Source organism: Strix aluco, chromosome 20, assembly GCF_031877795.1.
Source record: "Strix aluco isolate bStrAlu1 chromosome 20, bStrAlu1.hap1, whole genome shotgun sequence".
Classification (NCBI taxonomy): domain Eukaryota; kingdom Metazoa; phylum Chordata; class Aves; order Strigiformes; family Strigidae; genus Strix; species Strix aluco.
This window is the reverse complement of record NC_133950.1, coordinates 13,365,136-13,425,261: the sequence shown is the minus strand read 5'-3', so window position 1 is coordinate 13,425,261 and position 60,126 is coordinate 13,365,136. Positions and strand designations below refer to the sequence as shown.

General features: G+C 43.8%; 2 protein-coding genes across 4 annotated transcripts; both read right to left on the bottom strand.

Annotated features, from left to right (window-relative positions):
- Positions 1 to 10,328: 10,328 nt before the first annotated feature.
- Positions 10,329 to 17,811, bottom strand: LHX3 (LIM homeobox 3). Of its 2 annotated transcripts, none has more exons than XM_074846152.1 (6): positions 17,681 to 17,811; positions 14,646 to 14,817; positions 14,254 to 14,456; positions 13,908 to 14,059; positions 13,627 to 13,798; positions 10,329 to 11,922 (listed from the first exon to the last, which is right to left on the bottom strand). In XM_074846152.1, the coding sequence occupies exons 1-6, from the start codon at positions 17,748 to 17,750 to the stop codon at positions 11,504 to 11,506; spliced, it is 1,188 nt and encodes a 395-aa protein (XP_074702253.1). In that variant the 5' UTR covers positions 17,751 to 17,811; the 3' UTR covers positions 10,329 to 11,503. The 2 variants fall into 2 exon arrangements, with proteins under 2 accessions (XP_074702253.1, XP_074702254.1); XM_074846153.1 differs by lacking the exon at positions 17,681 to 17,811 and adding an exon at positions 15,768 to 15,888.
- Positions 17,812 to 20,386: 2,575 nt separating this feature from the next.
- QSOX2 (quiescin sulfhydryl oxidase 2) lies at positions 20,387 to 49,372 on the bottom strand. Of its 2 annotated transcripts, none has more exons than XM_074846119.1 (12): positions 49,126 to 49,372; positions 44,364 to 44,464; positions 43,050 to 43,098; positions 41,798 to 41,906; positions 41,511 to 41,601; positions 38,941 to 39,086; positions 37,801 to 37,944; positions 35,488 to 35,617; positions 33,033 to 33,155; positions 31,726 to 31,876; positions 27,402 to 27,590; positions 20,387 to 24,794 (listed from the first exon to the last, which is right to left on the bottom strand). In XM_074846119.1, the coding sequence occupies exons 1-12, from the start codon at positions 49,358 to 49,360 to the stop codon at positions 24,244 to 24,246; spliced, it is 2,019 nt and encodes a 672-aa protein (XP_074702220.1). In that variant the 5' UTR covers positions 49,361 to 49,372; the 3' UTR covers positions 20,387 to 24,243. The 2 variants fall into 2 exon arrangements, with proteins under 2 accessions (XP_074702220.1, XP_074702221.1); XM_074846120.1 differs by having other exon boundaries at positions 41,798 to 41,903.
- Between the last annotated feature and the right edge of the window lie 10,754 nt (positions 49,373 to 60,126).

The following is a 60,126-nucleotide window of genomic DNA, read 5'->3' as shown; positions in this document are numbered from 1 at the left end:
TTCAGAGTCAGAAATGACTCGAGGGGAGATTAGCTTCAAGTCAGCATTGCTGCAGGACAGCAGGAGCAGACAAGCCACCCAGAAGGTCTTGGCCCACCTCGCTCTGCGGGCTGTGCTCTGCCACCGCAGGAGGCAGGTACCCACATCCCATCTTCCCTGACAGCCTGTCATCGCTGCCCCGTGTGGAACAGATGTGGGGCTTTCCCTCAGATGCAAAGAGCATCTTTACACCCTTCTTTCCAAGCATTTTTCTTCAAATCACACTGACAAGCCTGAACCTTAATTTTTAACACCCAAGCCTTATTTCCAAGGTCTCTGCTGGCCCTCATCTTCTGTGCCCATGCAGCATTTTGCACTTGTATTGACACTTGACAGGTAGCAGGTACCAAAACCCCACAACAGACCGCTTGTGTCGCAGCTGCCTGGGACGCCAGACTGACACCTGAACTCCAGATTTGCACTGGGTCTTGCCGAGTGCATCAGCAGGGACAGACTTGCTGCCGCACTGCCAGGTTCTAGAGCTCAGAGGCCCTCACAGCAGCAGGGAGCAGCTCTGTACTGGGCTAAGGGGAAACTAAGTCTCCAACCCATCTTCCCTCCAACCCTTAATCTGCAAATAAAGGCCCCGTCCCTTCAGGCTCACCTCAGATTTATATACTGCAACATTTACATGCACATACGAGCTCTGCTTCCATAATCCCAAACTCACTCCCAAAGAATATTCTACATGAGTTCCCACACAAATATTCTTTTCATTAAATCATGCAAACATTTTTATAAGCAATAAATCAAAAAGTCTGTTAAAACACCCCAGCAACAACTACCTAAAACAAATCTTTTTCAATTTAAATTCTAGCCTGCATAACAATCAATCCCATAAACCCCCTGATTGTTAACATTACTTTGGGTAATGTTTAAAAACATTAATTTCAAAAAATGTAATAGGAAAAAAGCTCTTTAAATCGGCAAAAAGATAAATGGTCTTCAGCAGCATGACCTTTTTCCATACCACAGTGACATTGAATCATTTTAAAGTTATTTACATTTTCATTCTTCCTTGGAAAAAATGTTGACAAGGCTTTCACAGGCCGTAATGGATACTCAGCAACATCTATGGAAAGTGTAACTGCATCAAGAGCCCTTCCTCAATTCCTCTTCCCTGCTTCGCACCAAACAGCTTTAATTAATGGAGGAGAGGTGACTTCAGAGCGAGCCTTCTCATTAGCACGACTGGCTGACCTGGGGGAAGCGACACAGCTCCCCAAGACACAGCTAATGCACCTGCGGTGGCTTTTTTAACCACCAGTGTCTTTCTGCCTCAAACATAAGTGCCTTCAACTTCACTTTTCAAAGATGAATTTGACCTCCAGGCTCGTAATTGCCATCAGGCTGCAGGTTGTCTGTGACAGCTGACAAATACCCGAGATAAGTCTTGGCTTTACTTTCCACTCTGTACCTGGGGTATCCACCCGCTGGCAGCTCACGCGTGAGGGGCAGCGCTGTAGAGCACACGCGTGCCCGATGCACACCGTGTACGTGTGATCTGTGGTTCACTTGTGGGCACATGTGAAGCGATAGAGCTACATGGAAATCATTCAGAAAGAGCCTTGCACAGGAGTGTGATGGGGCTCACGTAACCCCAGCACGTGCACAGAGTCCGGAGCTGTGACAGCCGTGGCTCTGCCCTAAGGAGTGCTGGTGCAGAGACCTGGTACTCTACAAAGCCATTCCCTGGGGTGGGCTAAAGTTTGACACCTTCCTCACCATAACTCACAGCAGGAGCAAGGATAGCCTTAAAAAAAATAAAAATAAAGGGGACTCTGTTTTCCCTTCCTCCATCCTCTGCTGAGCATTTGGGCCTTTCTGCCAAGACTAGCAGAAAGTAAAGCATCTGCCGTGCTGGAAGCAGGAGGTGACTCCCGAGTGACTCCTGTCCCCACAGACGCAGCAAGCTGGGGGTGATGGGGCCAGACTCAGTCCTGGCTCACAAGCCTTCAGCAGATTTCCATGATATTCCTGCTGCTAGTTCCACCCCACGTATCCCAGTTCCACCCCGCGTATCCCAGCCCTCTCCCGGCACAGCAGGGAAAGCACAACTGTATCGAGGCTCCACGCACTGCAACTTGATCTCTGCTTGACTTGATTTAATATTAATGACAAGTAATGTGTCAAACCACCGAGCCACAAAAGCGATCATATTCCAGCTGTGCCATGCCTGAAGGAAAAAACCAGGCTCACCTTGACTCCAGGGCCATGCGAGGACCCAAAACCCCTGCGAACACACAGGAGTGCAGAAGCTCCTGGCGCCCCCAGCCCAGCTGTCCTGCAGCACCAAGTGTGCTGGTGTTGGAAGGAGAGGTGCAGACAGCTCAGGGGGACCTCTCCCCCAAGCATGAAGGGGCTTCCTACCCCCCCAGGCAGGCCTTGGGGCACAAGGACATCTCTTTACAGCTGCACACCACAGCCAGGCCCGATACCAGGCGACAGCCCACAAAAGTCAGAGCTGAGGGCTCAGTTATTTCAGTGGCAGCTCCTGTAAGTGCTGCTACTGCATCACACCGCGCTTGGTCTGAACAGTTGAACTTGCACACAGGACATAACCCTCTGCTTTTTATATTGAAGTGAGAAAGAAATATCCTACCAGATGAAAGCATGTCCAATTACTGTTCTTCTGAATTAATGAGATACTTCAACACAAGGGAATTTATTTCTGAAAATGACAATTTCCCTGTTGTCAAATCTAGTGATAAAAAGCTGCACAAATCTGTATTTCGATGGATCTGGGCTACAGCTATGGCTCAAGCCTGACTCGGTGTGGTTACGCTGCCCCTGTTGCTGCAGCATGGCTAATAGTATCCCACAATTAGCATGCAGCATATTAATCCTTGTGAATAAGCAAGCCCGGTCCTCTAGTCCAGAAAAACACTTGGGGGACCAATTCTTTATTTCTGAGTGTATGATTAGTACAAATTAAAACCAGAATAAGTTTTAATTTTGCCACATCAGGCAGGTTCATCAAAACACCCTCATCCCCCAGAGCCAAGTCTCAGTAAGATCATAACAAGGGGACGTTTCAACTAGAATGATTAGGATAGTCCAGGAAAATTAATTTTGAAGTTCATGGCAGCCTCCTGTCAGAAACAGGCCACAGCAAGGAGGGTATGTTCAGAAAATGAAAATGAAAAGGCTGTGCTAAGTACCACTGGTGGCAAGTAACAGAAGCAGGATCTGGCTCTGCTCCTTCTCAATCACTCTCGTAAAAGCCCCATTTACTATGAAGCCAATTCAACATGACAAACTCAACAACTGGAGCCCAGTTCCCAAACACAGAGGTCTGCTGTCCAAATCCTCCCTCATTTAGCTAAAGGCTCCCCAAGGCTCTGGGTTGGGGCTGGCCAGAGCCATCAGAGCAGTTGCTGCTTGAGGAGGGGCCGCACTGAGAAGGGTAACGAGGACCATGCTGGATATTTAACTGAACTTTCTGAAGAGACCAGTTACAACAAATATCTTTCTAACACACACACCTTCTGACACCTTGCCCTGCTCAGCACACACAGCCTTGCTTTGCTCCATCATCCTCAGACAAGGCCATCAGGCACTGCCCGGTCTGGGGACCTGCACCCCCCTGCACCCGACAGAGCAGTGGGCCTGGTGCAGCAATACAGAGGGTTTAGCCCTGTCTTATCCAGGAGGTGATCACCGTCCCTCCTCTTCCTCACACACGGACACAGCTTAGTTTGTCCTTCTCCTTCACCAGTACCCTCCCACCCCCAGCACACAGAGAACCCCCCAGAGATGAACAAGACAGCAGCAGACCCAGGGCAGGATTGCTTCCAGGAACAGACAATCAGGAACTTCAGCATCCAGCCTCCAGAACTTTTTCTGCCTTTTTAATTATAATTCACATTTGAGAAAACAAAACAAATCCCCATAAATCCTAGTCCGACTTGCAGCATGTGGAAGGGAAAGCAGCCCCAGCCCATCATTGTGTGGCCTCACAAAAAGGAACCAGCAAACAACTCTAACCCCTCAAACCCAGGCTGTGTTAAAAGCTTATTGTACATGAAGCTGAGATCATCTGAGGATTGCTTTGGGTTTTTTTAGTTGAGAAAAGAATCACATGTTGGGGACCAACCTTGCTATGAATATAAAGAAACACATACTGCTTAGTCTACAGCCCACACAAATGCCAGGCCAGATCCTGGGGAAACACCAAGCACCACGTCCTAGAGATGAGCTCAGCCCCACATCCCATGAATTTACAACAACCCAGCCCCACAGCTCACACAACTGACCTTCAGCGCAGAGGGAAGGCTCAATCCCAGGTCCCAAATGGTCAATACCGAGAGACCCCACAATGCTTGAGAGAGGCCAGGAACCAACAAAGACACAGCCCTAAAAAAAGGGCAGCCGGGAGCCATTAAATAACTCCCCCTTGGCCTTCCCTGCAGAGCCCAGGTGGGACTTGTTGAGGCTGATCCCTCTTTACAGGCAGGTTTGAGTAAATCAGTGGAAATAAACCTTCCACCCCAAATCCTGCCCAGCCCTGTGTGGGATTGAATCCCTGTCTGTGTGGGGACACAGCCCTGGGCCCCTGTTTCACTTTGCTGCTTTGCACTTCTGTTAAATGCCCCCTGATTTACACCACTGTAAGAGAGGGGAGCCTGGCGTCGCACCCCCTGTGCCTGCTGTTAATAAGTATTCCGATGGGCTATTTCCATAGATTGAGAACAACATCCTCCCTCGGAAAAACAGAAGTGATTCCTGAATTAATTTAGATTTCCCGCTGCCTTGTTAGACCAGCTGGATATGGCACGCTTCATCTTCTCTGCAAACAGTGCCGCGGTCCCTTCGGGACACTCAGCACTTTATAAACCTGTCAAGCCCTTAAAGCCAGTGACCATGACGCTTCACAACAAAACGCGTTGAGGTTTATGGCCACACACACACACACCAGCCAGCCCCGGAGAGGAGAACCAGCGTGGATGGGTTTGGAAGTGAGGGGATGTTGTTTTGTGCTACAGTTTCATTTAAAAGCAAGAAAAAAAAAAAAAAAAAAAGCACTGCATGATTTATTTTAAAGCATCCAAGCTGCTGCAAACTGCAATGCTTTGAGAGCATATGTATATACATGGGAAACAGGAGATTGTCTCCAAAGTCATTTGCATTCGTTCCCCTCCCTCCCTCCTTCATGCAGTGAGGTTTTTTTAAAGGCCTTATCCTGGAGACAGCTGGAATACCTGCAACTTCTGCGGAAATCAGAGACTTCTGGGTGCAGAGCACCTGATCAAGCTGGTTTTCATTTACAAAACATATTGTTCTGCCAGTTCCCCACCACCCAGCACTTCCAATGCTGGTTTATTTTCTTTACCCTTCCAACAAGCTCCAGAAGATCTATTTTTACACAGACAACATTGATTCAGCATCTCTGTGACCTGCTCCCCGCGACCCTCAGCGAGCAGCTCCCGGCAGAGCGGCATGGACAAGGCACGACCAATGTGCCCTCGCATCCCCTGGGCTGCTCCTTCTGTTTTAGACCGATGCCCGTCCCCGGAGCACAAGGGCCACATGGTTTTGGGCTCAGAGCCGCAGGTTGGTCCCTGCGAGCCGCGCTCAGCTGGCCGACGCTGGCTGCCTCCCAGCTGGAGGGGGCTGCCAGCTCCCGGCCGCTCCGCTTTCCTCCCACACGGCCGTTTGCTCAGCCTAACAAGTCAGCATCTGATGAAGTCTCTGCCGTTTGGGTCCCTCAGGGATTATAATACGACTGCAGCAGGTCCCAGCTATTCTCTGCAGCCCAGCATGTTGTTGCTTCATTAAACGCCAAATTGTTACATTAATTCTAACTGCCCTGTAGAGATGTAGCTGTCAGGAATGATTTACTTGCCTCCAGCTGACTCGGAGACTTTTTACAGGCTCCTGCGTAGGAGCTGGAAGAGGCCCGTGCCCGGGTGGGAGTGGGATGTGGGACGTGTGTCCAGCCAGATCCTGGCAGCAAGTGGCTCTGCCCTCCCCAGGGAGACAGAGGCGCTCTTCAGACCACAGTGGAAAAATGACCGGGGAGCTAAAAAAAAAAGGTGTGGAGTTCGGTTTTGTCTGAACTGGGGGCTGCTGGTGACCAAAGTTGCCTGTTAAAATGCAGCATCTTTGCTGGAATATTTACTGAGTCCAAATCTCTGGGATCTCTCCTTCACCCTAGCAGGCAGCTCTGCCTGCGCTGCGGAGGAGGGTCCGGGTCGTATATAATTGTCAAAAAACATCTCTGGTGAGTCAGGACTGAGCCAGTTGTCAGCTCTTCTCTGTGTTTTCCCTGGGTTTAGAGCAAGGATCTCAGTGCTTCACACACAGCAAATCAGTCAGAGGAAGGGGAAGGGACCTGGGTCCCCTCCATTTGGGTATTCCATCCCTCGGGAGCCCTGAAATAGCAGTGAGGGTGCATTGGTCAGTGCCAGTCTCAGCAGCATCACTACACCAGGTCCTTCTTCATTTGTTAGAAATTACCTGAGTCTTCAATCAAAATAGGAAGAAGACAAAACATCTTGGTAGCCAATGTGCAGTGTCTGCTTATAAACCAGAGAAGACCATTTAAATAGTTTCCTCTGCCAGAAGATCGCGGTCTGTGGTTTCTGTAGGCAGTACCCACACCTTCCTGACACCCCGCTCACACACACACACACACACACACACACGTGTATCCTGCAAGGGAAATGTGTTCTAACATGCACAAGTTCATTTAAACCCAGAAGCTTTGCGTATTTGTCTATTAAATTATTTTTCATCCCCAGACTGCAAAATACAGAGCACAAAAGCAGTGCTTTTTGCATTCTAAACCAACGTTTTCCTCAGGCTCTGTTCCCTACCCACTACACCCACGTGCCAGCACACACCTGCCCGTGTGCTTTAGTGCAAAATGCACTCCCGGCTGGACACATAATAAAGATGGCAGAAAGAAGAAAAAGACCTTAATTTAAACACCTTCAGTTTTTTTCCTCAGTGTATTTTTGCTAGCTTGGTTTTCTTGTCAGGTTTTAATGAAGTCATTTGCTGCTTTTAAATGTTATTTCAGTGTATAAATCGTGCGGGTCTCCTCTCTCCTGCCTTGCTCCCCCAGACCTTGGTGCAGGCAGGGATGCGCAGGGCGGTGAGAACACCTTCACTTGGGTGCTCTGACACGTCTGGGAGAAGCCACTGGAGGGAACCCTGAGGGTGACCTGGCCCCAGTCACCTTCCCTGCTCCCCGTGCATGAGGGCTTTCACCTGGCCCATGTCCCCAAAGGGGCATTAATGTCCCCAAAGGGACACTAAGATCCCTGTGTCCCGGGGAAGCGGGGTGACCCCAGGCCAGCCCTAGGACCCCAACCAAGGACACCCCCCTTTCGCCACCTCCTTCCCCTGGATCAAGCTGGATAAAACCCGCGTGCCCCGGCCCTGTCTGCTCGGCTCACACCGGCTCCTCAAGCTGTGGCTCCGGTAGAAGCTGCGCAAGCGGAGCCGGGGGGATTAGCTGCCCTCCCGGCACGTGGCTCCCGCTGGCCTCGCTGCTCCTGGCCGCTCTCACAGGCGTTGGGTTACTGCCCGCTGCCAGCGCCGGCAGCCTCGGCCGCTGCAGTAATCAGGTTCCCTTGCAGAGCTGACACCCCCCCAGAAATTGCAGAAAATATCTAACAGCGAGGTGGTGTCTCCCCCTCCCAGCACGAGGGGTTTGGTTTCATTGGCCTAATACAGGAAATCAGAATGAGAAAAAAATATGTTATTTCTACTGTTTGACACAAAATCTAATAATTTCCTGCATCTATAGGCAATGCAAGTTTAGGCACAACTGCTTCTAACAGATGAATGTGCTGTTTGGAAAAAAAGATTCATACATTAGATTTTCCTCACTGAGAACACCAAAAATTTCCTGCCTCCCATGTCATGCACTCACGCAAATCAGCGGAGGTTGTAAAGCTCACCTGCAAATTGAGCAATGCAAAACCCCTCTTCCTAATTCTGTTTGGGTTTTACAAGCTGTCAGTCAGTTGGATAGTGTTAGTTTTATTTGCTTCTTTCAAATTGGTTTTCTTTTTAACGGGAAGAAAGCATTTATATTAATGGAATCCCTGAGCCTCTCCTGAAAGGAGAGGCTGAAATGCAATCCCTGAATTTTATATCAGGACGTTCAGGGAGCTTTTCTCTCCACGTTCAGATGAGCACAAGCGCCGGCAACTTTCAGCCCGTTCTGCCTTTCAGAGCAAAGCACAAAGACAGGGGGGGAAATTTGCATTTCTTCCTTTCTTAAATTCAGCCATCCGCTGGGAATTCCCAGGGTGAGAGGAACAACAGCGCCCGTTATTTGCTGGGAGGGAAACCATGAAAAAAAGATCTATAAAATACGCGTTCGATTACCAGTTTCTAGACAGTGGTTTTATAACAGCAGCATTATCCTAAAATCAACTACATTTCTGTCTTTCTGTTCTCATGTCCTTCTTTTTTAGGAAATAAGAGTATTTTATAGTCTTTTTCAGTGTTTTGTAGGAAAATATTATTTAACTGCAAAATTGTTTTGATGCAAAACACCCAGATTTTATGGGGGTGTTTCCACATCACAGGGCAAGAGAACAGAAACCACAGAATTTTTGAGAACACAAACTCCTGCTTTCTGTTTGGGTGAAGTTTTGTAATCTGCTTTTTAAAATCCCATCATTTTCTCATTACTCCATAAGTCTCATTGTCCTTGCAACGTACCTATGGGCTAGCAGCAACAGTTGCCTCTTTATTACGCAGTTCTGGAGAAGGAAGAAAAAGCAGCTTGGACTCTTGCTGCCAAGCCCAGCTCTGGGCTCAGACTCGAGAGCTCAGACCCCAACGAGGCAAATTTCTGCCTTGGCCACAGCAGACACAGCTTCACCCATCTGAAAAATCTCCGACACGAGCAAATTTGCACATATTGCCCTCAGGTCCGAGCTGTTGTAGTGTTTCTATATCAAAAGCCCCACGGTGTCACGCTGTGGGGTTTCTTCCTTCCCTGCCACAGCTCTCGGACTGGGTCTCCTGAAAACAAGAGTGAGTTTCTCTGTTGAGTGAGTACTGCGGCGCTGAGGCAGTGTGCACGGACCCGTTTTGCTCTGGGCAGGCTTCTGAGAGCTGACTGGGAGCAGAAACTGAACGTTCCTGTTCAGGTGCAATGCATGTGTGACAGGAGGGGTGAAAGCTGTAAAGATGCGTACACAGCGCTGGTGGTTAACAAGGATTTGGTAAACCTAAATCTTTCTGCAAATACTGTCAATACCTGCTCACTTCTGGAGATGTCGGTGTCCCACCCTCACCGAGCAAAGGCCCAGGAAGCCGGGAGTGATGGCCGGGTGTCGTGGCAAACAAACATCCCGCGGCTGCGAGGGTGATTATAGTGAGAGACCAGAGACGGCGACACATCGCTCTGTTCCAGCAGTGGCGATGTGTCCTTTAGAAAAGGTGAGGAATAAAAGCCTGGACTTTCCAGGTGTCTCTGGGGCAGCGCGTGTCGTGCCGGGGTGCTGGCAGCCTCCTGGGGCAGCACAGCTCTTCCTGGGGGGTCCCCTGCAAAGCGCAGGATGGCAGCTGCACCCCTGACCCCGGCGCTGCCCATCTCAGACCCACACGCTTGCAGAGATGCTGGATACATAAAAAACCCCGGTACAAATATTCCCCGACTCCCCAAGGGAGGGAGAGTCTCAAAGCCCACGTGCTTTAAAAAGTGTCTCCCCTCTGATTCTTAAATCAGAGACTTCAGCAAAGTGCTTCGCTCCGAGGAGCGTGACCACAGACGTTGTATGTGAAGATACGCGTGTGCACGCGCCTCTCGTGTGTGTGCACACACACACGGGCTGCGTATGTTCGGTCAAGCTTAATTCCTCAGGGGTTTTTTCCTTTTCTGATTTCTCTTTGAAATATTCCACTATCTGACTTCTAGTGTTTCATGCGCACAGCTCTGCCCCCAGACAGACAATATCAGACTCTGCTATTTTCTATTGCTTTAGCACCACAGATTCCTGCTTTACATATTTCTACCTTTGCAATGAATGCTGAAAAATAACCATGACCTGTCAAAAATAGCTTGATCAAAGCCTGTGCAGGCACAGAGCAATACTGGTTGGATCTCCCAAGGCTTGCCAGCCTCCAAAACTGCCATTTTTTGTTTCGGCTTATCAAAGCATTTTTACATGGGTGGCATTGCTCCTCTATTAAAAGGGAAAAGTGTATTTCAACACTTTGTGGAATCATGGCATTGAGTTTTGAGGACTTTTAGTTTCAGGTATTGATGCTTTTGATGTGAATTTAGCAAAAGACTATTTAAAGTTTAGCTGACAAATTTATTTGTAATCTTGAAGTATTTGATCATCAGAGAGAAAGCAAGAATATAAATAAAAGACACTGGACATTCACATAATCTACAGTTAATTCAATAATTTTTTACAGAGAACAATATACATATTGTCTTGCCTTTCCTCACAATCGGCTCGCACTACATCTGCAGAAATACACACATGCCTGGAACAGAGACGTGTCACCAGGAAAGCGTGTGCTCGCCCTGACACGCTCCCAGCGGTGCCTGGAGAACGGCTGGAACGAAACCAGCCGAACCCCCCTGCTGAGAGACCCCCCCGCCTCGAGAAGGTATTTGGCAACAAGACATCAGGGTGATTTTGGAGACACTTTGCAGTAAAACTGTTGCAAAGGAATTTGAAAGAAAAGTGTAAGATTCACAACCCAGAGCCGCTCGTGTTCCTGGGTCAAGAAAAATCACCTCTTGACCTCGTGATAAAAGTGTAGTTATTTGGTAATAAATACATCTATTCATGGTTTAATGCTTCTATGGAAGAATAAAACTAGCAATCTACAAATTAAAAAGAGGAGAAGCAGAATTAACATATGATTTTCATTTTACAAAGGAAAAGGGTTGTTGATAAACGATTGGCATATTAAAGAGCATTTCACTTTAGAAAAGTTGATGTAAATTCAAAATAAAACAAAACATACCGCATCGGTGCGCTTTTTAAAAAATCTGCTGGAAGAACAGAGAAGTTTTCTACCATGGATTTCTGAAGTGATTCACTATTAACATTTCTCCTATAGAAATATAGACATTGTCACACCTTTGACCGTGGATGAGGACTTTATTCTCTCTTAAAAAGGTTTCGGTGTGGGTGGGTGATGAAGCAAGTCCTCGCTTTGGAGAATGCACTGACAACAGAAAGCAAAATACCTCATATCAAATCTGTAAAGCACAAGTCTCGGTGTTTAGTAAAGACACGATAACGGGGTTCGTTTGGACGCTCCGTAATCACTGCGGTGCAACCGCCTTCGCCCACCGTCCTCGGCTCCCCCGCCGCTGGGTCGCCCTCCGAAAGCACGGCCGCTCTCTCCACGCCGTCACGCTTTCCTGCCCCGCTCGGCACTCACAGTTTGTCCCTCCTCCATTTCCAAGAGTAGGTGACGTTGAACAGCACCGAGTCCTTTCCCTTCCCACTGCGCGGTGGTGGACCCTGTATCAAAATTGAGCGTGGTCGACTTCATCCAGCCAAGAGGCCGGGCTGGCGGGGAAATCCGGGTATCCCCCGCTGCTGCCGGTGGAGAGGTCGGAGCTGGGTCCGTTCCCGGCCAGGACCCTCATGGACTGGGGCACCCCTTGTCCGCTTTGTCCCATGATGCCCAAGCCGTTGTCTGGGTAAACCAAGCTGGAGATTAAAGGCTGGTGGCCTGGCAGCGCTTGCAAGGAAGCTGGTGACTGGGGAATGCCGTAGGGGCTGTTGGATCGCAGGTCGTGGTACTGGTCCTGAGCTGGGATGCCGCTGTGATCCAGAGCAAAGCTCCCGTTGGTCCCAGCCTGCCTCCCCAGAGCAGGGGACGCTTCGTTGAGATTGCTGTAAATCCCATTGGAATGGCTCATTTCCGACATAGAGGGCTCATCTGAAAGGGAAAGGGACTGGTTTTACTGGGAGAGCAATGGTCACGGCTGGCAGCGGTCGCACGGGAACTCCTGCAGGCTCTGGGGATAAATAGATTAGACGGGCAGGAGCTGAGCAGCCACGCACTTGCCACTTGTAATTCCTCATTATTCCCGTCCTTGTCAACAGATCTTCATAGAAGGCCACGGGATTATTATTTTTTCTGAGTACAAACATCTAATACATTTTGGATTTTAAAAATATGCAGGAAAAGTACCTATTAAAATATAAGACTGTGATTTAAAAATAATCCTTTGAAGGGGAATGTGAGTTCAAAGTCTTTCCACCTTTCGTTCTGCATTTTCTATTTGGCTTTAAGGTTTATCTTGAATTTTGATATCATTTTTAGGAGCTACCTGAACACTCACCAATGCAAGAAAAACTCTCCATTGCTCAAAAAAAAAACCCAAACCCAACTAAGTCTCAGTATTTGCCTGCTATTAAATGAGCAGTATTTGTCTGCTCAGACACAGGCTAATGAAATGTATTTGTACGACATAAAAACACTTCTGAAAAATGAGCAATATTTTTTAAGTTACCGGCAAAAATTGTTTGCATTCGTTAGGGGCTTTATGGCCAGTGAGAGCTGCTCTGTTGCCTAGGATACAAACCTGTTTGTGGCATCAAGCTATCAATAATTGTTCAACATTTTTTAGTTCTTATTTATAGTATATTCATATTTAATGATGCTGATGCGCAGCGTGTATAAACAGACTTGAAAATCAAATCGTTTTTAGGAACGGGGGGGAGAGGCTGAGATGCGAAGCTCCGTGTGTATGAACACTAGACGCACGTCTGTGTAAATATATACACAGAGTTTTGCATTTCAGCTCCTCTCCCGTGTTCCTAAAAACAAGACACACAGGTGCGCGGTCGGGCACTGCGGTAGCACAGCCCAGAGACCATCGCCTGGAGCTGGGGCCGCGCAGGATGTGTCCCCCGCAGCGCTGCAAGGCGCCAGCCCCCCCAAACCCGGCCCAGGGCCGCATCCTGCTCCTGCAGCAGGTGCGCTGGGGAGGGCGGGATGAGGCTCTGCGGGACAAGAGCTTGTGTCGCTGGATAGTGCCCGGCTTTGCCAGCAGAAATCTCTGCTCTGAAAACAGGAACCCCCCGACGCAGAAACCTCCAAACACGCAACAACCTCCCTTTTACAGCACAGGGGAGACACCGAACCGGGAAGGGAGTCCGAGCTAGTAACTACGCGAATTAAACCACCCCTAAATAGGATGAAAAAAAAAAAAATTCAACATACTTTTCCCCATAGAAACGTTCAGTGATTCCAGACTCCCTGTTTTTTTCCTCTTTCCAGGAGTCCCTCGGAAAGGCTGCACGTCCGACCCCCGCGGCGCTGCCCGGGGAGCTCTCCCCGCTCTCCCCTCACCTTTTCGGAGCGGACCCAGCCCCCCCGGAGGGCGAGCGGAGTGTCCCCCTGCGGTCCCTCAGCCAGGCTGCCCCCCCCGCCCCCCCCCCCCCCCCCAGGACCGGGCAGCCGCAGCAAATCGCTTCTCCCGCCTTTATATTCTTTATTCCTTATATTCCGGTTGAAAATTATTAACGTAGCAGCGAGGGGGTGAAAGCAGCTTTGCAGAAGGCGGGGGGGGGGGGACGGGACACACAGGCCGAGTTCAGCAAAGCCCCGGCTGGGCTCGGGGCTCCGGGGACCGACCTGTGAAGGAGACCTCGGCGTCACTGTCGGGCCCCTCCTCCTGGATGCTGTCCTTGTCGGACTTGGAGGTCCCCCGGGACCGCTTCATGTTCCTGAAGTACTGACCCCACCGCTGCCTCCCGGCGTCTTTTTTCAGCCTTTTCTCCTTGGCCCTGCGGTTCTGGAACCAAACCTGCGAGCAGGACACGCCGAGGAGCTGCCGGCTCCTTCCCCGCCGCCTCCCGTCCCACCAAGACCCGGCGTGGGGTGGGGGGGGGGGGGCGCGGGCCGCCCCGTCTCACCTGCACCACCCGCATGTCCAGCCCCGTCTCCGAGGAAAGCTGCTCCCGGACGTGCCGCGCCGGTTTGGGCGAGTTGTTATACGCGTTTTTAAGGGTCTCCAACTGCTTGGCCGTGATGGTGGTGCGGGGCCTCTTGGCCGTGGATTCAGCCTCTGCCGACACGGGGCGAGTTAGAGGGGAAGTCACCGCGGGAGCGGCCCCGGGGACGTGGGGACCGTCCACTCCCCCCCCCCCCCCCCTCCCCCCGACGGCAAACGCTCCCGACACTGCATGAGCGTGTCCCGGAGGGCAGGAGGGCCCCGTCCCGTCCCCCTCTCGCCCTGGGGAGGGATGGGGTAAGGGGTACCTCTCTGCTTGGCCGTCTCGTAGTCCGCCTTGCAGACCAGCCTGCTGTCCTCCATGAGGTAGAACTCGTCGCCGGTGGCCAGCTGCCGTTTGCAGACGATGCAGGCGAAGCAGTGCAGGTGGTAAACGAAATCCTGGGCCCGGCGAACCACCTGGGTCGGGGGGATGCCCTGCTGGCAGGCGGCACACTTCGTCCCGAAGCGCCTGGGCGGGGGGGGGACAAGCGGCGGCCGCTGAGCGCGGCGGAGAGGGTGGGGGGGGCTGTGTGTGGGGGGTCCCCGGCCCGGCCCCGCCGCTGTCCGCGGTGCTGACACCCCCCCCCCCCCCGCGTGTCCCGAACCTCCCCACGCGTGTCCCGACCCCCCCCCGCCACCCCCCGGGTTCCCCACGCACTTGAAAAAATCCTCCTTGCAGTAGACGCCGTCCCCGCGGCTGAAGCACTTCTCGGCCAGCTGCGTCTGGCAGTCGGAGCATTTCAGGCACTTGCTGTGCCAGTGCCGGTCCAGGACCTTGAGGATGAACCTGTCCACGATGTGCTGGTTGCAGCCGGCGCACAGCGGGATCTCTGCGGGGAGAGGCAGCCCCCCACCCCTGTCAGCCGCCGGCCCGCGGGGCTGCTGCCGCCCGACGGCGGACCCGGGGGAACGGCCCGCAAAAAACCCAGTGGTCGTTGCAATTCGTTGGCGCGGCGCCGTGTGAGCCTCCCCCGGCCCCCGCGCCCGGGGACACCGAAAAAAAACGAGAAGGGAAGGGATGGGGACGGAATGAACCCCCGGGCCGAGCCGCCGGCAAAGTTGCAACGCAATTATTCCGGGCTCTTCCTTTTTCCTACACATGCAAAATTCACCCGCAAAGAACGGCGGGGTAACCCGGGTGGGGTGGGGAAAAAACCCACCAAAAATTACGAGGATTGCACTGAAAATAAAAACGCGGTAGGCTTGTCCCGTCGCCCTGCAGATACCGACAGAGGTGATATAGAAAGAGATGGTATAAGGATACAGAGAAATAGAGATATAAAAATAAACAGGTACGGTAGATAGAGAACGAAAATGTACAGATATATAGAGAACGAAAATGTACAGATATATAGACATAAATATGTTGATATCGGTGTATAGCTACAGATACAGATAGGTAGGTAAAAATGTGGATATAAAGGTACATAAAAATAGGTATCTGGGTATAGATACAGACGGAGAGATATATGGGCACGGCTGTATAGATACAGCCAGATGCAGACATGAGAGGAGCTGTATGTAGAGGTAACTAGATAGAGACAGACAGAGATGCACAGCTGTGCGCAGGGGTGGAGGTGGCGATGATCTCGTTAGAGGTATTATTCGTCTCCTCAACAATTAACCGCGTCCAAACAAACAACCCCGATAACGGCGGCGCTGAAGGCAGCGGCCCCGGCCCGAGCTGCCCGAGGGGGACTGGAACGGGCTCCGGTACCGGCCCCGGCCCCGCCGGCACGGCCCCGCAAGGTCCCGGTACCGCCCGGCCCGCGGTCCTTACGCTGCATGGCGACTCCACGGGCCGCGGTAAAGCCGATCCCTCAGGCGGGCCGCGGGCACTGGCGCATCTTCCGCGGGGCGCGGGAGCAGCCCCCGCCGTTCCCCAGCCCCGTGCCCTCCGCCCCGTCGCTGCCGACGCCGGACCGGGGTGCGCTCCCACCCCCCCCCCCCCCGCCCCGCCGGCCCTTCCCGGCCCCCCCAAATCACAGCGGCAGTTGTCCAACACGCCCCCCACCCCCCGGCCGCTGCCACCCCCGCGGCGCCGGGGATTTAATTCGCTAAAGAGGGTTATTTTTAGACGCCGGCCCTCCCCGCCCGGGCCGGTCTGAGCGCCGGGCAGAGCATCGCGCCGCGCTGTATTTAATCCCCCCCCCGCCTCCGGGGCCGGCGGCACATCCCCTCCCGCCGCCCCTTCCCGGCCCGACCCGGCGGGAGGGAGACGGCTCCGGGGCACCCAGAAACGAAACCCGGGCGGGGTCACCCCCGACGGGGCTGAGCCGGGGGTGGGGGGAAAGGCAGCGCTGGGGGCGGAGGGGGGGGAGGCAGCAGCGGCCGTGCCCCGAGCTCGTTGTTGAGCCGCAAACCTCGGGATCTGCCCCCGGGCAAAGCACCGCGCGGCTCGATCCCCCACCCCCACCCCGGCGGTACGAAACTCCCCGCCGGGCCCGATCCTGCCGCCGCCCTGCCCCGGCGCCTCCCCCCCTGCCACGGTAAGCCCCGGTGAGCGCCGCTGCTCCCTTCCCGCTGCCCCCCCGCGCCCCGACGGAGCCCGGCCGGGGACTGCGGAGCCGTGAACGGGCGTCGCTTCCGGCGGGAAAACGGCGTTTTCGCGTCGTTCCTTCTACCAGGGGGTTCGCGTTCGGCCGTGTCGCCTCCTCCCCCCGATAGCAAAACCATCTCCTGATCGCCGGGTCAAACGCGCAACTCCCGCGGCTGCCCATGTCCGCACCGCGGAGAGCCGCGGGGGAGACCCACAGAAAGACAAACCCGGTAGAACCGGGGGCACCTGCCCGACGGCGGAGTGGGGGGGGGGGATGCTGCCGGGTGGGGCGGCCGGCGGGGTCGGTCCCGCTCCCGGTGACACCTCGGTCCCCGCGCACCGGCGGGGCCCCCGCCCCGGCTTCTCGTTGTTTTGTTTTTGAGCCCCCGTCGGGCGCGGTTGCGAACCGGGACGGACCCGCACCGGGACCGGACCCGCTGCCCCGGACCTGGCTGTGCCGCCCCCGGTGGGAGCCCCCCGCGCCCCGGTGCCCCCCGCCCCGACAGCGCTGTCTCCGTTCGTTAAACGGGAGAGAAAAAAACAAATAAACATTTAGGAGAGGAATTAACGGGAGTTTTTCCAAAGCGGGGAAAAAGCCGGGTCGGAGCCGGGCGGGGCGGCGCGGGAGGTGCCCGCCGTCGGGGGGGAACCGGCGGGCAGAAACTCCCCGTTTCGTTGTTGCCTTCGTTGCGCGGTGAGCGGCGGGAGTCCGGGGCAGGAGCCGCCGCTCCGCCGGGGCGGGCAGAGCTCCCGCCGGGGCTGGGCAGCGGGGCGAGCCCGGGGCAGCCGCCGCCTTCCCCCCCGGAGCGGGCGGGGACCCCCGGTCCAGACCCGACGAGACCCGAACGGAGCGGGGAGCGGGGCCGGAGCCGCCGGCGTGCGGGGGGCAGCGGGGGGCGTGTGTGTCTCTAATATCGGGGACGAGGCAGGAGAGAGCGGGAGGGAGCGTGGGGCGGGCAGGACGGACCGGGAGGGACCCCCCCGGTGCCGTCGGGCCGCCCGCCTTACCCTGCAGCCAGCCCCGACGGTGCCCCGGGGAGCGCGGAACGGGCACGGCCGGGCCGGCTCCCACCGGCGCTCCCAGAGCCGCCACCGCTGCCTCCACAGGGGGACGCGGAGCTTTGCGCGCTTCCCCCCCGCCCCTTTCCCCTCACCTGGGCTCCGCGGGAAGGGGCAGAGCTCCGCTGCTTTCTCCGAGCCGGCGCGGACCCGCTCCAGCAACATCGCGGCCTCCGCGGGCGCCGTCCGAGGTGCGCGGGTGGCTGCGGAGGAGTGGCGGAGAGGCGCGGAGGGGAGCGCAGGGAGCGGCGCGGGGGCTGGCCGCCTGCCGGGGCGGAGCGGGGCCGGCGCGGGGGGGCGGGCCGGGGGCGGCACCGCGCCGTCGGGCCGGGCCGCGGTTCACCGCGGGGGTCTTTAGCATCACAAAAGCGGGAAGGGATGGAGGGGGGGAGCGCGGTACAGTCCCCCCCCCCCTCCCGTCCCACGCGTGGGCTCAGGCTTCAGCCGCCGCCCTCGGGCTCAAAGCGGCCCCGGGGCCCCCCCGTAAAACCCCCGACGGCGGGGTCGGGGGAGTCGCCATCGGTGGGAGCCTCCCCCCGGGACCGGCCGCCCCCCGCAAAACCCCCGCGCCCGGATTTCGTTTGACGCCGCGCGGGGGGGGACACACACGACGACTCGTTCCCCTCCACTAATTAGTTAATGAGCGCGGCGAGGTAACGAGGGAGAACTCGCGTCTGACCCACGGCAATGGGCGCCCTGCGGCTGGAGGAGGTTAATTGTACTAATTGACGGGGCGGACGTGGACGTGGACGTGCGTGTGTGTGTGTGTGCAAGGACGGGGGGTGCCCCCCCCCCCCCCCGTGTAGCCGCGTGGGTGTGCGTGTAGGGGGGTGCAGGTTTCTCTGTGTGTGTGCTGGGTGTTTGTGCTCTATTCCCCGGGTGTTCGTGTGTCTGCGTGGGCAGAGGCGTTGGTGGGTGTGGGGGGGGGACACGACACGACAGCCCCGTGCGTGTGTGCGCCGCTTCCCCAGGCAGCCGGAGCTGATAATTGTGGTTGTTACTGTGAGCCCGTTAATCCCCCCAATCCCTTTACCTCCTGCTCGCGGGGGATTACAAATTAATAAAAGCAGCTTAGGGGCGGGAGCCTCCAAACACACATATGTTCCTGCCCGACGGCAGCACGGGGACTTTCGCCCACCCGTGGGGGCAACCGGGGAGTGGGCCCAGCGCCGAGCCCCCACCCTGTGGCACCCACCTTGGCCCCACGCCACTGCTGAGCACCCCTGGGTGCCCGGCTGGTTTCCTGCCTGCTCCGGATCCTGTAGGGCTGGGGGGGGAGCGACGGCTGGGTCAGGACTGTCCCCTCGGGTGGTTTGTCTGGTTGGAAAATAGTGCAGGGAGACATTTTGGGGACCAGGAGATGAGGTCCCCAACTAAAGTACTTAGAAATGCCAGGCTGGAGCATAGCTGCAGTAATGCTGGAGACCACAGTGAGTCCTGCTGGGTACCCCCAGGAGCTGAGGGCACCTTGACCCTCCCCAGGGCCAATCAACAGCTTTGGAGAGGGAGCAGGACCTACACGGTCTTTTTTAAGCTCAGTTTAATAAGTGGGTTTTTAGTCTGATCCTCTAGGGAAGCAGTTTAAGAAAACACGTGTGTGTGTGTGGTGGTGGCTGTTCCCCAGCGCCCGGGGCAGGGTTGTGGCAGTTGTGGCTGTGCAGGACAGAGGGCAGTGGCTGATGGCTCGCTCAGGACCGACGATGGCACGTACCAGCCCCGCGGGTCACTTGCCCTGTGGCACCATCTCTGTGCGTTCCCCCAGAAGCCCCTTTGGCCGCCCAACACGCACCCTTGGGCCCTCCCGCTCAGGCTGGAGCAGGCTTCTGACCCTCATCGTAGTTCTGCCATTAAAAAAACCCCAAACGAACCAAACCACACCTATATTTATTCCCATTTTTCTCTCTCTTCCCTGGTTCAGAAGGTCACCTAGCAACCCCTGAGAAATCTGGGCTTCAACAATAGTCCCCTCACCATTCCCTTCTGTCAGCTCTTCTGGGGACAGACCCAGCGGCTGCACCACCTCCCTTCAGAGCCCGGGCCTGTCCGTGTGCGACAGCCCTCAGCGAGTTCCCAGGAACTCTTCAAGAGGAGGCAGCAGATGTAGTAACCCCCTGGGTGGTGAGGAGGGGCCCGGCCCCCCCTGCCCCAGCAGGGACAAGGTCTGCGCTCGCCCTCAAGCCATTTGGGCGATGAGCCGCTGCTTTGGGTTCCCCAGGGGAACGACACTTTTCCAGGCAAGGCCCCAGGCCAGCAAGGAAACGCACGCTTCTGGGGAGAAGGGGGCTGCAGTGCCAAACTTCAAAGAAAGAACCTTATCTACAGGTTTAGAAATCTTACTGGTTTCTAAAAATAGCTTGGAGTATGTCCGCAGGTAGATAATCAATATTGTTCACGAGTCACCGTGCCCCCTCCTCGGTGGCAGCGCGGACGCCAGCGGAAGCTGCGGACAGATTCAGAAGCACCCAGTGGAGGGTAGCACCCTCCCGGCCAGAGAAAAGCTGTTCAGGTTTAAGGGAAAGGAAGATTTGTGTACGTATGGCGATAGAGAAATATCGTGCATTGGTCAGAAATCAGAAATTTTTCCATCGCTCCTACAAACGTTCACTGACATTTTATAAAGTTATGGGACAACAGTGAAAGAAATGGAGTAAAAGTTTACCTGTCCCCGGTACTTTTTAAAATGAAGTACCTACATAAAATGACCAATATGGTTTGAAATGGACACGTATACAAGCTATCCTTGCAGTACAGTTTAGCTAAAAAGAACTGGAAAATACAGGTAAAAAGCCAAAACACACCACTTTGCCCAAATGTTTGCAATTTATTTTAAACAAGCACATTAGTTTACAATTTAGTACAAAACAGTCACTTTTCCTTCATAGAGAGGTATGAGACTGAGTAAAAAAAACAGAACAGACTTGCAAATATCAAGTTATTGAATTAAAATAAATAAAACATTTAAATTACTGACATGGTATATTCACTATTTTTAACACCTCATATGCAACGCACCGACCTAGACAACACACCCTGGACCTCTCGCTAAGATGGTAGTTCCCATCCAGTTCTGAGCAGGAATAGCAGGATGGATATACTGCTGGAAATTAAAAATTTAGAGTTCTGAGGAATAACTTCATTAGGTTTCATTAGCACTTGCAGCTTTTCTTTCTCTCCTAGCACATTCCACAGTACTCCTTTTATTTTCTATGCAGGTTTAATATTTCCTCTTTAAAAACATCCGAAGAGCAAAGGCAGCTCCATGAATTACAAAGGGCCAAGAAATCCCTCTCGGAAATGACTGCCAGCAGTCCACGAATGAACGTGGCACTGCAGAAACTTCTGTGGAACAACACAATACAGAAATAAAACCTCCAGGACTGAGGACATGCTGGTTCGAGGCAATTTTTAAAAAGGAAACACCTTCTTGTAACTCAACCACCGATAGTGCAACACGGCAAAGCAGCATCACGCATTCCCCAGCAGACATAATGTATCTTTACAGAGTATGTAACAGGATATAATTTGTCAATATAAAGATAGAAAACAAGAACAAGCAAACCAAGATTTACACAACTGAATTCAAAGTCAAGAAAACTCTTCCAGATGAGGTCACTACTAGCATTAAAGTGACAGCCTTAACCAGTTAACTGGCAACAGAGTTAGAGCACCAACACGCATAACTGATAATTTAATGCTTTTACGCTCTTACAAAACAAGAAAAGACCACTGGAGGTTTGAGTATGGGTTCATTTTGTCATGCTTCCAGAGTCACAGCAACATTAAAGTTAATGGCGTGTAGCAAAAAATATACCTTGTTCCAAACCCACATTTGCTGCTGTTTTAATGGCAAAATCATCCCTACAAACCTTCAAAGCCTTTTGTTTTCATATGCAGATGAAAATAAGCAGACCGAGTCAAAGCTAACAAAACTCAGGTCTGTATATTTGGTGGAGTTCTAAACAACAGCAGTAACGACCAATTTTTAACTTCAAAATGTGCAACAATACTGACAGCAGGAAATTCAACAGTCCCACAGAAACTGGACAGATTTTTCAGAGCTGATGCTTGCTATGCTGCGGGTTTAGTGTTTGGGTTGTGGGTTTTTTTTTTTTTTTCCCAGGAGTTAAACATCCTTTGTTTGTTGGCAGATATTAACATCTCCCTGGGTTAGGTCACTTAAAAGTTGCCTGATTTTTTAAATTAAATTGGGAACTCTGGGCTTTCCTCTTAACGAGCCTCCTCCTGGGACCTCTCACTGGATTCCAGCACAAAGCAAGTGGCACTGACGAGCCAGCCTGGACCACCTTCCACCACTGGTTCTCTATTTTTTAGTTCCTTACAACCTGTTCTAATATTCAAGCCCAGGTGCTGTAATTATAGGGACTCTCATAAATTCCTAAAGAGAACAGACCCACGATTGCTCCTTGTGCCAGAACTCTTGAGCAGTGAGGGTCCTTACGAAGCACGGCCTGCCTTAATGTCGCAGACTTAACGTCAAAATTGAAGAGAGAAGTTTTCCCGTTAGCCGGGAGGCAGAAGAGTTGCTGCAGGTGCTCCCAGCAGCGCTGGGCTCGTGGAGGCAGCACGTGGCAGAAGGCAGGAGCTGGCCCCCAGCTTCACCCAGAGCGTGTAGAGCCAAGTTTGTCACATTGGAGCAAGAGCCATCGGGCACATACAACAAACGGTGAAGGTGGCTTAAGACAACCAGAGATAATGCGCCTCTCTATGTCCATCAGGCTAACGGTGTCATGTCAACGGAGATTTTTTTTTTTCCTCCGACACATTTACAATAACCACAGGTTATTACTTTGTGTATGTTATTTTGATAAGCTTAAGGAACAAGGGACAGTAAATCTTTGAAGCTCAATTTTGTTGTTCCAATTGGAAGCCGCAGAAACTCATGTCAGAAATGTTCAGTTTCGTCAACAAACAAGATTTGATTATGAAAAAATATCTCTGTTGAGTTTTTTGTGCTTTTAGACTATTCTTGTCGCTAGGCTTTAAACTTTTTATGCTAGGGCTTATGATGGAAATAAGAGGAGGACACACTAATGGTATAAATACAATGAATTGGCCAGGGACTATTTATTCCTTCTCGCGTAACAGAAGAGCTAGCAAACATTCAATTAAATTAGAAGTTGCAAATGTAGAATTGAAAGGAAAAGCCTTTTTATATAACATAATTAATCTGTAAAACTCACCGCCACGAGAAAACATTGGGGCCAAAACCTATTAGGATTAACTAAAGATTAGGTAATGGATAACCAGAACATGCTCAATTACATTGGATAGGATTATAAACTTCACTATCCAGGACGTGAATTATCCCCCCCAGCTAGGCTCAGACAGCAACTCCTATTCCAAATGGTAATTTTATAACTGTTTTCATGGTTTCTTCTAATTGCTGCCAGCCAGGACCCCACCAGCCCTGTGAAGGCAACTGCCATACTCCCAAGTGCTGTCGCATCCCAGAAGGGAGCAGTTCTCGGATTTAACCATCAGTTAAACCCTTCTGGACCCAAACCGAGGAGCACTCCAGCAGAAGGGCAACAGCAATGGGCTGTTCTTCCAAGCACTGTACAGACAACTTCACAGTGAGCAGGTGAGATGTGAGCTCTGGACTGGAAATACCAAGTGAAGTGTTTGCCCCAACTCAGCACAAGAAAATTACTACATTGTAAAGGAGTTTTCCAGCATCATAAAAAACTTCAGTATTTCCAAATCTGTACATTTGTTCTGGCATGCTGATGCAAATTTCGCTGTCCTCCACTAAAAACATGGTTTCCCTTCCATCTGGATAACACAATAATTACTCAGCTACTTTTCTGGTTCACAAATGAGTGAGGCAAATTATCTAATGCTCCATTAACACATCCAGTAGAGGAACAAGTAAAGCGCTGGGTCTGAGTCTGTCCTTGCTTATATCTAAAATTCGTCAAAATGGATGACAGCATTAGCAATCAGAATCAGGCTGCTAATTGAGATACAAAATGCCCCAAAACTCTCATCCTAGGAGACACATACACATCCTTGGCTGGAACGCACAAGAGAACGGAAGACTTATTTGAACATGTAATGCTTTCTACTTTAAATATGCAGTGTAAATAATATTTCAGAAAGTCACATGGGTTTAGAATTGATTTAATGGGAACAGAACTCTTGTTTCCTGAAAAAAATAATAATCAGAATTCTTGCTTCTCCAAATGAATCAGCCAAGGTAACAGCATAATCACTCAGTATTCTGGTAGGTAAAATCAGCTCTGGATAAATTAAAAAAAAAACAAAAAACAAACCTGACTTGAAGTACACAAAACAATATCCAATTTCCTTCTAAACCAGGCACAGTTGATTGCATAATGCAATGTTTACTCTGAAAATGAGTAAAGGATGTAGGTGGTGAGTCACGGAAAAATCTTAACTGAAAAATGTAATGCTTCCTGCAGTGGAGATTTTATGACAGCACTGTGTGCCTCCGTTACAGATTAGGGTTCTTAGGGCAAGCTCCATATATTAAGCTAGAACACTTGTGAAATGACTTGGGAAGAAAGGGTTCTGAAACAAGGAATACTGTATATAAAATCCCTGATCATAAATATTAAAGCTGTATCTGGTACTGAACAGCCACGTACAATGAAAACTTGGTTTCCGATTTAAATTTCTATACAGATGAACGATAATACTTCACTTTCCACCGTTTTGATCTCATTCGGAAAAAAAAGTACATTATCATTAAAAATAAGGATGATGCTACATACAGTATGACACACAGACTCATGTCTATGTTTGAAAATCCAATCCCTAAGAAAGACATGGCCTGCTTCGTCTCTTTAAGGCTAGCTGATCCAACCGCGCTTTTACCGCTATCTTTGACAGGTCCATGATTTGCTACTAGCTTATCTAACACCTTCGAGTCTGAATCTAGGATGTTTTCTTTATCCTGGATCTTATTTTCTCTGTTTCCGCTTGGTTTCTTCAGTGGGTTTTTGTCTTTCACCTCTCCTGTATCTCCCTGTTCTGTTTCACTGGAGTCAGTCTGGCTTGCAGTGTATTTATATAGAATATTTTCACTGTTATAGTGATACTTCATAAACTGTAGAACTTGGGCTTCATTCCAGCTGTGTAATCCTTTAATTTCTTCATGACACGCAGGACAAATGTCTGGAGTTGGCCACTGAACTTTGGGAAATTTTGGATCTTCAGTCAAATCACCTAATTGGGAGGAGAAAAGAATAAAAGTATTGCCAGGGAATGAACTAGGAAAGCTGAGCCATCAGACACTTCACTGGAAACCACGGAGAGTATTTTCTACTTATAAATAGGTTGGCAAAAAAAGCCCACAGCACCATCATGTTTGTTTTAAACTGAAGAAGCACAATCATGTTTGTATTAAACTGAGGACAATCATGAACAAATTTGGAAGTCCATGTTTCCTTATGGAAGCATCAATTATGTTCCGAAGCATTGTTTCCTTTTTCAAAATACAGACACTAAATCATAACTATTTTCCTTTTCTCTCAGTAAAAGCTGTAGCGTTCAAATTCTAATGTAAGAATCTCCAATTGCTATGTTTTTAGAAGGTATGAAACCCCCACCATCTGGGCCTTTCAGGGGTTAATCTGAATTATGGTTCAAAACAAGCTGCTCTTTTGCACTCAGTGCTCTTTAATCCTGAAGCCTGGTTTGCAGCAAGCAGTTTCAAGGCCAAAGACTTGCAGGTATATTCACGTTTCTATACTGTGAACCGTTCCATTCTCAGCTTGCCTTTCCATAGCTTGCATTATTACTATAGCAAACTATTTTCAGTACTTTAAAAACCATTATCATATTTAAGATGTATTTTTCAGCTTGCTTTTTAGCATTTAAACCTGTAACACTGTCTTGAACTAGATCCAATTCTAACATTTCAGTTGCTCATAGCTCTGGCCACCTTTCTGTCTTGCTGAACACTGTAGCTAGTGTTGCACTTTGCTCTAAAAAAAACCCCATTTTTAAAATAAAATATGGAGATAATTTTTAGAAAAAAATAATCTATCTGGTAAAAAAGCTAATTTATTTAGCTGATTGTTATTAGTACACTAACACATAAAATATTTCAGAAATAAATATAGATTATTATTGGTTTTATCCTTTTTAAAGGCAGGAAACTCCCCCGTGATTTTGAGCAAAATACTGTTTAGGGATTCAAAGAATGGTTAAAAATATTTGTCTCCTTGATATTTACAAGTAAGAGAGCAAGTTTGCATTTCAGATATCTTTAAACAAAGATCACTCAGTAATCAATTTGTTTCAGTAGAGAAGTAGAAACAAAACATCTTATGGTAAGAGTACAAACAGAAAAGTTGCTGTACTTCATGTTTTTCTGCCAGAAAGAAGAATGCTATAAATTCTGTTCATTCTAAAGCAACAGGAAAGAATTAAATAGGGCAGAGCCATATACAACAATCTCATGACCTGCACTTGAAGGCTGTGCCAAGGTGTTTTCATTGACCAGTCAAACATCATTTCTCACTGAAAGCTCTATACATCACCAGAAATACAGATGCAGCTTTTAAGAATTAAAATAAGTCACTGTCCCATAGAGAAATTTTAGTAAACTTAAAAAGCATAATTTAGTATTATTATTTATACTTCTTACTAAAAGGGTATTTTAGCCGGCCGCTGCATCATCTAAATCGATATCCATGCGAGTTTTCCAATAACATAATGTTCTAAGTAAGTATATTGCTCCACTACTTAGCAACTTCAAGTTAACAAGATGACTTTTTTTTTTCCTGCGTTCAACCTGGCAATAGTAACAAACACTAGGGGATGTTTTTATTTAATACCTCATCATTTACTTCTTTCTCCTTGGAGAAAGGAGACAAACTGTTTATGCTCACAACAGTATTTAATACTTCATAAATCTTGGGAATTCAGCATAACCATAATATAAACACAATATAGCATATTTAAATTGCAACTAATGCTACATTACACAGATCCATAACAGCAGAGAGGGATTAAGTGCAAAGAGAAACCAATTTTCTTTAGTGCTTTAGTTACTTGATATCCCCATAACAGAACGGATTAAATACAACCAGTATTTTAACGGTACTTTTAGTCTAACTGAAAACATAGCAATCTAGCAGGGGAACAGATTTTCTTCATACAGTAATTTTATTTTATTCAGTTGCTGATCTGCTAATAGTTTAGGCTCTTTTATCCTGAGAAAGCCTCCTGTTCAATTATCATCATTTTCTCTACAGCATTTCTCCAGAACAAAATGAAGACAGGTTTTAACATCTTGTTAAACTGTTACAGAAAGAAATTTAATTATTTTTTTATCTACCGATAAGTGGCTGAACTGTGTTGCTCCTTTTTGAAAAGGCTTTGATTGGTACTCCAGAAAGATCCTCTCATCAAGCAACAGGTGGAATCTCAGAAGAAACAGAATCTTTGAGAATGGTGATGTTTTTTCATTACACAGCACAAGAGACAACTAAGTTACGGGAGGACAGTGTATCTCAAGTGCGTGTTTCTCACTATGCAAAAGTTAACACGCTGGTCTCTAGAGTTATAGTTGATTGGGATGCTCTAGGTTTTGCTCTATACACAAGTACCCTTCCTTGTACACCAAGGCAAATATGGAGTTAGTCTTTTGAAGTCAGTATTTAACAAAGGAATGTCAAGCTGGAACAACCGTTACTGTTCCTAAACTCACGTTAGAGCCCAATTTGCATTATCTTTGTTCAAACACTAACCACGTTGTATAAAATGCCATAACTTTGGCTCTCAGACACAGCTACCCTCAGTGGGTTTTCCTAAGGTCTTTCATACCTGCGAGCCTGTTATTCACCACGTTGTGTTTCTCCCAGAGCCAGAGAACTGCCTTGTCTAAGGTTTTAACAGAATCCATGGACTCTTTAGCCATTTCTTCAAAATGCTGAGCACAAGCCTTGCATCCAAAAAAGTGCTGAATGTATCTCCGCATGATCTGAAGTACGATTTGGGGATTGTCTTCAAGACCTAGGAAGACAGATGAGAGATGTATTAGCACCATCTGGACAAACACAGCTTCAACATAGGCACTTTAACATACATAAAAGTGAACTGTGGGAAAAGGAAAGGAAACGCTGCTACTTTCTTGTTCCACGCAAATTTACACCTCCACTTTAGAGATTAGAAATTAGCCACTTCTATAATCTTAAAATATGCACAGCACATGTGCCATCATATAGAACCTATACTTCAGTAAGTCACAAAGATATTAAAGGGATTAAAAGCTTCACACAATTCTTAGAAGAAATATCCCTCCCTAACAAAATAAATATATAATATTGTCACCAAGTAGTTGAGGTGACACATTTAGAAACCAAATTATTTGGCAATAAATATAGTTTAAAGTGATCTCAAACAGTAAGTTTCAAAACATACTGTTTTGAAAGGTTGTCTGGGATATCAGACACAACAAGGGAATTATTTCAAACATACCAGGGTTCAAAAACTGCTAGGTGAGCGATAGTGTTAGTAAAAATGCAAAGTAGCTATTTATCCCAATACATACTAACACATTTAGCCTATACAATTGTGTTCAAAGCTACCCTGAACAACACATTAAAATAAGAGTTAAAGGTCAAATGTTCTTTGCAGTGAAATTTCTCTTTTCAAAGGATATCCCACAGTTTGAAGGGGGGAACAAACTTAACTAAACGAAATCACACATTACAGGTTTTTTTCAGAAGCCCATTATCAGAGTACATTTTGAAATTGTTAAACCATGCAAAGTCCACGCTGTCAATACTTCACACATTTCTTCTGGAAATAGAAGATATTTCTCCAATATCTTGCCCAATAACTGAGTATTATGTTATGCATTCACCATTACATTTACGCTCAGGCACTAAAGTTATGGTGACCTCGCTACTGAAAAACCAACAGTCAAAAACCTTCTGATAAGTATTTCACAAGGTGCTCCAGATACCTGTTTGTTACTCCATAACTCCAAGGTATTACAGAATACCAAAATCTCATTACAGTTATTAATTCCATGGCTTTTTTGGCAAGCACTGAATGCATACACATAATAGCTACTTTGCAACATTTGAACCTTCAAGAGCAACTCAGGAATTCCTCCTAAAATAAATACAAATACGCTATTCTTTCTGTAACATTCACACTTTTACATTCAAGATAATGCAAAAGAATCATTATTTTATTCAGAAGCAACCTAAGGTCTTTACAGATTGAAAAATTGTCCTGGGCCTTTATTGTGACAGCAGGTAGTCCCTACATCTGTAAGTGGCTTGAAAACCTGATATAGTTCGTTGAAATCCTAATGGCTTCATCTAAGTCTCTCAGATTTTCTGATTCATGCTTAATTGACCTAGTAAATTATGCCAAAATGTATTTACAAATGTACTATATGTTACCACAAACACACACTTGTCAAATGAAACACATTTTATGACGCAGATTGATCAAATTACCAACTCCCGCAGTTGAACACAAGTAATTTACAACGCAGGCTTTGTAGGTTCTGTAGTAAAGGGTTACAGTGCTTTGCTCACTGTCCTGTTCTGGTAGTGAGTAACAGTTTGGTACCAGAGATGCCCTCTGTACATGCATTCTTTTTCGGAAAAAAAAAAATCCTCAACAAAACCTATTAAAAACTATCAAAGTACTTATCTGCTATGTATATAAGAAATGCATGAAGACTGTCATGAACACCTTTGTTTAAAATGACATTATATTCTTAAACATGGCAGCAAAAAAAAGTCTTTAAAGCCAAAAAAAATCATAAAAAGCAAACAATCTCTACTCAGACATTCAATATCTGTGATTGAATAAGCATGTATAAATAAAAGCTGTGAGATTAAAGCAGATTAAATTACAGTATTAAAAGAAAGGCTGAAAAATAATTTTAGGAAGTTGAAACAAATTTCAGGCAAAACAGTTTTACCATATATACTAAAATATATATTTAGAAAAAAACAACACAACAAAAGTAACTACTAGTAAATAACCTCTTTACAGAGGAACAGAGATTCATACACAAATTTAATTATATCTGTTCTCCTGTGTAATTTTACACTCTTGAAAATTCATTTTGTGGGGAGGTCTTTCAAATTCAGCTACAGATTAAAAAGAATTCAGATTTTTTTTTTTTTAATAAAATCCACAAGCCTGTCTTATTCACGCCAATAGATCCTATTACCTAAAACCACATTTCATATAATTAAGTGTGCTCAGGACTAGATTTCTAAATGATTTTATACATCCTCGGATGTGAGCAGTTCTGCTCAGAGTTCCTTTGGATTCCCTTACGCTGATCCCACGGCAGGTTCAAATTACACCATTCAACATTAAAATGTGTCAAATATAAACCACTAAGAACATTATATCAAGGAAGCCATGGCAAGTTCACGCTGACTGCCAGACTCTGCAAGTAGAGGAAACTATCAAGAAAAATACAGCTGCTTTAAAAAGAAAACAAACAATTGCAAAATGGCTCATTTTGTTTGTTTTTCTTTTATCAGCCCAGAGATGAATCTTCTATTAACATCTGCCATGTATCATCATGTAATCCTCCTTTTCTCTTTCCTCCCAAACTACTGCAATTCAGGGTAACCCTAATCTTTAAAGTGGACAAGAAGCATAAAACCCTACCTGTGGTGGGAAGGATTAGGGAGTACATCATGCTTTTTAGTAGATGGGATTTAAACAAGCAATAAGGAGAGGAAAACCTCCCAAGACATAATCCGACAGTCTCAGACTGACCCAATTCTTTCACCATAAGAAGTGATCATCACATATCTGTCCCGATTTAAATCGATGGTTTAAGTGTGGCAAAGAGTTTTCAGGTTCTACAATGTATTTTTAACTTCAGACTGACTAGAGCTCACACTTGAAACGTGGGAGCAATTTAAGATGCAGTTTTGTATGGTTAAATATTAAGAACATTTTTACATTTAATTAGAACATTTTTGGCAATTGGGACAAAAGGGGGAATGTAACTTATGCATGATCTGTTGAACAGCTAATATATCACCCAGAACAAAAAAACCCAGACTCACCAGGCAGAGCCCAGTACTAAAGGGATTCAACCTACTATCCCATGAATAACAAAACAAAACAAAGAGAGAAATGAAAATCAACAACAGGATGACTACCTATCAAAAAAAAAATCCCTATTCTGCAGGAGATTCAATATTAAGAATTGAGAGATTTTAACCCTGATTGCAAGTAATGCTGGACAAATGTACATATCTATAATTTGAAGTAATTTTTTTTTTTTACCATACAATCAGCAACTGACAAATTGCAAATTTCTGAGTTTTATGATCTAGTAACAGTTCATCTAGCATTCTTATATTCCTTGGAAAAGGCATTAAAAAGGCTTTAAAGGAAAACTAAATAGAACTATAACCAAACAAAGAACTGTCCTGGCAAGAATAAAAAGAATGAAGGCAAATATTTTAGCATTAGTAATTCTATTTCCATTGTGCAAAGAAAATAAGATTATATATCCAGCACGTTTCTTAAATAGGAATTATCACCATAATATTAACACTGCTTCACGTGATGCTGCAAGTCTAAAAATAAGCAATTTTACAGAGTGCTTGCAAAGTAGTATATCACTGCACAGATTAATGGACACTAGGTACATTCAGCTGAAAAAAAAAAAACCCAAACAGTCATAACATTCAGTGTTTAAGAAATGGATTGGCTAATGGCTGTGCATCTTTTACAGCTACTAAACTGTATGGTTAAATCTCATTCTTCTCAAATTAACTTAGCAGTGCAACCGCAGGTAACCTGAACAATCTTCATCCCTTTTCAGGTCGTTCAAAATTGCTTTGTTTGAAATCCTCTCCTTTTTCTGCGTTATTGCTCTCATCTTTAGGGCCACATACTTTATTTATCACATTTCTAAGCGAGGACAAACCGCCAGGCTTGCTTTCCAAGCCTTCTGGCTGCAGTACAGCTCTGCTCTGACCCCTGCCGGTACGAACCTGGAAGCTAAACCTCCAAAGCCACTGTCCTTCACCCGTGTATTAGTTGAGTATTTACACACAAAAAAATTCCCTCTTAATCTGCTACTTTTTCTACTGCATAGCAGAACTGCTGCACGTATTTGTCTCGTCCTTCAAGTGCTGCTTACCTGTATTTATCAAAGCTTTTGGTCGCAGCGCAGCTTGAACAGTTAGGGTATGAAACAGCTTCCAAAGGGAACAGGTATAACCTCTCAGCTCCGGCCTGCTGCCCTGGCATCCGACCCACTGAACTTTCTTAGTGAGAAATATCCCAGAAATCTGAAAAAATATGTATTTAAGATATAGGCAGCTCTGGGACCTAAATGCACTACTGGACACAACATCAGTCACAGCTGATGCTACCTTGAAATTGAGGTGATCCATGGATAAAGAATAGTAAAATGACGCTCTCCGCACTTGTTGCTAAGGAATTCATGCTTAAGGCAAGTAAGTTCTAAACTTATAACAATCCTTAAGTCTGAGATACGTTGCTGCACCCATCCCTGTTGCAAGCATATTACATGATAAACAACTTACAGTCACTGATGCCAAACCTACTAAAATGTCTAATTAGTCTGATAGAATACATTAAGTAGCTTAACTTGTAAAATTTGTAAGCACAGTATGAACACAATGCGCACACACAAGTACTACTGTAAACTCTGACAGAGCTACAGTTTCCCTGGGCACATGAAAAATTCCATATTACTCAGCAATATTTACATGACTCATAGTGGTAATGTCTTAACAGACTAAGATGTGGAATTCATCATTATTTCTTCTTAAAACAAACCCACTACTTCTTCATTATACCTAAAATCCAGTACAAGATTTTAGTGCCTGAGATTTATCTCTGCTTCCTAAAATACATGGAAGTTTCCAAATTCCAGATAGCAATCCCATTTCATGGGAAGACAGACTCAGAGTAACTTCTGTACAAAGATGGCCCTCTGGCAGGGCTCCGCATTGCCAAAGCGAGATGGGACTCCCAGCAAGGCCTTTACTGTGCCAGGAAATTAAAGAATATTGGGGAAACTCTTCGCGAATAACGCCCATTTCAGTGGGTAAATTTCCCGTCACTTAAACTCTGACCTTCAAGCGAATCCTGCTGACAGAAGGGACAGCAAGCAAAGGCAACTCAAAAATATCTGCTGGGAATCTTGCATCATTTGAAGCTGACGTTAGGGAACATGTATATGTTAGCAACTGCTTGCTCATTATAAGACTGAGACAGGATTGTGTACTCCAACTCTCTCATTTCAATTCCTTCATGTGGATTTTTTTTCTCTGGTAATGATTTCATTTTATTTTCATTTTAACCTTCTTATAACTCCATTATGACTGAGGGACCATCAATAAGTGATGTCTTAGATTTATATAGAATCTTATCCCTTACTAATGCTCTATTTTATGCTGGAAACTAGTAACAGCTTACCCGCATTTTGTTGTTCACCAGATCTAGGATAGCATCATAAGGGATTTTGTCTAATGGAAGGCTCACCAGCCACTCTTGCAAGGTCTCTAACAACTTTACCACAGGCTGACGGCCAGGAAAAAGCTGAGGGAAAAAAAAGAAGAAAGAAGAAAATACCCATATTTTAAAGCACAAATCTCATTAGCAGCAAGACACTTTTATCTTTATCTAAATGTGTTTTTCCTGCCTTTAAAATGCTTCAGATTTTCTTTTGTTATGAATTACTTGTTCTGCTTTCAATAAAAAAAAAAATCTCACGCTAACTTTTGCTTACAAAATTTAACAAGTTGCACATACAAAATGTTAACCAGTGAAATGAAGCTACTCAATAGCAGGCAGAAATGCTACAGATTTGACAGATCACAGAGAATTTCACATGAAGGTAATTCAGTTCAGTGTGTAGCTCAGAAAGAAGCATAAGACCTAAGTGAATCAGAGAGGCTGAAATCCTTCTCACTCTTAGAAGATTAATCAAAAAAATTAGTTCTTATAAAACTTTTGTTCAGATTTCTGTAAACGTAGAAGTTGGTTATCCAGAAGAGCATTTTCCTTCTCGTATGTGTAACAGTGATTTCCAAAGTGATTTGGAAGTAGTGACTTCCTTAACTTGCAACTTAAAGTGGTCACAGTCTGGCAGCCGAGCGTGAGGATCTGTAAATCAGTGGTAATGCCATTATTTTACACTAGAAATTATATTTGCTTTAACGATGGTTGTAATTACTATAGAATTAAGTAGAGTATGCATACCATCCTCTAAGTACCCTTCCAGAGGGAGCAGTATTTCAACAGATGGGGAAATAAAGTCCCTGTACCTGCTACATGAAATACATAAAGCAATTTATGACAGAAGATGCTATACATATGCTAGTCATTCTGCAGCCGTTGTCCAACTATCGAGAATATCTCCAATTCATAGACCACTTACTTGATACCATGCAAATCTAATGAGCAGGAACTCCCTTTTGCTAATTGTCTGTACTGTATCTAATACAAGGGACCCTGTGCGTTGTTTGGGTTCAAAGACAACGCTTAAATAGTGTGTAAAAAAAAAAAGCACACCTCTGAACTACTGAATGCATACTATAACTACATTTACTCCTGTAGGACCCCCAGAATATCACCCATTACTATCTAAAAGATAGTAGTTGCATAGTATCTCACGGAGGTATCAGTCTCATCAAGGAATCAAAAAACAACGGACTTCTGCACTGATTGCCAAAAAACCTAATTCTACAACAATGAAAATTCCCCAAGTATGGAACCAGAGACCTCTGTGATTTAGGATTTATCACCACTATAAATGCTGTTAAACAGGAGGATAGTATAAAAAATTTCCTAATGAAGACACCTGAGAATCATGAACAAGAACTACGAGGAAAGTGTTACATGACAAGAAAAGGCAAATAGAGGCCAGCAGTCCCCACTTGTGTAATGGCAGTCTGGAGAGGAGCATGCAACTAGAAGAGAGCATTCCCCATTTCTGCGCTAATAGCCAGGGAAGCAAATGACATCAGCTGGCCAGGAGCCATCAGGAAGAACAGAGGATGTTTTAGGGATAATATGATGGAAAGATTACCAGAACACTTTCTTAAAGAAACGAGGCCAGCTAGAGATTTCTGGCCTCTGATGGGCGGGGGGGGCGGGGCAAGAAACTGTCTGTCTGATTTTCAGATAAATCCAGATATTTGAAAATAGTTCATATAGGCCTTATTATTCCCTTAAATAGCTGTTGATTCACCTTCTTTAAAATAAAACAAAGCATCAGCTGCTCAGTAAGCAAATATAAAGAGATGTTGGTCATTTCAGCAGGCTGACATTATAAAGTTAAATTATTTCATTTTTTTTTCCAAGTCATATCACATTATACTACCTATACTGTCCCTTCAGTCAAATGTAGTATGTAAGCATCTTTAGTTTTTAAATCCTCAATTACATTCAATACCTCAATTATTTTGAAATACTCTATTAAATACCTCAATTACATTCAAAATTTAGACAGGAGTTACCAACATCTCTAAATAGAACACCGTTTGTCAAGTATGCATGAACAAAATCCAAAAGCCAAGAATGAAAACCAAAGTTTTTTACATCCCACTCAGTTACAATAGCTACTTATCCTGAAAATCTGATAAATGGACTATATTTACATTGTTTGTTCAATATGCTGCTGAATACTTAATCTTTATTTAATTTCGAGCCCTCTAAGATTAAATTAAAATGCATTTCAACCCTACGTCACAAGGGCATACAATAACTCAAAAATAACATTTAAGCCCACAAAACTCTTTTTTTAAGCTAGCGAGGAAGCATATATTTAAACATTCTGAAAGATGTTTTGAGAGACTTATGTCACATAATAAATTTCATGTTAGAGTCACTTTATTCTTACAAATAATCAAAGACTAGAACTGTATACCTTGGCAGAGATGGTAACAAAATCCTTGAAGGTCTTTAGCTCAGCTCCCTCAAGTGTCTTGTGTGTAGCAAGCTCTACCCTGAGCAGGTAATGCAATCCTGATTCAAGGTCAGCCATGTACAGCTTAGATCTGAAACACACATATATAATGTTATAAAGTGGCAGGTTTCTTTTGCTCATTTTCTCACCAGTCATGAAGGTAAAATTGATATATAGTAGGTGTCATTAAAACCTCAACATTTGCCACTCCACAGTGATTGCAGTATATCCTACACCAGTATGGGAAGACGCAGCGGTTACTTCAGGTGCTCAGTATGGTGAATGTCAAGTTCAATGAGGTTCACTGTACTCTCTTAAAAGAGTAATTTTATGTCATTTTGTTCAGAGTTTAGACAAATGAGGCATAACCACACACAAGAATTTCTTTTATATTTGACTAAACTTTTTGCCTCGGAGCCAGCTTTACCTTGTAATGAAATTATAACCCTGACATTGTCAGCAAGGAAATAGCTCGTGTAAAGAAATTACAGCTTCTCTTCAGGATTGACCATAAACAGGCAAATGACACACTACAAAAACAGGGAGACTTTTGTTGAACAAAAGTAGATTATACAGAGAGTGGGAGTGCAAACAAGACTGAAGAAGGTCAATGCTGGAAAGGACTGAATCTAGAAATCCTCTTCCAAATGCAGCAGTTTTACTGTAGGTTCTTCACATACAAGTTTAACAGTCAATTTTAATCACACCAGCTCTTAAGACAGAATTAGGTACCTTATGACAGGTACAAGTAAAACACATAAAGCAAATCAAAGATTTTAAGAGTTCCTTCTCACAACCAAGTATCTTCAGAACAATAAAAAACACTTTATAAAGAATACATCGAGTAAAACACCCTATCTTTCAGGGCTTTCAGAATACAAACTCTAGAGATTATGACACTGAGCAATGTAATCAAGCAAATGGAAGTTCACATAGTTAATAAACACTTCTTACAAGAGTTCAGCAGCACTGTTATTTCTAAAACCAAACAGAATTAAAAGAACAATCATTCAAGAATCTGGCTGGCCCCACCTCTTAAATAACATGCAGAAAATGACATATATTAAGATACTGGATAATCTATATTCTTAACAACTCAAACTACAGACTTACTCTGAATTGATCTCCTTAATTAATAACTTATATTTATTTAAGTACTCACTTAAATTTAAAAGAACAGCAAAATTCTGCTTCAAGTTTCTTAAACAGACATCCATGCAAATGCATGAGGCTCCCCCAAAGAATCCAACTTAGAAGATACTTGGACTTGAGATTCACATCAAGTTTTTGCCTTGCTGGAAAGCAGTTCAATTTAACTAAGTTGTTTTGATAACAGAATGTTTCATATAAAATATTTTATAATAGGCATTAAAAAAAGATGACACTAATAGTGTCCATGAAAGGAAAATAAGTACAAAATGAAAGCACTCAGTCCTACATCTTTTCCATCTAAAGATACTGAGGGATTATCCCTGCTAAGCCTTTGCATCCTTCTCTCAGACAGAGAGGGAAAGAGGGTGAAGAGAAACCTTTCCAGATTTGGTATGATAAACATCTTTTAACAGTGACTTTGGTATTTTCTATTATACTTGCATTTGACAAGCACTTTTTAGTGGGCACTGCTTTGCTATTATACACACACGGAATTCTTGTTTTCTACAGGAATGTTATAGCTTGTTATTTTACTATTTATTTTTTCACTGATTACTTGCCAAAGTTTTCCAACAATTCAAATCAGTGACCTATATACTTCAGCTAATGGGTGATAAGTCCTGGATATTTTTAAGTCAATTAAGTATTTAACAATACTTTTGGAGAAAAACATCAGCAGTGCAGATGCTTGCTGCTTAAAACCAAATACTGAAAGCCCACAATATTTTCACTTCTGATCGTTTGAAACACTGCTCACAATCGTAAGGAAGTTGTAACCTTGTTGCCTGAATTGAACTAATTCACAAGTGTTACCTGAATATACTGAGAAATGGATTAAATTGAAGCAACAGCTGAAAGCTTTGCTCTCAGCTTTGATGCCATCATTTTTCCAATATTAAGCATGAATACCTTTAATTTTCCTCAGCAGAAGAATACAGACCGTTCAGTAGTGACCAACATACTCAACTCAAGGTGCATCACCGGGGATGGAATGTAAAATTCTGAACTGCACTAGAATTTTATAATAAATTACAGCGTAACTTCCCACGTGGCAAAAAAAAAAAACCTGCAAGCAAATTTTAATAACCAAGCATTGATCTGAAAATTGAGGGTATCACTTACTTATCGAACTCTTTCCACACCTTGATTTCCATACTCTCCTCTTTGTTTTCTTGAACAGGTAGCTGAAGTGGCAAAAGAAGTTTTTTTCTTACACCTGGCAGTGACTTTAAATATGAAGAAAAGGAAGACCGTAGGGGCTTCAAACTGCATATAAATGGACAAAGTGAGGATTACTTTTAATCTCAGACTAAGTGAATATCCAAAGCAAATCAGTACACTTATAAAATAAGATATTCACTTTGGTTTATGTTTTACAGTCCTAGTGCAACACGTTATGTTTTGATACAAAGTGAAATGAAATAATGTTCAATTTAGGAATATTAATAACGATCATTTGGATTAGTGGTTTGAAATTCCATTCAAAGTAAGAACAGATCATGTTCATCAAAACGTCCATTCACCTTACGCAGGCAGTGTTCACATGGAACAAGTATTTTGACTCAGAAGCAAGTCTTTTGAAGAACTTGGATGCTTCATCATTTTTTTTCCACTTTTACTCCAAAGTGTTTTCCTTTCAGAAGTATCACAGTAATAGGTTAAAGCTATAAATAGGCAACAGTGGTAAGCAAAAGTAATATTAGGTCTCTTTTTTAAAAATAGAGGTAACAATATTAAATGGTTCATTAACAACACCCAACTCATGGCTCCCAGCATATCAAACCCAAAACACAAACATTGGCCTAGAGCTTTTATTTCCAGTTAGACACACTACTTCAAATCATCAACTTCACAAGTGAGTTTTGTCAGCAGTATAAACTTGTTATTGTAGTCAAACAACACAAGGGTTATAATTAGCCAGCACATCATTTCAGCTTGTTCTCCCTACTAAATTATGAAGTCTAACTTCCACTGGCATAACCCACGTCTGTGATTTACAAGCATTCACAAAGCAAACTGTATAACAAGACTGCTAGCTTAGTTCATAATTGCTAGAGAGCAGGCAAGACAGACAATTTTCAAACTCAAAGAAATGGAACACACAACTTCAGCCAGTACAATGTATTGATTACATGCCAGGACACACTGTCACTATATCCATGCAAAAGGTTGTAGAATAACTTACTTTGCATGAAAGGAAGCTATGGAAACTGTTTTTATAGCTTAAGTGAACCTCCCCATATACCTCAAATAACCACTTACATGTTAATTAATCCATGGGACCCATTTGGATGTATCAGATAGCACGAAGGGACTGAGGTAATACCAAGTTTCTCAAGCAAAAGCTTATCAAAATTCAGTGCTCTCTTTACAATGATGTTTTCATACTGGATCAAGTCTAAGATAACCTGGGTAATGAAAAGATGACATGAATTATACATTGTTCAAGGAATATCCAATCTTGTAGGACATGACAGATAAATAGGTGAAGTGCATCATCCTTTAAGGGTATCATTAAGCCGTTCACCAAGGAAGTACATCTACGAGTATTCCGTGGACACTAACAATTTCAGTTAAAGAAGATTTACTCTTCTCTGGAAATTATTACTCCCATCTTCCATTTTCTCCTCTTGGTCTATCCTGATCTTCTCCCTTTGAAGTCTAACATCTGAAGAAAACATGAGAATAAATGATAAAATGTCCTCATAAACCTCAAAATAGCCCAGAGGATATTCCACAGGCACCAACAGGTTTATGTTTCATGTTATATATGTAAGAATCTAAAGGCAAGTTTTCGGGTAGTGAGGAAACATTGGTCCCACCACTGCACAGCATTCTGATGTCAAAGTTCATGACTTCAAAAACAATTCAGGGCTCCACAGGAGCTAAGGCTTTGCCTGGAAAGCCCTGCCAAATCAAGCTGTGTAGCCGGTGGTGTCACAGCACCCAGCTGTCTGCTCAGCTCTTTTTGTTTACCAAGCCCACAGCAGACTCCATGTAGGATAGGTGCCTATATCGCAAGAGCTCCAGTTCCCAGCCCAGCATCCTAGCTCAAACCAATCTTCATCAGCTGTACAAGCCTGATGTTGGGCTTTTGCACTAGAGCAGCTGGGAGCGGGCACAAATTTCTTTGCAAGATGTAAAATTCAGCAAAGGGTAGAGGAGGCAGAAGAGGGTGGTAACGTCAGGATGCCTCAAAGGTTTGCCAGGACTCAGCTATCAGAATTCTTTGCAAACTACAGCCAAAGCTGCACCTACAAATATGGTGACTCGGTTATAAGTAATGAAAATTTGCCCTTTAGACAAAAAAACCTTAAACACTCATTTATTCCCTTCTTAAATCCTTTAAGATCCCACTGCTAAAGGCATCCTCTTTTGCCATTCTAATGGCCACACTCCTCACATCCTTCCATTACCCTGTGCTCTTATACTACCATTTCAAATGTTCCATTCTTACCTACAAAACTTCCATGCTTCCAACTCTTTTTACATTTCTACTTGTCATTCTTTTACCCGTCTCTGCCTCTTCTATATCTTTTTCCTGTTGTTAGTTTCACAGTTTAAAACTATACTTCTTTCAGGTGAATATCATCATTGCTACGTTTCCCCTCACTTTCAAACTTGTAATTCAAGAGACCCTTTCTTCCTTACTTCCCTTCATCAGTGATAAACGCATGGTCTTCCTTTCTTCAGCTGCTGTGACTTCTCTTAGGTTATCCATATTGTCTTATACTGTAAACTTGAAAGCAATGTTATCTTCTATTTCACTAAACTATTCCATAAAGCTAAAATACTACATAACATTAGCAAATTTTTTTTATTCCGAAAGCAGACTCCTCTTGCTGTTAATCAGATGACACTCAGTCTTTCCCTACAACAGTAGGTAATAAAACTAAAGCAAGTGTGATAAAAAGCTGAAAAACTTTATAATCATCACATTTCTTCTCTTCAGTAATGCCCACTTGTATCTACACAGCAGCTTCCAGAAAACAAATGTTTGGAAGCAGCCTGCTTCTCAAAGTGATTCTCGCTTTTGGCAGCACACTCTCCTCCACTTATGCAACTGGGCCATCTCAGCATCAAATCTAATTAGAAACATTTCACAGACACTGGATGTTTCTACACAGATTATGCCTAGATAATTATGCAATTTATTTTCTTTACTTATCCTAGATCTTGGCAGGAAGAGAAAAGTAACAGTTGTCTAAGCTAACAGCAGGCTCATTAGGTGGTGAAATGATGCCAAATCAAATATTTTATTGGGGGGGTGGGGGAAGCAAAAAACCAAAGACTTCCACTTCCTCAGTGCCTCAGAGCTGTGAAAATAATTTGATGCTATCATCTTAATTTAGAACGTAATTTTCTAAAACCTATACATGTATAAAGAGAACCAGAGAATTTAGATAATTATCAACAGTTGAAATCACAAAAGCTGCCCAGAAGAATGAGCATTATGAATGGTTCTCTCGCAGTAACAAAACAGGAACATAATCTGACAATATTTTTGTTGTAATCTTCCAAATCATGAAAGAAAAAAATAATTCTGCTAACAATGAAATTGATAAATTAATCTTCCACTAAAACATGAGTGGAAGAAGTTAACATGGCATCACATTCATTAGTAAGCAAGTTCCTCTGTGTGACTAAATATAAGAGTCCTATATAATCCCTTGACTTGGTGATATCTCAAATACGTATGACCTGCCCTTTATGACCCTTTAATTCAGTCCTATAATCAGAAATTTTGTTGCTTGGCTAATTAACATAAAATTCAGCTGTGTTACGATAACATTTATTCACATTCATTATGTCATTCATAAGTCATACATTACCTCTCGCCCAACATAGGAGTTATTACTTTCAAACACAACAGCAGTATAATGATGGCTGTTCTTGTCAAAAAGAGAAGTAATATCACTGGACCTTTTAAGAAAAGAAAAGCTATTTAGCACAGGTAGAATGCAATACACCCACTGTTATTGACAGAATTCCCTTTTACAATCTAGTAGTAGAACCGATAATAAGAAAAAAGCTTACTTCATCTTTAATAGGACATTCTACATTTTATTTAATTAACCTAGTAAGCATACACCAGCTGGATTTTAAAGAAGGAACTTACGAAGCTGGATCCAATGGCGGGCAAGCAGGCGGTCTCAACTCTTGGGAATGGTTCTGTAAGAAGTCAATCATCATCTGACGAACTGTTTGCAGCTCTCGATCTGCTCCTGCTGAGCACAGGTTACAAAAAAACACACCATTTCAGAAAACTGGGAAAAAATTACTCACATGCAGGTTTTCATATAGTCTTATGTTTTTCTTGTGTCAGGTTTTTGTTTTAAATTTGGACTTAAAAACCAGAATACTATTTGGCTGAAGAATAGGGACTAGGGATTTTATTGTAGGGTTTCATTTTGATGTTGAGATGAGATCATATTTAAAAGCTGTCATCCCACTCCAAGATTAATAAAGCCTCGAGACTTTTCCAAATCTAACCATCTGCCTGCCTTGCTGATTTTCTCTTCAAACAATGCTTCATTCTGAATCTGTGCTCATTTTCACAATAGCTGACGTGGGCACCTTCAGTAGCTTTTTTGCAATATGGATATTCATCACGCACTAAAAAACATAAAGGTGTACCATTCTTACCAAATGGGCCAGGTGAGGTTACAAAGTCACGTAACAATATGAGGAAATAACTGAATTGTGAGAATATGTTATTTGCTTTAAAAGAAATAAAAAGCACAAACTCTCACAAACGCCAAAGAGTAACAGGTACAACTACAGTCTACTTCTACATGAAGGGTTAATGGTGCAGGTGGTCTCTCTTCTGACCTCTGGCCTTTTAAATGTTAATCCATTGAAAAAGACAACATTACTTTTGTCCCCAGACAAACCACCTCAAGCTGTGATCCTGTCAGACACACAGGATAAGCCTGTTTTCAGTTAGTCAACATCTGAATAGGGGTTTTCCCAGTGAGACTCAGGATGCCTGGAAAGTGGCCGACAAATCAAAAAGCACCAGTCAGGATTGAGCAAATTGGATCTCATGGTGATGAGGTGCAGTGGTGGAAAAAAAAGTAATTTAAAAAAATTATCTAGCCATTTGTGAAAATTAAGAACGACATTTCAAAAAAAATGAGGCATGTGAGCCCTAAGCTCTTGAACAAATGTTTTGTCTGTCTAAAATTCTGCCTGACATTCCATTTTCATACAGTACTTGTGATATCCTATTTTAAAGAGCTATTTAGTGTCCATTCCATCTCTAGCTGTCTAAACTAATTGACAGGCAAACAGATTTTGCTTATTGTGTGGCACATTCCTGGCTGATAGGATAACTGCTTTGGGGATTTCTTACAGTAGGACATTCTTACCTTTGTAATTTTCTCCAGTAGTAAACTGCTTTGTAAACGCTTTGAAGTACTATGTGGGAGGAAAAAAAAAGTATTATTGCTTTGAAAATAACTCCCTGTGTAAGACGAAAGCTCAGTTTAGAAACAAAAATGACTTCCCAGACACTTACTTTTTACAGCTCCAATTACAAAACATTTTTATCTATCTATCCAGAAGACAGTTTTCCCTCTTAGTTCCAAAGACCTGCTTCCCAACTACACAAGGGTAGCAGCCGAAACTCTGATACACAATAAAGCCAACTTTAGAGGAAAAATACCACAATGCATAATTCAATGCTGTATATTGATCCATTACTGCAAACATTAACCCAAACACGAATTAACTGATTACCAAATCAGTACTGCCAACTGTGTATATACTTAAGACACTATTCACATTTTCTCAACTCCCTCCAGTGGCTAAACAGGATATATAATGGAGCTTGACTGCCTTCTGCTATAAAAAAATAAACCAGAAAAAATTCAGTGTCTAATAAAGAGTACATTCCAATTTACACCCAAAACTTTAAAGATTAAAAAAAAGAGTATTGTTCTTTCTATCAGGGTAGAACATCACAAATTCTGCAGTGAAATGTCTCCTGTCCCCTCTCCTGTCATAACAAACACAGATTATTCAATCCTCTCCATCCATCACATTCTGCTTACGCTTATGGTTAAATATGTGATTATACAGATTGACAAAGAGCAGTTAAAAACTGCACTTAGATCTGAAGATGAATAATGGTAGATACTTTTGGCAAACACAAGATCCCTTGTAAAAGTCAGTTTTGGGAAATTATGAAATTTAGCAAATTATTAAATTAATTAGTGAAGGATCAATCAAGGGTAAATTTTTAATTGGAGCTCTGGTCATGAAATAAGCTGATTTCATGATGGAATTTCAATGTATTACCTTGACTTTCACATATCAAAATTAAAACCACTATTAATAACCATGAACATTTGAATTTGAAAAATACTTATACAAATTGTTATCATCTAATTAATATATCACAACTAGGTGTTATAGTATTTTCTAGAATGGTATCTTCTTCCAATAAGAATTTTTCAGATTCAGAACTAAGGAGTGAGTTACTACTATAACTAACTGCATTAGCTACTGCATTCTGCAAGAACTCAAATTAATCTTTTATCAACCCTGCAGCTTTTTCACCAAAAGCAAAGAAAAAGTTCAGCTAAAGAACAACATGTAACACTCTGCACAGGCAAGTTTGTTAGTTTTAGTTACTATAAAGCATGCAGCATTTACCTAAGGCAATATACTATGCCACTTACCCTAAAAGTTGGGTAATAGTGAATACCATATTCTTTGCACGTCTCATAGTTCTCTTCTTCCCCGCAATCCAGCACACCAACTCTAATTGCAGATTCCCAGTCTGAAAACAAAGATATCCTTCAATTTGCAGCAGAAGCGATCATGGATCCCAGCTGATGGATTACCCTGCTTCCCACAGAAATCAACAACAGAACTCCAATAGATTCCAGTGGCATAAAAATCAAGCCTCTGGTCAATTCTCATTTGCTATTCATTTCTATTGTCAAGCGTAATACAATCTACTGATTTTTTAAATAACCAAAACCTCCCTGTTTTTCTTAGCTGCAACTGTATTTTCAATACACCTACATAAGAAAAATCCCAACACACAATGTAGCACTTGCAGGGCCGAAGACATTTTACTGAATCCAGGAAGATGAAATAGGGACCAACCCAACACTTGCAAGGTACTGGATTGTATTCCCCAGCTTTTAGCATTAGCTAAGCTCATAAAATAAAGCACACAGAATATCTGTAGCTGAATAAAATTAATCCAACAGTTACTCATCCACATGGCTGTCAAGTACAAACCCATAAATTTGATGCACCTTGTATTACGGCTGTTTTAACAAGGCCTCACTATTTACCAAGCTTACAGTTTTCTCAGAGGCCTCCAGAATTGGACACACAAGCCAAGGCTCACCTATTGTCTACTGAAAGCTGTCTTTATCTTTTCATACTGTTCAGGAATACATTAGATATACCTCAAAGAATACCTGAGTTTTAACCAGAGTGCTAAATAGTTAAGTTTGAACATCACTGTAAGTTTCCTTTATAAATGTTTCATAGCAATAACCTCAAGTATTTCTATAAATATGCTTATATAACTTCAATAAAAGCTTTCAACTCATTTATGGCTTTTTCCTTCTCATTTTGTTAGGAACTTATCTTTTTGAGCCATGCTCTGCTGCAGCAATCACTTTAAGGAAGAACCGCTCCAAAAGACTCCTTAGACAGTTACTTTTTAAAGCTAAGCTAAATCAAAACAGCTGTGGGCAGAATTTGAAGGTACACCACAATTCTCAAGTATCAATAAAATTTAAAAAGCACTAAAATTAAACTTGCTTTTATAGCAAAGAGCATGAAAGCTTCATCAAGTTCATGATCTGATTGACAGCTAGTTACATGCCTAGCTGCTTTTGAAATTTAGCTTGACCTTTATTTGTCTTTGGAGGAGGATGGGGCAGCTGATGGAGAATTTCAGTTGTGCTGAACATGCCAACAGCTGAACAGGCACCAGGAGTAACTACAAGCATGCTGGAGCAGATGGGCATGTATTCACAGGAGCACAAAAGATACAACAGTCTATTTCATCAAATAAAATGCAAAATAAATAAAAAAAAAAAGTTTGGCTTCTGGGTATCTATCTCATTCCACTTTCCCCACTCCTCCTCCTTTTTCCACCTGTCTTGATCCCCCTCCCTACAATGAACAGAAGCACAATGAACCCAATGCAAATAGCCTCCCACAACAATGCAAAGCCATCTCTAGCTAAATACTTGGGTTAAAGAGCACCAGCTGGGATGTGTGCTGCTTAGCATTTCCTTCTGCTTCAAAAGGAGCTTTTCCTCTCTAAAGGATGCGAAAGTTGTCGGAGTGCACAGTCCAGTCTGTGTATGTTTACAGTGGCACTGTAGCCTGGATTGGGTTTTTTTAATGTTGATGAATTTTAAATTAGCATTAGTATTTCTGAAATACTAACTCACATATGAAAGGGGTAGATGAGTGAAATCATATTAACCAACACTATGTCTGTTTATGCTAAACAAGTTCCAATGAGTGACATGAATGTATTGGACAAACTGGAAATCCAGCAGGTTGGCCAAACCTCCCACTTAAGAAATGCTGCAGAATACCAACACAGCAGTCACAGCACATTACGAGGAAGACACTCTCTTTGCAGAAACCTTGCATATTCCCTCCAGCAGGCAGATGCAATGCTGTGTATTATCTCCCAGTACAAAGCTTCAGTCAGGAGGGATAAGAGGAATCTCTCCCTACTACTCGAGAGTTACGTATTTTAACCCGTAGGCTGCTTCCTGAATAATGACAAAGTTTCTGCAGTTCCCCAGCAAATGTGTTTGAAGAACAATTTCTAGAAGGAAATCATTATTGCTAGATTTGGAACAGTTGTTCCAAATCCACAGGAGTGGATTGCTTCTGCATATAATTCAAGGGTTGTCGTATAAGGGATTTCCAAGGGTTTGTTACTTGTACGCAGAAAATTACTACACATAACTCCAGCCCACAGGCATTTTGGTGGATAGATTCAATCATCTTTTAAGACAGAAAAAAGTACAATTAACTATAAGGACCACTTTGGACCCTACTGTAATAAAACTAAATGTGTGATTACGAATGCGGCAGCAATGACTCTCTGCTTAAAGCCTGTTCTGAGGGGAGAGGGAGAATCAAACTCAAAACGTAAATTACACAAAAACAAGCACCGCTCCTATTTTTCAGGAGGATTATGTTCTGCTATGACATTTGCAATGACAGTATTGCCAAGATTTAACAAATGAGAAATTAGATAAAATTTAAGTATATTAGCACAGGCCTTGTATGGACAAAATATTTGTACCGATTTAACTGGACTATACCAAATTAGCAAATACAACCACAGTGACCTAGGAGTTCTCTAATGTAGATGAGTCTGTGTCCTCAAAGAGAGCTGCAATATCCTAGCAGATGAGTAAATATTTTTGAAAAATACTGTGTCTAAGTGGGCGAAATGGTTTTGGGGTTTTTTTTGGACGAAGCTACCCGTGAAAAGTGTGACTGTTCTCAGTTTCCTACTAAAATCCATTCATTTCAACTTTAAAATGGAAACATTTTGCTGACAAATAACACCAGAAGCCAATTGCGTTTGCTGGTAGTGCCAATGTCCACAAACATAAAAATCCACTTTTAAAACGAAAGTCTTCATAAAACCTCAATGGATTAAAGAGTAGATAGACCTTTAACTGGTTATAGTAATACAAGTGCATAACATCATCTGCAGTTATCATGACTGCAGATGAGAAAGAAAAAATATATTTGAAGTAGTCATTACAAGTTACAAAAAATATTACCTACAAAGGTACCATGCTGCTGTAGTAACATATAAACATGTCCCTGTCTAATTTTGACAAAAGCTCCGGTCAGTTTAGGGTCTTCGTGATCTTCACTGCAGTGTGCAAACACCTCCTTGTTCTTACTTTTCTTCAAAAGCTAATACTATTTTGGCCACAAGCAGTTCAAATCAGAAGGTAAAAATGTTACACAAACTTATGAAAACAGAAAAAAACAGAAAAAAACTACAGCTTGTATGAACAGAAACTCCATGCAAGTAAGGAGCATTTGAAATGCTCTGAAACCATTACTGCTCTGTGTTTCTCAGTTTTTGAGTTTCTGCTCATCAGTCAGCAATCCTCAGCGTGTGATGAGTTCATCAGGACCTATTTTTGGATAGGCCTCCATTTCTGTGTATCTAAACCCACGTATACCTAATCCTGCACCTACGTTTCATGATAATGGTGAACACTTTTCACATACAAGGCTGCCAGAGAAGAGCCAGAGCTCCTCACTCCCTCTCAAAATGAAGCCATGTGAATGCATTAGAACCGCTGTCTCCATCCTGGAAATGCCTCTTGGGTCACATGCTAAATTAAGAGTAGTTTAAAAGTCTTTAACACGACTATATTAAGCATAATATTTCCTACAAATTTGATCTCAGGTCTTCTCCCCACCAGAGGTATTGAATTCAACCAATACATGAGGGGCCTGTTTGTTTCCTTACCTTAGATCTACAAAGACAGTAAAACACTTCAGCACCTGCCAAAAAAATTGAGCAGACTAAGTCACAGCAAGGCAGGTCTCCCTCAGTATAAACCGCAGAGGCCACTATTTGCTAAATCTGAAAATCTGACTCTCACTTAGCTTGATTTTTGCATTATTTCCCGCTGGTTCTTTTCCCTCTTCTAGTCCATTCACGCTCTATTGAATTTGTAAGATATAAATCAAACACATGCACGGCCTCTGCAGTACCACAATATTTATTTTTTGTTTCACCTCTAGAATAGACTAGTCCCTTTACAAAACATTCAGAAGATAAAGATCTTGCCTCAAAGAGTTTAGTCTAAACATACCTCCTGTGCCTCAGCGCATCCACTTGCACGCTGCAACGCACGCAGAGACACTTGCGTGTAAATCCGCAGCTGGATCGCTCTGCGTGTGTGAGAGGTGGTGATGTTTTATCCCTGGATTCCTACAAAACCTTTAATTTGGAGACACACTACTATCCTCCACGCCTCGCTTTGTCCCGTGTGCCATTCTGGAGGCGCGGCGAGGGCCATGCTGGCCACCAGAGACGCGAGAAGAGGGGCGACGCTCCCGCGCCTCACGCGAAGTACGGCCATGCGGGGCAAAGCACCGCCGAAGCCCACGGGGGTGGCACGGGGAGAGGAGGCCCCGCCGCAGCCGAGCACCCCACGGGTGACCACGTGCGCCGAGGCACGACGAGGCACGGCTGCGGCCCACAGGGGTGCCACGGGGCGAGCACCGACAGCCGCGGCCCGGGGGGCCGAGGGAGGCCACGGAGGGCTTGCGGGCCAGCGGGGCCCGCAGGCAGCCTGGCCTCACGCCGGGCGCAGCTGTGGAGAGCCGGGCGGCGGCGGTGACCGCTCCCCGGGCACGGGGGCCCGGTGGTTGCCCTTCGCGGAGGGGGCGGTGGCGGCGCCTCACCTTTGACGTCCCCCGCCAGGGCCCGCCAGGTGGGGGCGAAGGCGATGCAGTGGCCGCAGGACGAGCTGTAGAACTGCACCACCCAGGCGGCCGAGGAGTTGAGCAGCGCCCGCCGCACCGAGCCGGCCGTCAGCACGGTCAGCGGGTCCTCCCCCGCCCGGTACAGCCGCGCCGCCGCCGCCGCCAGCAGCAGGGCCAGCAGCGCCAGCGGCCCGCCGCCGCCCGCCGCCGCCATGTTGGGACGCCAGCGGCGCGCGGCGAGAGGCGGGGCGGGGCGGGGCGGGGCCGCGCCATAGCAACGCGCCGGCCCTGGCGACGCGGCCTAGTGGCCCCGCTGGGACCCGACCCCCCCATTGCCCCACACTTGGTTCTTTCCCGCCTCGGCGTCCCGGAGCTGTGGCGGCCTGAGGGGGAGAGCTGGCCCCTGCTTCCCTCCGAGGGAAGCGGTGTCGGCCGCTGCCCCCCGTGCCACACCGGCCACAGAGGGCGACGTGGCCTTTCCCCAGGTGGGGCCGCACCTGTAAGGCAGCCGTTCGCCCCCCCCTCACCGCCGGCCGCCATGTCCTCACCCCTCGCCCGGGAGGCGGTTGGGTCGTTCTCTCCTGCTTCGTGCTTAAGTGCGTTGTCAAACCCCGGTGACAGGGACACACCACAAATAAACCCCTTGCCGCTGCGTTTTGAGCTGCGTTTTCCTCAGGGGGACTGTCTAAGGAAAAAAGTAAAACTAATGAGGTTAAAGCTTGGTGGCTGATTTTATGGGGCGATGTGCTATAGAAACAGAAGTTTCAACTTCATGATTTTCTCACTGAGAAGAGATTAAAAAGGCGCAGCCTTTGGGTCGAGAACTGTTTCATCCCAAAGTATATCACTTGGCAGGAAAGAGCCGTTTCTCCTCAAAACTGAAGAAGCGATAAAAGGCTGCATGTCGGATGCTGTGAGCTCTGAAGAGGATGTTAGAAACTCTGTCCTTTTGGTAAATTCAGATTGGTGGTGCACTCGTAATGGATTGTAGCATCTTTTATAGCTGTAGCCACAGTATGAAAGTCTCCTTTCATTTGTAAACACAGGCTCAAGAATTTTCATTACATTAACAGAGACGGAAAACCAACAGAGAAGATGTCCCCAGAGGGCGACTTCACAAGAGTTTAAAACTCAGATAATGAAAGACAGGTCCCTGAAAAGATAATTCTTGCTTCTGTTACAAATGCTTCTTTTAATCCTTCAGGTAGGAAACAAATGTGTCCAAATTCTTACTTCAGCCACTTAGAATCTAGTTTATCATTGTTTCTGGCTGGTAATCCACAGTCAGTACAAAGGCAAGGATCCTATTTACAGTAAAAATCCTCTTGAGAACTGAGTAACAGATTCTGCCACCTTTGCCTTTTCTTTTCCTGATCCTCTCTTTTCTTGACCATTAATACCTGAAGTAGTTCAATCACATATCAATCACGTATCTTTCACATCCATATCCACAGCTATAAATTACGCGGTTGTGTCACATCCCAGCTCAGGGGTTTTCTGTCTCTATTCTTTCTGGGTACCATAAGTAACAGAATTAGGTGGTTACAGTAGTGGAGTCCAACTGCTTCAAAGAACTGAAAAAATCTTGTGGCAGCTGCTAATTAGGATTTTTAAAAACTTCACTGCCTAAGATATTTTAGAGTGCATTTTATTCAGAAGAATTGTTAAATGTATGAAGATGAAAGAGATGGATTACAGGAAAATTAAATGTAAGGTTTAACTGAGAAATAATCATTTTCTATGAAAGATAATGACTCCTCTTGAGGCTAGTATCAAGATTTATTGACCCAGGAGGTTAATATTGATCAAAACCAAGGCAAACAAAATATTAGACCTTGAAGGAGAGTAATCTTGATATTGAAGTCTTGCCACTGACTGAACAGGTCAATATATCTGGGTGCCAGAATCTAAGGTTTTGAACACAGAATGGTGGGAGATATTAAATATGTCTGACATGCTCTGTATACACTTTTATTCTCATCATCAGTAGTTACTTTATAGCTATGTCCTTCTGTATACAGCATCTTGCAAGGGTTCAGGCTTCACTCACAAACCTAATTGCAAATATAATGGTTACCTTCCTCAAGTGTAACATATAGTGTACCATGAGGCACTAGTCGAAATGAGTCCTTCAGCTATTCATTCACACATATAAGAGATATTTGTAATAGCTTTCAATTCAAACACAACGAGGATCCTGCTGTTGCTGCAAAACCATAGTGATAATAAACTGAAAAACTGTAGTGCTTCAATATATAGATTTGTCATTGTATCCAACAATTTGTCTATGAGTCCTGGCAAAAAAAATTGAGTTAAATTCTACTATAAACTGACAACAAGAAAACATTAATCTTAGAACAAATAACTTATCTGGATTAATTAATCAATGAGGATAAAAGTCCGAGACTTAAGAAAATGTACCACTAGGGACTTGAAAATAGTTTATAGGATAAAATCAACAGTTAATGCGCTTGGGGCAGAAGTTGCCTTTTTATTTCTGTTCATATGGCAACTAGCAGGACAGGGCATTTCAATATCCCCAGGAGCTGTCTGCAAACCACAAAACTACTCCCATTCACTAATGAGAATAGCAATGTATAAAATATGATCTGCAATTCTAATTGATTTCAGTACAAATAAATAGAAGTGACATATATAAGGTTTATTTTGTTTATTCAGAAAACAAACAATTCAGTATGAAAACAGTTAAGGCATCAGCATTTAAAAATAGAAACATAAAATGTATTTCTATTTTTCCCACCAAAACCAGATTGTAAAAACCCCGAATGAATGAGATTTGAATAAATCAGATCTACTTACATTCAACTATTCAATAATGAACAGTTTCTGAATTCCAGTATTTATTTTTAAAAACTAACAAATAAAAATTTATCATTAGTCTTCTCCATGCAAAATAGGTGGGACCACAGCAATTTACATAGCGGACAATTACCATGGTCAGGGAATGCTTATATTTCCTTGTTAAATATCTTGGTTTTTTGAATTTTGCCAATGCAGAAGAACAGGATTATTTCCTCTGTTTTACCAATTAAAGTGCAGAGCCAGCACCCTATGTTTAGATGTTGTAAGAATTCAAAGGGCTCATGTGAATCGCATGATAAATAACCTAACTGCATGCACATACTTAATTTTCAGAAATTGGAGTTACCAATGTACAAGTATCCCATTTAAAGTGCATTACATCAGTATTTGTCTCGTTTATATAAAGCTGTAAACATTAAAACTGAATGTCTGTCTCTAGATCCTGCCAGGGCGAGATCATTCCATAGGACATGTCTCTGAAGACATCTCCAGGCTACTATTAACCAGTTCCACAGTGTATTAAAAAAAAAAAGAAAATGGTGCACAGGCACCTTTAACTCTGCTGTACCCTTGAGGAAAAGTTTTAAATTTGTTCCAGTTAGAGGGTTTATTCCAAACTACAGAGGTGCACAGCAATTCAGTTTCCAGGAGATCTAATTCCATCTTCACATTTACATTCTTAAGACAGTCACCTATGATTTTCTGAACATTATTTTCAAAATATGATTCACATGTCATCATTCACAACCTGAACACGATAACAAAGAAGAGCATTCCCAAAGCACAAAACACAAGGAAAATATTTTGTGTAATATTTTTCTATCTGCTTAAGTCTCTGCTTGCATCCTTTAAACATGAACATACAAATTGTATCGGGTACCAGTTCAGAATTAAAATTGTTAAATCATGCTTTTCTCGTCCAAAAAAGTCAGAGATTAAAATTCCTCCATTAGGGCCTTTTAGGGAAAAACTTCTAAGCACAGGCTTTTCTCAGATAAATCTTATTAAGAACTTTGATTGTATCAAGGATCAAGCTATCAAATATGTCTTCAGTCATTCTCATCTTCACAGTTAATTCATCGTCATCATAGTAAGTCCACTGAGATTCTTCTTTGCGGAGCTCCTGAATCTAAAATGTAACATGGACATGAACATTTGCTTCAAGAATAAGAGCATGATCAGTTCTGAAAGGTACTAAGACACTGCACCTAATCTAACAACTTTATATATGCATTGTTAATTTATTTAACTTAAACCACTCACAAGAACTGGAAATACTGGATTATTATTGCAAGTGTACTGAAAAGGAAGGCAATAACTTGAAGTTCTGAAGTTATTTTAAGTAAACTTGATTCTCACAAAAGCATGAGAAGAGAAAGTAAACTAATCTCCATTTGGAAGTCTGCTTACCAGAATAAGGTCCACTCTGTCTCTCTTACAGTTTCCATACTTGGTCATATTAAGAAATTTTCTTTTCATGTCTAAGTCATTCTTTTCCAGGTTCATTATTTTAACAATTTCACCCTGAACAAACATCTACAAAATAAGAGAGGCTGAAAAGAATTCTTCTCATAGGAATTCTGTCACTGTGAAGGTTGCAAATGAGTGACAGGTGCCAGTGTGAAGATCCAGCTTTAAATATAGAAACCTCCCAAAGTTTAGGGAACTGATCTAGAAGCAGCTGATCAATACTGGCCAACCAAGACATTCTAAACATAAGATTACTTTAGAGGTTACACCCAAGATAGTCATAACCAGGGAGATTTAGAAGCCCAATTCCTATTCCTCATACACAACTCCATATACTTGGAGTATTTAAACTAAATACAGTCTGTATTCATTCAAGCATTTCAGAGCAATTCTGTTTTCTTCTCCAATGACCTCAGTTACACTGCCATAATTCTCCCAAATTTCACATTTTCGTCTTTTTGCCACTGCAGCATCTGCTCTCTTCACCGACTCTTGTTATTGTACACTTCACATTTCCAGAATGTACCTTGACATCATTGACATCTGTTGTTCTGCAAAGACTCCTGGAACAGTGAGATCCCAAATTTTCTTTCATCCATGGAAACATATTTGGATTTGCAGTCACTTGATATTCTGCACACAGCAACTCACGGGTCAAATCAAATATAACCTGTAACAACAAAAGCACAGCACCAACATAAACTGAATCTCTCACTGATGCCCTTTCAAAAGTTTTCTCAGTGCTTTTGAAGGATGGTAGGTTGGTGACAGCAGAGGTTTGCATCTCGGGGCAAAACTTCCTAACATCACCTGCATCACTGCTGTTCCTATAGCTGATGTCATGGTGACCATTGCCTCGAGAGCGTGCACAGCAGAAGATACTGGACAGTAACGTGTGAACACTCAAAGTGTGGATGGCTTGTACAAGAGGCCTTGATGGGACCCTTTGACCTCCTTCTGTAGACAGAGGTCCACAAAACTCAATGGTTTCAGGATTCTGAGGAACATGAAGATCTGTCCAAACTCAGCAGGACATCTAAGGCAGGAGACTTGGACTTTTTAGTCTGCAGCTTTCCAAGAAGCTTGACTTTTTCTGAACAGACCCAACAGACACTGGGCTAGGTGCCCAGGGTCATAGGACTGAAGAGCTTTAGCAAATGGCTTGTATCACAGCAAGGACATTATTCTAGTAGAATTATTTTGCAGTAGATTACCAGAAGCAGTATTTCGCAATACCTCTTCCAGTGTTCCTTTAGCTATACTTAGTGTTAGCAGCTAGAATAATACTAAGTACTTGCTAATAGGGGTCAGCCTACAGAACACTAGAAAGGTTTAATAATAGTGCTTTAAAAATACCTGATTATACATCCTCTTGCTTTCTGTTTCCAAATCATTCCCTGGGAGATCATTACATTCAAAGTGCTTTGGCACACTGAAATTTGAATATATGTTTTCTGGGATCCATAATTCTTCTACAGCATATGCAGACAATTTCTTAATATATGAACTGTAATGTGGTATCACAAGAGGCACTTCCATAGTTTTCTTCCAAGGAGCTGAGTGCCACTGATCTAATTTGTACAGGTATTGCTTTTGTGTTTGCCTTGCCAGCATATGTTGGTCAGAATTAGGCTGATCAAAATCTTCAGAGCTTCCAAAGACACCAGCATCAAGGATTTTTAAAAGGAACTTCAGTAGAGAGAAAAAGAAAAGCCAGGTGACGTACTCCATATTTTCCCACAATTTTTACAGGTATTGAGATTATTAGCAACTGATTAAAGCCATCTTCATACTTATGTGATCAAAGAAAGGCTTACTGATGTGTCATTTAAAAATACCTATTTTAACTGTATTTGGCAGAATTCAGAATTAGAAAGAATTCCAAATTTGGAGTTCTATACAAGTTTTTGACATTTTGAAGCATTTTTGTTCCAAATGGGAACGACTCTCCCCACTCCCCCCAAAGCAAAACTTTTTTTAGCTTTTTGTGGTAATACTTCCTGATGGACTATTTAAGTAAAAATTAGACACTGTGGGATTGGAAGCAGCAGGCATCAAAAGCTTCCATTTCATTTGGAGTTCCAGTCTCCCAGGGGGCTGAACAAAAAGGGAGAGTCTGGCAGCTCTGAGAGTCTTGACTTTGCTAGAAGCTGCCTGCAGAGCTAATACCAAATTAGAAAGCTGAAGGTCTCACAGCCAGGAGCTGCAAAGGAGGCAGGCAGATGAGCTGACAGGTGTCCAGGTTTGCTCTGAAATTAATCAGAGTTGAAGTTTGTGCAGATTTATCAGTTTTCACTCACTGACAAATTCCAACAAAAAGTTCTATTTGCTTTGTCTGGACTAGCTGTAGTCATGATCCCCCTGCTCAGCTCATCCTTGTTCCCCCATACACATGCTATCCACTGGCTGCAGGATAATTCCTTAAATGTGCAATCAGTCAGATTAAGTGAGCAATCTGGTTCCAAATGTTGACATGATGTAATTTTTATGGATAATAAAAAACAACTGGGCAATACAATGTGCAGACCCAATTTCGGGTCCAACGCTTTAGACAAAAACTTTGTACTTACTGGCAGAGTGGTTGGAGAAGTCTCTGAAGATGAATGAAATATCTTGTCTGCTTTTGATCCGTGTTTTCTTTTAATCTTCTTATATTCTTTAACTGCATCATCTACAAATTTAGTTACAATTCTCTCTGCTACTGTGTGACAACTATGAATGCTAAGCATATCAAAATCACACAGTAAAAGATCAGAAACCTTTGCTGATTGTTCAGATAAGATAACAACTGAATTTTCTTTGAGGAGAAACAGTTTCTGATTGTCTTCTTGTCTTAGGCCTTTGCCATAATTTATTGTGTCTTTTTCAAAGGCACTTTTATATTTGTGTTGAGCTGTTTCAGAAACTGCAATTAAAGTGTCAAACAGAAGCTTTTTACTGAGTTCACTTGCAATGTCGTCAGCAAGTTTATTTCTTTTCTGATCCTCTACCAAGCAACAAATATTTTTGCTTGCATTTACCTCATCTGTGTTGCTTTTCATTAGAAGCACATCTGCAAGTATCCTTTGTTTTATTTGTGCCAGTTCTGCTTTTTCTTGATCTGATCCCAAGCACGTTAAGTTATTTGGACAGAGGAATTCATTACACTTACACTGATCAGAATGTGGAAACTTTTGCCCTTTTCCAGACAGCAAGGCAGTATGTAACCTAGACTGGTTTTCTTTCACTTCTGATCCTCCTGCACTTTTTGTGTCTTCTGCTTTCTCCTCTGTAAACCCTGCTCTCTGCTCACCGTCTTTAGAATATTTGCAGCCTCCCTTAAAGGATTCATCATCATAGGAGTCAGAGTCTTCATCCCCAGTGTAATTGGAACCGTTTTCATTAGCCCCCAAGAGATGTGAAATCTCATCAGGTCTGACAAAGATGCCACAGTGCTGAGCACACTCAAAATACTTCACCCCTTGATAAGTTCCAGCGTTATCACCTTCAGCTTTGTCAAGCGCAACACCAGCCCAATGGCCACTATCAAAATAAGTCCGTCCTTTGAACATCAGGGTTCCAGGCTGGGTCTGCTTTACTAACACCCTGTCCCCAATTTCAAATGATAATAGTGGGTCGTCAGGGTCCTCCTCAGCTTTGGGCAGTGTTAAGGATGTCTCACATTGTTTCATCATGAAGTCAGGACTTTTACTGGCCTGATCAGAAGAAACAGTGTTTGACACAGGCAGAAACTCCAAATGCTGCAAAGGTGTCTCCTGTTCTCCTTGTTGGTATTCCAGTGAACCCTCCTTTGCACTGGAAATAGTTTTAACTAAAGATTGTTCCAAGAGACTACCATCCTGAGTTGAAAAAGCATCGGTTGTCTCTTGATTGAGCAGGGGAAATTCTTTAGGCACAGTGTTATCAGGTAATGGGGGTAATGCATCCATTTTCAGTGATACATCTTCATCCATACACTGTCTAGTCTCTGAGACTGTCATTTGTTCTGGTGGAGATGGGAAATCATCCATACTGAAGGTAGAATCATCATTTTTCATTGCATCTGCACCTAAAGGGGGAAGAGGAAGATCTTCACTTGGAAATGACAAATCCTTTTTATTAGAGGATGGCAAGTCAGCACTTCCATAGGACAATACTTCATCAACAGGAGACAGGATTTCTGACAAGGTATCCTCATCAGTTGGAGGGAGACCCTCGTCGCTAATAAAAATTCTATCATCTTCACCTTTGGAAGAGCAGTTCTCAGCTTGAAACAACTGCTTTTTTGAGGAGAAAGGGGAAAACAGTCCCCTCCTTGCTTCCTTTATGGCTTGCCTTTCAGTTGTTGAGTTATTTTGATTTCCTGTGGCCACCCTTTGCAAAGACTCCAGTGAATTGGTCTCTGGATGGACTTCCTCAGAAGTTCCTGGCATGGACATGGGCAGAGACAGAATCTTACCGAGTTTACTGGGTGCGAGTCTCTCATTCAAAAGCTGTGCATGATTATTTTTGCCTCCTGAAACTGATAAGTTTCTTGAAGATAGACATGTTATTGATTTGTTATTTGTAATATCTTTGTCAGGTGGCAAAGAGACAGTGTTCCTAAGTTGGTCAGTAACCAAATCTAGATGTTTCAAAGAACCTGTCAGTGGAAAGCCCGTTAGGTCCCTATTTTGATCCACAAATAATCTGTTAATTCCACCATCTTTTTTCACTCCACTGGTTGTAGAACTAGGTTTCATTCTGTTCATCTTAGGTGAGTAAATATCACTGCATGAAGGGCTGGCAACAGCATCTTTACCCTGTTTTGTGATCTGCTGAGAACAGGTTTTGTTTCTATTGTAGTTTTCAGAGGTACCCAGGTGTGGCTCATCCATTCCCTTGGCAGGGTTATCAGATTGGGAGGAATCTGCTGACTTTGTTTTGGAGGCATTTGTTTTGCCTGATGGAATGAAAGCAAGCAAATCATCTGTGCAGCCATGATCTGAAACATCTCCAGGGTATTTCTGGGAGTGTGATGAAGTCTTGGTGCTGTCATTGTCAGGCACTTCATGATCATCATGTTTGTCACTAGGTAATATTTCCTTTCCATTACTTATTGCTATTAGCATCTCTTTTGAAACATTAGGAAACACATCACCATTGTCAGAGACAAACTCTTCTGGGATGCTAACATCTGTGTCCTGTCCGTTTTTCAGCTCTAATTCAGAGTCTGAAATGGAGCTTTCTGAGATATCAATCCAAATTGCAGACACCTTCTGAAACTCTGGGAGTGAAGAGTCCGATTTGGCACTTTCACATCTCAGAGAGAAGTTGTTTGACTTGGACGATGATTCAGTAGAAGCTAATCCTTCAGAAAATGCTTTTAAATTCAGTTCTTCATCAGAAGCTTCATGATAAATATGGTCCAAATGCTTCAAACACTGACTAGCATCCACCTGATGGATCTCATAAGGGACAGGCATTTCCCCTTCTTTAACTGAAACATTTAAAAGAAAATTTTTTTAAAAAATCAGCATTTCAGAAAAAAATATTTAATATAAGACATTGCTGACAGGTAATTTAGGATTCAAATCCAGTAATCCTGAGCTGTAAATTGCATTCAAAAGACAGTAGCATTAAATACACAGCCAAGATTAGGACTGTTTTTAATATTATTGTACCAAAAAAAAAAAAAGTTCAGACTTGTCAAATAAAGATGAGGAACTCAGTAATGTAGCAAATACAATAGTGTACCGTGTAGCTGATCAGAAGAGTTTGGATGCAGGATTTTTTTATAAAGATCTGTATTATTTTAGCCCTATAAGTAGCTTCACTACCTGGTACAAGTAGTAGGCTATTATCCTCTATGGACAAACTCCAGGAAGAGCCATTACTCAAGCTGTACATTAAACAACAACAGAAACCCTACTGGGAAAAGGTATTTCTTACCTTCTGACAAAGGGATTTCAGAAGGTGCTTTTTCATCTATATGTGTGATTTCCAGTTTTCTCTCAGAGTTTGTGCTAAATCTGAAAATATAACATTATAGTTGGATTAAACTGAAATTACGAAGTGTATGGTACGCACTGTCATTCAAGAATGTTGAGTAGAACATTAAATATCTTTGGGTGTATTAGCTCCCTACAGACAGCATAATGCAAAGTGTTTTACTGTTACTTCAGATGCTTTCTGTCTAGCCCACAGCCTTCTGAAGACAATTCCGCCCCTGCCCAAAACTGATTTCAACACCCGTTCAACTGACTCTATAGAATTAGATTGTCTGGTAAAGCTTGGCAGAGACCACTTGATGAGTGTGACAAGAATTATGTCAAACTCCTATAAAAGAGTTTTTGGTTTGGGATATTTTTGTTTTGGCCTCTGTGTGTTGGGTTTTTGTGTTGGGTTTTGTGGTTTTTTTTTTAAGCTATACAAGACAAAAAAAAATCCCAGGCTAATGTCATTCAGGTCTGCCTCCTCTTTCCAGAAGAGGACCACAGCCATGGGCATAAAACAAGCAAGGCAAGGTTTGACACGTCAGTAAGAGGACTGGAAGGTAGGACTGAGGGTTTCAGCCTTGACAGGTGCAGTACCTCTGCTCTTCTGATGACCTTTCTTTTCTTAACTGGGTTTTCACTAATGTGGCTTCATTTGAAATCAGCGTTGATCTTCTTTCCTCATCTTCATCATCAGAGGAAGGATCCTTCTTCCTTTTCCCAGCCTGCAGAG

Bases quoted from the DNA above. Each gene is read 5' to 3' on its own strand.
- LHX3 (XM_074846152.1), bottom strand. From the start codon at position 17,750: ATGTTGCTGGAGCGGGTCCGCGCCGGCTCGGAGAAAGCAGCGGAGCTC. The intron at 14,457-14,645 runs GTGCGTGGGGAA...CCCCCCGCCCAG, and splicing joins TGCAAGGAGGATTTTTTCAA to GCGCTTCGGGACGAAGTGTG. The intron at 11,923-13,626 runs GTCGGTCCCCGG...TTTCCCTTTCAG, and splicing joins CGCCGAGGTCTCCTTCACAG to ATGAGCCCTCTATGTCGGAA.
- QSOX2 (XM_074846119.1), bottom strand. From the start codon at position 49,360: ATGGCGGCGGCGGGCGGCGGCGGGCCGCTGGCGCTGCTGGCCCTGCTG. The intron at 37,945-38,940 runs GTAAGTGGTTAT...ATTTATATGCAG, and splicing joins TCCCATGGATTAATTAACAT to TTTGAAGCCCCTACGGTCTT. The intron at 35,618-37,800 runs GTAAGTGATACC...TGTGTGTTTCAG, and splicing joins GTGTGGAAAGAGTTCGATAA to ATCTAAGCTGTACATGGCTG.